Raw genomic sequence first — 68,834 nt, 5'->3', positions numbered from 1 at the left:
TTCACAACTTACGATACTTTATTCTAGTTTATTCCTTCTTTCTTCCCCTTTCTTAATTTTTGTGCCCAAAAGAAACGGAAGATATAAGGAAATAGAAGGGAGTATTTTGTTACAACAGTAAAATAAGTCGATTAGATAAGATGCTCGTGACCATGAGACGATCCGTCCACCCACAATATAATCAATGCCTATGTAAAGAATGTTAATATGTCATGTGATAGGGCGTTGTCAATATTGACAATCATTCTTTACTATCACATCATATTTGTATATATTGTTGTGACATAAATTTAGACGAAGAGAGGAAAGTTGACGTGTTTTCATAAGCTTTATTGCAGTTGTATTTGTGGTCACTCACTTTAATTGCTTGCAATTTGTATTATGCATGGTGCAAACTTCCTCCACGTTAAGGGATTTTCTTCCTTACGACAATTCTTTACGTCGTCATCATCGTCTTCTTCATCTTCTTTTTTAAAGGAGGTTTCGACATTGTTCGTAAGTGGAGTCAATCGCATAATGTGTCGTCTAGTCTTCTCACACTTTACATGTACATGCCTCTTCTGTTACATTACTCTTCTTTTGGATTCATGCATTACGTAACTTGTGAATATTGAATAAGAAATAAAGTCCGTTGTCATTTCAGTTATCGACCTTAACATTTCAACAATAACGGAACGTAAAATGAAATTCGAAGTAATTTGTCGAATGTCGATCCCTAAATAAACTTGATTTAATTTGTTTATTTAAGATGAATATATTTTTAAGATTTAGAGCCTTCAAGTTTAGTCACCACCGAGTTTGATGGGTCGAACCAATATCGACCACACTTATAACGCGAACGTAGAGATACTATAGTCGGTTGGGTCGATGGAGTTTCCAAACAAGATTTAAAACAATGGTTTAGTAGTCCTATCCAAATTTCTGTCTTAATCCTATGTTACTCCGATACTTCACTTAGCTGTCGTGTCGCGTATCCGACACTTATAAGTCCGATAATACCGACACGACACTTCACTTTAGACCAAAAAATTGAAAAATCTGCACAAAATAGCCGTACCCAATACTCGACACGCGTCAGACACGACACCCATGTCGGAGGGTCAGTGTAACACAGTGACTTAATCTTACCCAAGTAGATCAAATGCAAGATGAAATCCAACAACATGCTGAAAATCGTAGAATTATATACTCCATTTTCCTTCCGTCCCGGTCATTTGTTTACCTTTGATTAAAACATTCTCATAGTGAATATAAAATGTAAAAGTCTGAGACGAAAAGAGTAAATGCTTTTTACATACGTTCATATTAATACAATAAGTTACCTACTCCTCAAAATAATGAATACGAAAGGTAAACAAATGACTGCGACTCTGAGAGTCTAAGACGGAAAGAGTAAATACTTTTTTACATAAGTTTATGTTAATACAGCAAGTTAGCAAACAAAACAAACATGCATGTAGAAATACTAATAAAGGTACAAAATGTCATTATTACTAGGAGTAGTCTTTAACTGTCTAAGACTATTTCCAGGTAACTTAGCTTCAGCTTGAAACCTTGTTACAGTACTGTAACTCTCCGAAAACCGATGCATTTTCACACTTTCATCTGGTTTCCTCTTAATAACAGGACTTCTGCAAACATCCTCAGCAACTCTTACAGCTTTCTGGCTTTTACATCCAGCAAACAGCATTCCTCCTGGCCTCGGCTTCTGCCCACCTTTATTCACTGCCGCTTTCACAGGCAGTGGCGGCTTCATACTCGATCTTTTATTCTCTGAATCAGGAAAACCAGTACAGTCAGCAACACTAGCAGTGACTACACTCCACTCTATGCTAGCCTCACTCGGCGCATAACCAGATGTACGTGTTGTACAGTCGCCAGACAATTTCTGTGATCCTTGAATGGAACATGTCATACCCTCGATCTCAAACAGGTCTGAGCTGGCATCGCTCTCAGTGTCTTTACAGGTCTCACTTAAAGTCTCTGATGATCTCGGTATAGCATCCCATGACAACATGTTTAGCCGCTTCTCTAGGCTAAACCGTTTGCTTCCTTCATCCGAGCCAAACACTTCTAATGATTTCTTCCGTCTATGCTCTTCCGCTTCTTCCTGGCTGTCTAGCTGAATCTTCTTCAGTTTATTCAACCGTGTAATTTCAGCTGCGTCCAAATTCGTCTGGATTGTTCTTATGATCGGCTTTTCATATAACGCTTTCTCTATGTTCCCTTTTCCAGGTTCGCTAAACTTATCTTGATCAGCAAGCTCAACAGATTTCTTGTCACAACAGTAACATGACAGGAATGCTGAGTTTTTACTGCTACTGTTGTTTTTACTCCTAGAAGAATTTCCCTGCACGCGTCTTAACAGCGCACTCTGGCTATTATAACTCGATTCTGAATGAATACTTGGAGTCTTCGGCTGTAAATTCAACTCTGACAGCTTCGCTGTAGTAGCCGCCCTATCAGTAAGATTTTTCCTGACAGGATCCTGATATTTTTCAGAACCGGTGATACTTTCCTTAACGATTACTCCATTAAAGTACTTATCGGCCTTAAACACATCAATCTCTCCATTATCCGCGACTTTCTTCACCCTAGGGCTATGGCTTGTTTTCACAAGCGTATGGATGTACATTTCCTTGGTGGTATCGGTGTTTTCAGAGAGCCAAGAAGGCGGTAGTATAGTGTTTGGAGACGATATTGAAGCCATGTACAATTTTTTTTGTAAGATTAGTGTTTAGAAGAGATGAAATAGGGTTTAGGTTATTAGTAGAAGAGTAAACTGAACTGTTATATAAACATATTAAAATGCAAAAGCCAGATGGCTACAAAGTGTCCGAAAATGACTCGTCATTAAGGATATAGGGACTATATATATAACGTCAAGACGAGAATATAGAATAAAATTAATTATCGACAAAGATATATAAACATGTTTTGTGTACCGAAAAATGAACGTAGGACCTCCTACACTTCTAGTTCACCTACTTGTATTCACACATTGAATAGTATTTGGTGTGTCGAATTAACAAAAAAAACAATTTTCGATTTAGTTGGTATGCGACTAACAAGTTTATTAGCTAGTTGTGTTGAGTTTAAGCTTTGAGAGATTGAAACTGAAACCGCGTTAAAAATTTATAAGGTGAATAATCGAGGAATTTTAAGCCTACCAAAATTCATGGAGCTCAAAATCTTTGGCGAATGGCTGGTGTTCAGGGTTTATCGTTGACAACAGTGAGTAATCTTTGCTGGTGTAAATGAAATTAAAACGTATACACCACGTGGCGCGCGTGGGAGCCAAGCCGGTGTAACATAAATGAATGAAGGACTTTGGTGTAACGCTATAGTCGAAGTCATATTTGTTATTTGTATCTTTCCAACATAAATGATGCAAAGATAAATCTTTATTTGGTGTGACAATGAAAATGAATGAATATGGATAAGAAATTGAATTTCACAACCATGACATTTAGAATATTCATAAATGTTAAACATAGTTTATCCAATTTGGATGGGATTTGTTAAATTGTTAAATGAAAATGGTTGGATGTAATGCAATTGGGGAGTTAAGTTATGACTTCAATCAAAATCAACATTAGTTTGAGATTTGAAGTTTTTGTTTTGTTTTATACTTTTATCAATAATCAAGGGTATTTATTTGATGAATTTCTTTAAGTTATTTGATAACTCACAAGTCACAAGACATACAGACAACATAACGTAAATTAGTGTGTGATGAAATACGAGCTTAATTCAAATATGAGCCGACTTGCGATCAGTTTTGGGCTTACGAACAACTGAAATATCAGGTTTAGGATGAGTTAGCACGCCTACCTATGCAAGACCCTGTTTGGTAAAATTAGTTGAAACCTTGAGCAGGTAATCAAGTGGGTCTGGCCAGTCGTGCCCATTCCCTCATTAGGACTGGCCCAGGCACAGGTGGTGGGCCGTTTGTGCCGTGTCGTGCCCGTCGGCCAGACTGCCATCGTGGTGTCAGCCATCGTGCTTGAGGTACTTTTAATTGTTTTTTTTTTTTGCAGTTCTAGAGCATAGTTGATCCCTTCAACTACGAAGTACTTCCTAGGTATGCAAATGAAATCACATATACTCTTTCCGTCCGATTTTACTTGTCTTCTTCTCCACCTTAATTTATCCCAAATTAGTCAACCTCTCTCGAATATAATATCAAAAAAAGTGAACAATATTAACCCATAAGCCCTAGTTTTTTTTTATATATAAGGTAAGCAAACTAAATTGATCATCTGGGATAGGACCAACTTATCTCATCCGTACCCAGTGACGGATCCACGTTGTGGATTGGGGTGTCATAGAACACCGGAAACTTTGAAAAAAATTGTACTGCATTCATAGGTTTTGATGCAGGGACACCGTAAAAAAGGTTGTGGGACACCATAAAACTTGGCACTTGTCCTTCACTCACTAAGATTTATCGAAATAAAATATTGAATTGTATTCCCTTGTGAGTACACAAACTCACATGTACTAGGAGTACTTTTTATCTTGTCATTAGTTTTTATAAGTCTATTATCTATACTCTGTTACCCTATATCTATAACACTGTGAGCTATGCCCCACACCCACTTCACCACTACTAAAAAAATTTAGAATAACAATTACTACTATATCACTCCGTAGTTTTAAATTTTTATGAGGCACAAGTCAACGCAAAATTTCTCGTTTTTAAGACGATATTATCTGTCACCAATCAAAAATTTGTAATAATTGTTATTAAATAATAAGAGCTATAAATAATTCGCTTTTTTTTCTTCGTCTTTGTGTCAAAATCAAAGATAAATAAATTACCGAAACTAAGGGAATATTTACCTTATGGTGTTGTTTGGCCTTGCTTATGGAAATGACTTTTCATTTTTAAAATGAGTTTATTCACAAGTTATTAGTTTTCAGAAAAGTTTTAGTTGTTTGACCATACTTTTTAAAATGAGTTTATTACCGAAACTAAGGGAATATTTACCTTATGGTGTTGTTTGGCCTTGCTTATGGAAGTGACTTTTCCATATTTATTACTTTTGTAAAAGCGGTTTCTCACAAAATTTATATGTTTGGCCTAACCACTTTAATACAACTTTTGTTTGCTTATTTGGTTCTTTATGTAAAAGTAGAAGTAGAAGTAGTAAATATCTACTTCTCCTTTTGGGGGTGAATAATCAGTTTTTGACTTCTCAAAAGCACTTTTAAAACTCTCTAATTTACCATGTTTGGCCAAGCTACTACTTTTTCAATTACAAAAGCACTTTTTAAACTTGACCAAACAACACTGATTATACTTTTGTACAACATTGGTTGAATCCTCAAATATTTTTAATATTCTTATAAATTTTAAATTTTGATTAATATTTATAAAAGAAGCTAAAATCTTTTTTGAAAACTTTGTTAAATACTTATTTCTAACTCTTTTTTAGTAAATATTGGTTGAATCCTTACAAAATTTAAATTTTCTTATGAAATTTAAAATATTAATTAATATTTATAAGAAAAAAGAGTAATTATAATAGTACTATTTATTTTAATTAATAAGCGAATAGGCAAGTGATATTTTTTTTTTTGAGAAAAGAACAATTCATTAATAAAACGCCATACGGCACTTACAAAGAATAACTATAATCGAAAACAAATCTAATGGAAGCCAAAGAAAAATAATTTTCTTATAAACTAGGGATCTCAAAACAAAGATCGACAATTCGCTCGTCCCTATTATCGGTATCTTCATGTAGCTTTTGAGGGGATCCTTCGTTTGATTTATGAGATAAAATTTACCTCTGACCGGTTCCAAAGATCGTTGACAAATCACTTTTACCCTTTGAAAGAACACGCTGCAAACCATCAACGAACTACTCCTGACTATATTACTGATGAAACTAAAACCACGAATAAATGGAAAACCCCCGAAATAAGGGATGGAAAAACGATTCTCACCAAAAGGGAGACACTTATTGAATAGAAAATAGGTATGCATACTATTGATTAAAATTTGAAACAATTTTGGGGCTTACCATCGATCGATTGATAATCGATGGAGCCCCTTGTATAAATTTGATGGAGGCTAGGGTTTTTTAGAGAGAGTTTTTTTTCACAATACGAGTTTTAATTTGCTCTCAGGCAAGTGATATTTTTGATAGGCATATCAGCTCCATCACAAGCTAAACTTTATAGGAACTCCCTTTAATTTACGACGATTGCGTTACAGTATCGACCTCGCATAAAGCAAAGGAACCCCGTAAAAAAAATTTCCTGGATCCGCCACTATTCGTACCTGTTACTCTCTCTATCGCAATAACATTATTTCCGATTTAGATTTTTAACTAGTGTAGATCTCGTGCATAAGCACGAAACTTCTGAGATATATGACAATATGACATAGTGTAAAATACTTTGGTAGAATATATTTTTGTACAAATATTCACAAATAAGAATTATACTCCGAAAAAAAAAAAAAAAAAAAAAAAATTGAGCAAAAATGTTAAGCCCAATACTTAAGAATAACTACCAAACATGTTAAGGCCCAATATATAGCTGAAAAAATTTGAGCGGAAAAATTCCTAAATTCAGGATTAATAAGAATCGCCCGATTTTGAGAGTACAAGTGAAATTTATAGTCTCAATATTATAGAATCTTATCTTATCTATATAAAATCAAAAACATTTCAAGCATTCTCCTTAAGCCACGTCATCATATGCATATTTTTATTTTTTTTAAAGAAATATGGGACTCACCAAAAAATCTTAAATTAATTGCTGAAAAACCTCTATTTTTAAGTTTTAGAAGTAAATGTTTACGTTTATATTTTCTAAACGTAAATATTAGTGAATAATAACGAATAATAAATAATTTAAAACTAAATAATTCAGCTCAAAAATTTTTACTAATAAATTACAATATATTGCACCAACTGTTAAAAATTCAATCCAAATTTTTACTACAATAATAAATTACAATAACAATTAAAATAAAGTACGAAAAAAATACATCAACTGATACAATCAATATTGTTATAAAAATACTAAATACTAATTTAAGTTTAAATTAACCGTAAATGGAGTAAGATATTAAAGAACAACATAGTAGAATTTACTTCTAAAAAAATAAAAAAAAAAAGCTATTATCCCATAAATATACTCAGTCAGATATAATTTTTCTATATGACATGCATATTGTTTTATATACATTATATTTAATATACTTTATACCATGTTTTAACATTGATTTAACCTATTATGATTATAAGAGAATTATTATGGTTAATATTTTTTAAATGTTAATTATTTACGACAATGTTCCTAAAAATACACCCGTGCAATTTTGCACAGGTTGAAAACTAGTAAGACCGTATTGAACAATAATTGTTGTCCGATTATGGATAGTTGCTATAATGATAAGGGTTATTCACTTATTCCAGTAATGATGTAATTTCATGTTGTATAGAGATTATTCTGATGATTGTTTAGATTTGTCACATGTAATTTTTCCTAGAATTTCATTTTTGCAACGATTGGAATCGGGAGAGTTTCAACTAGCTGTTTGAATTGGTTGCATTTGTAGACTACATATACACGTCACCGCTTTAGTCGAAAAATTTATACAGGGGGTGTATCATATTACTGTACATTATAACAACTAACCATGCACCATTTTATTCACTTAGAATATGTTTTGTTATTCATTGGAAGTATTGACAATTTATATCTGGTTTATTTTTACGAAGATTATTTTAAATTTCACATGTTTAGCTCTGCTTTTATTTGACTGGCTCCGAGTTAGTTTTATAAGGCTTACAAATAAGGAGTATATTTTTTGTTTAAGTACTTTAGATTTTATTTTGTGATTGAATTTTTCTAGCTTAATTAGTGATACACCTGATTTTTTGATGTTTTAAATTGTGACAATGAAGGTCTAAAATTCGTCGGAATTCGTAACAGAAAGTTGAAATTGATATTGTTATAGATAAAATATTAACTAAAGGATGTTAAATGTCGTTTTCGGATTTGATGTTGTTATAGATAAAGGATTAACTAAATGATGTTAAATGTCATTTTCGGGTTTCATACAAATGTATTAGACTATTAAAAAAAAAACATACTACAATTTGATTATATCGCCATAAAAGTCGTCTGTAACAGTCAGGGAATGACTAAACAAATGATACTTCATAGTACTTCGTAAGGGCCGCTTGAAAAACGGAACAAGTCAAAAGAAAGACTGTAACTTAACATGAACGACGAAACCAAAAACATAAACCAGCGTCCGAAACTGAAATCAATCGAAGGGACGCTTGCACAACTGAAAAACCCACTATTTGCACTAACTTAAAAAAAAAAAAACGGTTTTTCTAAAGTGTGTACTAAGGGTACACATTGATGAACCGAATTTGCAAAGATTTACAATATACTAGTTTAAAACCCGTGAAATTCACGGGCTGTTTTATACTCTGTAGTCAGATGATTATCTTCAAGCTAATACCCCGTATATTGATTTTCTTTTTTTTGTTACTAATACTCCGTATATTGATAATAACTCATCCGAAAGTCAATCTTATCTTATATAAAATGTAAAACACAACAACGTAGAGTTGGTTATGTGTACAATTCATATCCATATTATTATAACAAAATTACAATCCGACCCGACCCCATCCGTTTTTTTCAGGGTCAAGACCCGAAAATCTCGAACCGTAACCCGTTCGATCTGAACCCGAAATAACCCCTTAATTATTTAGGGTTGAAACCCGACTCGAACAGGTCAAACCGTTGAGCAAATATAAATCAAGATTTTTAGTAAAATATTAATATTTATATATTATATTTGAAAAATAATTAAAAAAGTATTAGTTTAAGTACTTTAAAATTTCTTTCAATATAATTATTGAAAACATTTAATATGATTAAAATACTAATATTAAATATGCTTTAGTTTTTAAAAAATATTTTTCCGATCTATAAAAAGGTGTTAGATATTAATTGTTGACCCGTACTCTGATTCTCTGACCCTAACACAACCCATGACTCGACCCGTATTTGAACTGACCCGATCCGTATGATCCGGCCCGTCTTACCCGTTTTATTGGTCATTGAGATATTTAGACAACATAGAGGATATATAACCCAAATTAAATGGTGAAAAAAATTATCGGGGAAAAAATCCGTAATAAAACCGCTCATAATTTAGAGTACTATATCTTCTACTTAAATCTCTTAGACAACATAATTTAGACAACATAGAGGATATATAACACTCTTTTACTACATATCATTTAAATGAGTTAATAGAAATCTTTACATTTTTTCAACAGTTTTAAATCTCAAATTTTTTGACTAATTTAATTATCTATAATGACATTCATGTCATTGTTCAATATTGATATCATCTTAATATATAACATATGTCATTTTTTATAATAATAATTAATTATATTTTTGTGATTTATGGATGTATATTTTTTGTAGAGAACTGGTTGTAATTTTCATTCATTAGATTAACAATTTAACACTAAATATTAGTTATATAATATTAATAATGTATTAATTAATAAATATAGTAGAAGTATTATATTTAGTCTCATTTTTTTATCAGATCCCACATAAACGTATAATTTTTAATATAGAATTATCTACACTTAACATTGGTTTTGAAAAGATTAATTATTCAGTGAAATAAATTCATAAGATTGAAGGTGGGTTGTAGACAATTTAACACACTTTGCAATTAAATCAACACTAAACCCACGTTTTGATGTGGGACCACCTTTTGATTTTTTTTTTCTTTTTGAAAATCTATTAGCCAATAGGAACTATCCAAAGAACCTAACTTTTATACTAGGTAGATTCTCATGAGTCATGAATTAATTAGCGAGAATATTCTATGAAAAAGTAAAGATTCTTTCGTAAAACATATTCTCATGAATGAATTAATTAATTACTGAGAATATTCTTTCCCAAATTCAAGTCTCTCATGAATCAGTCTAAAATCACTTGTCCCATAAATATGTCCCACTTCCTGTCGCATCCACCAAAAATTGACTTCTGGCAAAAAATAAAAGAAAAAAAATAAAAGACACATGCGTCTTTTTTCCTTCAGTCCTCCATCTCCCCTCACCATCTCTCTCTCTCTCTCTCTCTCTCTCATGAAACATCTTTGCTAGATTTCAATATTGTCAGTTGACCATTGCTTCAAATTAACTAACATTTCGTACAACACACAAAAATCAAAGGGAGAGAACCCCAAAAATTCCTCAATTCACCAATAGATTTATCCCATCATTCGTGAATCGTGATTTATTATTCTTTACTCATTTTCTAGAAATTAATTATTTGGCGAGTTCTTCAATTAATTCTGATATTATCTACTAATCTGGATGAAATAGTGTTGAATTGCGCATGTTTATGCAACAAAAATAATCAAGCTTTAAACCTACCCACCTGACACCTCGTAAAAATACCTCCTAGTTTTTTTTGAAAGAAACCCTCACGAGTTATCATATATTACTCAAATCTGTAACCGCAATATCAACAAAAAACAGAGGTAAATCATCTGTCCAAAAACGCCTTCCTATGGACCACGGAATAGCGTGAGCCACTTCGTGTGCCAACCTATTAGACAATCTATTAGTATATGTAAAAATAACAGACTCAAAAAACAAACTAATTCTAAAAATATCGTCGTATATCAGGCAAATATCACTCCGGCCCTTTTTATTCCTCTGCAAATCAGTGACCACATTAAGACAGTCACTCTCAATAATAATACTCCGCAAACCCAGATGTCTTGCTTCTTTGAGACCAAGGTACACAGCTTCTGCTTCCGCCATTGCCACATCCCGACCACCCTCAGCCTGAACTGCTACCGCCCACGCCACTCCCCCATGCTCATCTCGGCAAACCGCCCCCATCCCCACTCCCAGGCCCTCCTTAACGCCCGCATCGACATTAATCTTCCATACGCCTGCACCCGGCCTCACCCACCCGCCAAAAGACCGACCACACGTCCCCCTCTCCCTCGCCGCCCCCGCTTCGTCCTCTTGACTACACTGCATCTCCCAGCTTATATCCATTACTCTCCGGACTATAGCCTCAAAACTCCGCCCACGTCCATCAAAAATCATCTTATTCCGCTGCTCTCATATCACCCAACAAGTAGTCATGAACATCACCCTTTCCTTCTCCCCCATATAACGGATTAACGACTCCACCCACTCCCTAACATTCCCGCCACCAACCGTTCCTTGCACATCTAAGCCGACACCTTCCCATACATCATCATTTCACCCACAATCCCTCAAGACATGGACACAAGACTCCGCTTCAAAATGACACCGAGGACAAGAGCCATCCACCCCTCTTAGACGTGCTGCTATATTAGCCTTGACCGGCAGCGCATTGTTACACAGCTGCCACATAAAAGCTTTAATACGCGGTAAAATCGGGGCAGCCCATAACGTCTTCCACAACCAACCCCCCATCGAGCTATCCGACTGCTCCCCCTCTCCGCCCTCATCTGCTGCTAACAGACGATACCCCTCATTCACCGAGTACTCCCTATCCTTCGCCTTATCCCAACACCAGCTACCCTCTCTAGAATGCTCACTCAGACGGATACTCAAAATCCTTTCCACCTCAAAAGGCAGAAAAACAGCCTCCACCTTCTCCCGATCCCACCGTGACTCACCCACCACCATAAGCTCTGCTACTTTCATCTCAAGATCATTATCCCCTCTTGGCGAGACAACACACCTAGAAGAGGTATTGGGTATCCAAGGATCCAACCAAACCCGCGTATCAACTCCATTACCCACTCTTTTCCTTAAGCCCAAACCCATAACACACTTTGCCTCACAAATACTCCTCCATTTATAGCTCGGATTGTTATATATTGTCGCATCCATAAACGTGCCATTCGGAAAGTACTTACCCTTCAAAACCCGCACCATCAAACTGCCATCATCACAAATTAACCGCCATGCCGGCTTCGCTAACAGAACCAAATTGAAATTTTCAAAATCACGGAAACCCATGCCCCCTCTCACCTTTGCCTGACACATAAACTCCCAAGACAACCACGAAATCTTTCGCGCACCCGCAGCTGAACCCCACCAAAATCTTGATACAATAGACCGAAGCTCATTGCAAAAATTAGCTGGTAACTTAAAAACACTCATCGCATAGGTAGGAATAGATTGGGCAATTGCCTTTATCAAAGTTTCCCTACCTGCTCTGCCAAATAACTTACCTCGCCAACCTTGCATTTTATTATTAAGTTTATCACGAACAATTTTGGTGAGAGCATGCTTAGACTGCCCTATAACCGTCGGCAAACCCAGATACATGTCCTGCTCTGCAACGACCTGCACACCCAAAACTCTCACCACCTTCTCCCTTCGCCACTCCACCGTGCCCTTACTGAAAGATACCGTCGTTTTCTCCTTACTCACAAGCTGCCCTAACGCCCTCTCATACTTACTCAAAACATCCATGACAACTCAAGTTTGGTTCTCATTTGCCTTAACAAAAATAATATTATCATCTGCGAAAAACAAATGAGAAACCACCGGTGCCCCAGGTGCCACCCGAATCCCATGCAGGACCCACTCCTCCACTTTCCTCCTAATCATACTAGAAAGCACCTCTGCACAGAGAATAAATAGATACGGAGACAAAGGATCACCCTGTCGCAGACCTCGAGTAGGAACAAAAGGCTCAGACGGAGCCCCATTTATTAATACCTCATAAGACACCGACCTAACACATCTCATGACATTAAATATCCACTGCCCTGCAAACCCCATAGCCTGTAACACCCTCTCCAAAAACACCCACTCAACCCTGTCGTATGCCTTAGCCATATCAAGCTTCAGAGCCATATGCCCCCCACCACTTCGGGCATTCTTCATATAATGAAACATCTCAAAAGCAACCAGAATATTATCAGAAATTAACCTACCGGGAGTAAAAGGCACTCTGATTTTCCGAGACTAAGTCGCCCAAAAATATTTTTAGCCGGTTAGCGAGAACCTTCGCCACTAGCTTATATAAAACATTGCACAAGCTTATTGGTCGATAGTCAACAAATTTGTCCGACGCCTTCTTCTTAGGAATTAAGACAACATGAGTTTTATTAATAACAACAGGGAACTCAGCTCCATTTAGAATCCGCAGCACCAAACGAGTAACAGATGGACCCACAATATGCCAATATGTCTGATAAAAAAGCGCATTCATCCCATCAGGCCCAGGAGCTTTCAACGGGTGCATTTGTTGCAGCGCTTCGAAGACTTCCTCTCCCCTATACTCGCCCCCAAACACTTCATTCATCGCCCCCGTAACCCTATCTCACACACCCACCAATAACTCGCTGAAACCCGCCGGCCTGGAAGACATAAACAACGATCCAAAGTGCTTCACTGCTGCCGCCTGTATACCCCTCTCCCCGGTAATGACCTGTCCCTCCTCATCAGTCACACGGCATATCCGGTTCTTTTTCTTACGTTGCCCAGCCTTCATATGAAAGTATTTTGTATTCCGGTCCCCCTCTTTTAACCATAATGCCCGAGAACGTCGTCGCCAAAAAATTTCTTCCTGCTTAAGTAAATCATTCAACTCCCTCATAACAACTTTCCTTTCCCGTACATTAATTACTGATCTCTCATTCACATTTAACCACTCAAGCCTCTTCCTCTTTCTATTAATATCCCTCATAATCTTACCAATACTCACTCCTTTCCACTTCTGCAGCTCCCTTTCACATCTAGAAATCGTATCTACAACATCCCAATCACTCTCCGCCCAAGCTCGCCTTATTGTATCTTCACACCCCTCTTCGCCAACCCATATCTGCTCAAAACGGAAATTCCGCTTATAGCGCCCATCCATACCCTCCCTAACGTCCAGCACCACTTTAATAGGAGAATGATCAGACCACTCCCGCCCTAAATGAATTACCTTTGCATAAGGAAAAAGTTCCCTCCACCCTTCGTTCTTCATTGCTCGATCAAGTCGACATTCCTATTATCCTCCCCAGCCTGCCCATTGTCAAAAGTAAACGCATACCCCTCCACATCTGAATCACTCAGCTCACACACATCCACAGCATCCCTAAAATTATTCATTTGCCATTGTGCCCTCGTACCCCCTTTCATTTCATTAGCAAAAATAATTTCATTAAAATTACCCATGCAAAGCCACGACCCCTGCGACTCAGCTGCGAGTGACCGTAACAGCGACCAAGACAGGTGACGGTCCTGGACCGCAGGCCACCCATAAAAACCAGTGCATCTCCAATCCTGATCATCCACCCGTATATCAAAATCCATAAAATGAACAGACGCAGATCGAAAAGTGACATGAATATCTTTTTTCCACAGAAAAGCAAGCCCTCCAGAACGACCCATACTATCAACAAACATACTACTATACTCGTCAAGACTCGCCATAACTAAAGCAAACTCTACACTACTCAGCTTCGTTTCACAAAGGAAAACTAAAGTTGGGGCCTCCTAGTTTTATCGTAGCTTGGTATCGTCATTGTAACAAAAACAATCTTATCTTAATAAATAGAAGAACATTTAACCCCTCCTCCTGCGTCCACGTCACAACATTCAACCATTTTTTTAAAAAAAAAACATTAAAGATGGGACCCGCCGCAAAGAATCTGGATTTAATTTCTAAAGAAAACCCTTTTGTTCGTAAATATTTACGCTTAGGTTTTATACGTAAATACTAATAAATAATTTAAATCAAGAATAGTTCAGTCAAAATTTTTACACAATAATAAATTACAATAACAACAACAATAATAAAGTACAATAAATTTTCTTATAATGAATTATACCGCAAGTGCCCAGATCTGTTAATGCTACCAAAAACGCGGACTAATCTTAATGTTAAACAATTAATCCGATAAGTTAATCAGAAATATAACTTAACTTATCCAATTAATCACACAAAATTTCAATTTAACTACATAATGTGAAACAATTAAAAAAACTAATATTAAACAACTATGATGAATTCCGTCCAAGCGATATCATATGCTGGAGAAAGAAATCGCATAATTAAAGAGAATGATAATTTGGTCAAACTCATTTATCTAATTATTCTTTTAAATTAATAATTCATACACCACATAAATTAATACACCAGTGAAAAATTTTTAAAAAAAATTATTAAAAAAAGTAAAAGATTTGCTAAACAAAAAAATTTGTATGAAGTGGATTTGAGAGTAGCAATATACTTACAAAAAAAATTTAAATCAGGACTTTTTAAAAAAAACATTATGAAAAAAGATAATTATATTTGAGCAAATATAATGTAAAAACCTAAATCAGCAGTAACTATCGCCTTTGTCGACAACCAGGGGTACAGACGTGGATCCTCGACATGCATATAGAGATGTTATAATTATTGAAATTTAAGCAATTGAAAAATTAAGTTTAATTTTGAGAAGAATTTATAAGAGAGGGGCAGTAAAAATAAATTAATGAGAGATGTTTAATATGTAATAGCTTTTGAGTTTTGAAATAAGGAATGAAAATATGTCTAGCGAGAGGCGGTATGGATAAAGACAAGGAGTGTGAGAGTTAGGGTTGTTAATTTGTCTCTAATTTATTATGTGAACTGAGCAGCTTTTCAAGTGGAATAGGTTGAGGTCTTGAGTACTTGAGGTGGTGGTAGGTTGGGTGGGATATGGGTTATGAGCCGTTTTATGGAAAATTTAGGGCATATTAGATAGCAGCAATTCTAATTTAATACGCGTATTTTCCGTCTTAAATTTAAGATTTGTTTTTGTCTTAAACTTACGACATGCTAAATACTCCATGTGTGATGTATAAGACAAAACTCAAAAGCATAAATGCATAATGCTTAGGAAAAGTAAAAGGTTTGTCTTATATAAACATATGAGATGTTATTTGTCCTATAAAAATGCACAATTCCCATTTAAGACGGGTGCATATGTTTTAAATTTAATACATGTCAAATAGTTAGAATAAGACGGGTGCAAACTTTCGTCTTAAGGAAGAGTAGTTCTTATCTATTAGGCATTAGCTATATTATACTCTATACCATATTACTATTGTATAAGACATATATACGTTAATGTATATTTTTTTTCTCTATATATATTTAATATTCAAATGGTATTAAAGCAAACCAATTTATAAAGAAATTGATATGCCTTGACGAAAGAAATTTTACAATATTTGTAACAAGTTTATGGAATTCAAAGCGTCTTGTTTGTGACCCGCAGTGTTCGTCATAAGTTAAAGACGAATAGTGCCCTCTCACAATATGGCACGTGGGAGGGTAAGTGGGAGTGGGGGGGCGGGAGGGGGGAGCACCCCATGGATAATGTCACTTCATATTGTGAGAGGGCACTATCCAATTTCAGCTTGTGACGGATAGTGCCCGTATTCAATGAGAATTTGTGTATATGGAATCATGTAACACACTATAACTTTAGAATATAATTTTATGGAATTTCATTCTTAATATTTTGTAATTTAGTCAAACGGTATTTAAAACAAGTTTAATAAGCAATCTCGTGCAATTTTGCACGCGTTAAAACTAGTTGGGTACTGATCAACCAATTTTAGAGGGAGTTGTTAGCTTTGAGAATGATGTACAGAACTTGAATAAAAAGTCAGATTGATTATTTTGCTTTGTATATGTACATTACAGACCTTGAATAAGAGATTAGATTTGGCAATCAATCTTTGAACTGAAGAAAATGTGGGAACATGTAATTGATGTCATATTCCAACAATTCGCCGACGAGATATTAAACTCCTACATTTTGGTAGATTTTGATTTTATTGTGCGGTTATTTTTTTTCTTTTGATTATGTTCTCAATGTTTCATGAGAGAGAGAGGGAGAGGAGGAGGAAGATGGACTCATGAGGGAAGAAGACGCACGTGGTTTTTATTTTATTTTTGTTTTATTATTTGCCAGATGTCAGTTTCGGGTGGATGAGACAAGAAGTGGGACAGGATTATGAGTCAGAAGATCAGGACCCTGCAATTCTTGATTTACAAATCATCTTCAACAAACTATTTGTGCGAGATAGTAGTTTAAGTAATTGTTTTCACATTTACTACAATTTTTTATAGCTCATTTACGATGATCGACGATTTAAACTTTTTATATCATAGGAAGTTCACAGAAAAAGAAAAAGAAAAAGAAAATTATTAAAATATAAACATGGATAAGTGCCTCTATTAATGAAGGCCTTCTGAAAGTAAGAGAATGTACAAGATAAAAACTTTACCATTAACGAAATATAACACCTAGCATCTTCTTATAAACCGGAAAAGCAATAAATATGAGTAAAGTTAAAAAAAAAAGTTGATAAAATTGCAATTAGATATTGATAATGATAAAAAATAAATAAAAAATCAGACTCCCTCTATTTAATAAAATAGGCATTTGATTTTTTATTCCCTCATAAAATGACAAAAAAAAAAATTAAAAACATTTATGGTAGCTTTTAGTACAAGGAAAAAATACTTGATGAAAAATTATAAAAATAAAATTTACTAAAGTGACAATCTAACTAGTATAAAAGCTGGGTTCTTTCCTGGATTTCTATTGGCTGCTTAAAATCAGCATTGGTGGGCCCCTACGAAAGTTTTGGGATTTAATTACTCTCTCTCCATATTTGCTAATCTTTTGCTGTTAATTTCCGTCTTGAAAAAAGTTGTTTAGTTGTTATTTATTCCGTGTAAAAATTCTCTGATGAAAAAATATCTAAATCCAAAATCGATTAAAAAGTTTAGTTGTTATTTATTCATATATTTAGTGCTGATCGGTCGAAATAACGTCTAATGATTCTGGCTGCTAATACAAAAATGATAGACTCTAAAATCTAAAAACTAAATAAAATTACATTACTACAAAATAAAATATTACAAATTAAATAAATAAAATCGAAAAATCATAAAGTATTAGAGGCAGATATACAAATTACAATCCGCTACATTCATCAAATGTGGACGACCTTTGATTCCAATTTGCTTTGCTTTACATCAAAACGAGAAACAAAAAACATTAATGTAAAAAATAATAAAAAGAAAGCAAATAATTTAAACAAAAATGAAAAATTATGAAAGATCTCTCAGATCGGTATCATACCACTCATCATCGAGATTTAATGAAAACTCGGTAACAATAACTAAATGCCGCCATACCACTTTTTGTGGGGTGGCATTTTAGTTAGCTGCCAATAGTAATCATACCTACCTCCAAGCTTCCATCTTTTATAAAATCTCAGAATGTCCCCCATTCATCATCGATATAAACGTTTATAAAATCTCAGAATGTCCACAACTGCAACACAATAACAATCGGATGATATTAATATTAATACTGTAATTCTGTGAAAATACATACACAATAATGATATTAATCATCAACATTAATTATTAATTAAATTTAAGTAAACTAAGTAATTAAATTAAAATTACAGATTATGTCCACAACTGTAGCACAATAAGAATCAGAATATTCAGAATATTCATATTAATACTATAGTTCATTGAAAAAACATACACAATAATGATATTGATGATTAACAATAATTATTAATGAAATTAAAGTAATTAAAATAAAAATAAAATTACAGATTATTAGTTAAGTAATTAAATTAAAATTCAGATTATCAAATAATCTCCCACTCATCCTACCAAATTACCACTACTACCTCCACAATCCACAATCTACAATCCACAATCTTCCATTACCAATTAACTACCCCACACTACCTAAAACCTAGATTAAACTCCCTCCATATAACTCCATATAATCTTCAGAATTTTCCAGCCACTTATTTCAAAACAAACACATTAACAAAATACATTCAACAATGGAACAACCGACCCAAAAAACGATTGCTGAAATTCAAGAAGGAGACTTTAATGTATACATGAAAGTCAGGGTGATAAGAAAATGGAAAAAACAGGAATGGAACAATCATGGAAAAGGGATTTTTCATAAAGTTGAATTCCTAATGGTTGATCAAGAAAAAAATGTTGTTCAAGGATTAATCACAAAATCACTTATCAAGAAATACGATGGCAGAATTCAAGAAGGGAAGACGTACAAAATAGGGAGATTTCAAACAGTTCGTAACCACGGATTCCACCTTGCAACAACACACAAGTATCGGATCAGATTTGGTACGCGGACAACCATTGATGAAATAGAGTGTGGGTCAATTCCAAAGCATGGTTTTAAGTTTGTCTCATTTGAAGATATCATTAGTAACAAACTAGAAGGAAGGCAACTAATTGGTATTATCATTAACAACATAATTCTTTAAATGTTGTTCAATCTCATATTGAATGCTTATTGCAGTTAATTTAATATTTCATGTACAATTTACTAAATAAATTTTATATTATTATAGATGTCATAGGAGGAGTAGAGGACTACAATGCTGTCTTTGTACAAAACAACTCCAAAAGAATGGCACTGGATTTGGCAAACCAAGAGTAAGACTCATATATTTTCGATGGTCAAAGTTGATTATTATAGATGTCAAAGTTGATTTAAAAAAATGTCACATTACTTATCAAAACCATCCTTACCAAATTGCAGCGATACTCAATTATCATTTTGGATGTGGGGACCATACACTAAAGACGGTGAACATATAGCAACAAATCTTTGTTACAAGTCGGAGAAACCAGTTATTGTTTTGCAATGCGTGGAAAGGGTAGTCACAAAAGGTAACATCTACGATTCATGCCCAGTTCATTAAAATAAATACCATTTTCCAGATTACTTCAATTTAAATACACACTAAATATTTACTTATTTCTTTCGAATTATAGGAGGACATATACGTCTATCAACTGTAGACGATGTGAGCAAGATTTATGTTAATCCGGAAATACCAGAGGCACATTATATTAGGACAAGGTGGGCATATGGAAAAAAACATATTTTTTTTTGAACATAAAAACCACATAAACGTGTTTACCTCATCTAACACACCAAATAATGCAGATTAACAGCAAGGCCATGTAGAAGTAAAGGAGTTGTTGAAAGCAAGAACAAGACAATATTGGATGAAAGTTGCAAGACACTACACGAAATCATGTGTACTGAATTGGTTAGCATTTACATGATTCACGAAAATATATTAATCTTTATAATTAGTTTTGTTCCGGGTGTAATTCCAGAGCAAGTATCGTTACCACCCGTGGCTTGTAGAATAATGTCTTGAGTTGAACCCTTCTTGTCGTTATCGTTCCTCTCGGCCTCTCCTGCAACAATGAACGAACTGAGGGCTTGGCTTTGTGCCAAGCGTACTCACTCCGACGCTCAAGTCAGTAAACTTAAAGGATTAAGTTGTGTTACTTGGCTAGGTATGTATTGTAGAGAGATAAGGAAGATATTACCAGATGAATAGTGTATTTAGGTTTGGTTGTAGGATCCTTTCCTCAATGAAGGTTGAGGAGTATTTATAGGCTTTCACCTTTTGTCACGTAGTGGCCAAGTGGCCAAGTGGCTAGCAGGTGGAAAGACTGATCTACCCCTCGGCCGAGGGACCTATGACAGGCCGGCGGGCCCTGTTGACTCACCGCCGAGGGGTCTTGGATATGAGTACGCGGGTATGTGTCCCGGCTGGCAGGTTGTCACGCCGAGACCCAGGCTAACAGGCCGATGGGCTGCATCGGCTAGGCTGTCTAAGTCGTTGACTTGCTGTGGATATCTTTGACCTTGTTCAATATGTTGACTTGGTCAGCGGTGCAGAATATGCCCCATCAATTTGCCCCCAGCGTAGTCTATGCCGTGGTATGGGCTCCGATGTTCGTTTGAGCGTATATTCTGCGCAAGTGATTTGTAAAAAATGTTCTGCATCGGCTTCTTCTGCGTCGGCTTCTTTTACCTCGGCCTGGTCTATCTTCGGCCGTACCATATCCCCCCTCCACATGGATGCGTAAAGGGCATCCGATGTGGAAAAGAAAGTGACGCTGGCCGTGACCATGGTTGAGAGTGCCGGTTGTTTTTGATTGCCCCCGGCCGGCGCTACTTAGCTTGGTTGATCATGTGGCCGGCGGAGAACAGATGCTTGAGAATTTGTTGAGGAAGGTGAATAGGCGGAGAGATATGAATGGGCGTGTTGAAGACGCTTGGTCACTGTTGCATTGATTGACGTCTAACTGTTGCAACGATTGACATCCCGTGGTTGCATGTCCGACACGTGTCCGCACGCCGATTGGATGACGCTTCATGGGTCATTCGCCGATTGGTCCTTCTTTATGGGCTTTTCCCTATAAATAGGGCGGTTATTCCGTGAAATTGGCCACCAATTTCATTCTCCAAAATTTTTCTTCTCTCTAAACTCTCAAGGGCTTCCTTGTCTTCTAATTTTCGAGTTGTTACTCCGTGAGTGTTTTTCTTCAAGGTAAACAGACAAATTTCTTCACTTTTTATTTTGTTAAATAATTATTGCTATTATGTCTTCTGCTGACGCCGGAACTAGCACTTCTGCGCCGGAGGGTTCCCCGTCGCGTCTCGATGGGGAGGGGATACTAGACGCCATCCCGATAAGGTTTGGGGGCCCTAGGTCTCCTTCTCCCGTAGTCGATCCACCAATTTTGGAGGGAAGGGAGGATGGGGATGACGATGCTGATGAGGATGAGAGGACTCCTTCTGATGGTGGGAGGCTGTCTATCCCGGATCATGGCGAGCCCTGCACGACTGGTCTTGACCGTGCTTGGTCCCATAAGTTCGCCAGTTGTTCCGGCGAGACATTTTTCGGAGGCCATTTCTCCCTCGGTGAGGGGTACAAGATCGTTATCCCCAAGAAGGGTCAGGTGGTCTGTTGCCCTCCACCGGGTCACACCGGCGTGTATATCAGGCACCTAGAGTATGGGCTGCGGTTTCCTCTGAATAAATATGTCATGGCCATCATCAAAGCTATGAATGTCGCTGTGGCCCAACTACATCCGCTGGCCATGAGGACGATAGTTGGCTTTGTGTGGCTCTGTCTTTTTAGGGGAGATCCCGACCAAACTTATTCCGCCGCCTTCATCATTTACGGCCGTCAATTGCCGGTAAAGTGGGGTGGTACAGCGTGCGACGAGCCTGGCTATATCTCCGTGAACAAGCTTACTTCTTGCAAAGACGGCAACAAATGATGGGTGTACGTTCAAGTGCCGGAGGACTACCCATTGCCTCGGTCTTTCCAGAGCCCTGTTTACTTACGGTGTGAGAACCGAGAAGAGTATGAGGAGTGTATCTTCCGGAGTAAGGCAAAGATTGATGCTTCGTTGGTCCCTCTTCTCGCGGATGAGCGTGGGCGATCTGTTGTTTGATCTTTGGGAAGGGATGGCTGCCCCCGACTCAGATTATTCTCCAAGATGAGCTGCTTTGCCGCGTCGGCCTCATACCGGCCCTCAACCAGGGTGAGTGGGGTCGGTGTGAGGCCCATCTTTGCCTGCTATGTTTTTGTTTTGGAGCTTTGTTTTACTTCTCGTGTAACCTTTGTTTGATTTCTTGCAGACCGGTTTGGCCAGGATCTGTCTGAGAGGACCTTGCAGAGGTTAGGGCTTGACAAGGACGGGAAGGTCGTTGAACAGCATCCTACGGCTGACTTGCGTGATCGTAGACCGTCTCCCAACGAACTCATGGATAAGCAGCTGAAGTCACTGGATCCGGCGGCGGCCCAGGCAAGGGTTCTCGGGGGCGTGCCAAAGAGAACAAAGAAGGCAGCGTCCAGGTTGGCGGCGACGTCTGTGCCAGCTCCCTCTTCGACCCCAGTGGTTCAGGAGCCTGTGGAGGTCATCGAAATCGCTGATGGGGCGGTGACCGTTGCTAAGGCCTTTTCTCCGAAGAAGAGGAAAGAGCCTCCGTCTGCTTCCATCGCTGCCGGGGAGAAAACTGACTCAGCCGGCCCTCGAACGAAGAGGGTCCAGACTGGTACGGATCTAACTTGTGGTTCGGATTTAGCTGGTTCGTTGGACATCCCAGATGACCGGCTTTCTGATGTGTCAATGCATGGTGACATGGATGCTCTGTGTAAATTTTTTGTAGATCCTCCTTCGGCAGCCGCCGTTCTCACTGAACGGCAATTAGGGAAGCAGCCTGAGAAGGTTGTTGAGAAGATGGGTGACAGAAATGTCATCGTTGACTCCTCGGCTCAGAAGATTCCTCCCTCCGAGCTTGTGGTAGAGGGTGTGAAATTATATAAGAGGATGGCCAAGTGGACCCAACAAGCCGGCTCCTACATCTTGGAGCAGGAGAAGACCATGGGCCAAGCTGCGCCACTGATCGCAAAGCTTAAACTTGATCTCTCTGCCGCAAAGGGGGAAGCCGCGAAGGCTAAACGGGATCTCTTTGCTTTGCCCGGCCCGCGTGGAGGAAATTGAGAAGCTGCTAGGGGCCGAGAGGGCCAAAGTGGAGGAAGCTGATGCCGCCACTGCCAAGATGATGGAGGAGCGGGACAGGTACAAGGGTGCTTATGACGCCGTGGCTGCCAAGGGAGAAAAGTGGAAGGATCTGTTCAACAACCAGGCGGAGGCGCTCAGGGACGCGCAAGCTGCCCTTGCTCAAAAGGAGAAGGATATTGAAATGCTTCAAGATGTTCTTCTCCCTAAAATGTGCGCCCAATTCCGGGACCAGGCCGAGGAGGCGACCAGGGAGGCGATAAAAAGACTCGTCCCCGAGGGCTCTTTCCCGTGGGATAAATTTGACCAGCTTCTGGACGAGATGGCTGATGCTGCGGAGGCAGCGGCTGCAGAGAAGGCGGAGACAACGAAGGCGGCTCAGATAGCTGAGGCCAAGGCGGCCTACGATGCGAAGGTGAAGGAGGGTGAGAGGCTGAAGTTACTTGAGAATGTTGAGCCTTCCTCAAAGCCGGCCACCGAAGGTGCTGCTGCTACTGACGGCGGGCAGCAACAGGCATAGGGAGACGGGCGGTCGTCACCAGACTCACCCGGCGTCTCGGATAGCTTTAGCTGTTCGGGGGCCAATTATTGAGCCTTCTCTCCCTGCCATCTTTTTGGCGCTTCAAATCCCAAGTCTGTAACCTTTTGTTTTTTTGTTTCCTCGCTTTTTGTAAAGCTTTGGTAGGTAGAGTTTAGGCTATCCCTATGGGGACGGCCGTCGTCTGTACTCTCCTTGCAATCATCTTCAATAAAGTTTTATCTTTTTGGTCCTCGGCTTGGCCGGGACTCTGATCACGATCCTTTACTTGTCTTCTTGCGTTATTAATTGAGTGCCTTCGTTTTTACCGTCGGCATGGCCGAGTCAGTTAGAATGCACATCTCAATTGTGTAACGTCTTTAGCATTTCTTTTAGCGTATCGGTCCCTGTCGCTCTCGGCTAAGGCCGAGGTAATCGGGGTTATGGCTCGATAGCAATTCTTCTAGCGTATCGGTCATTGTGTCCCCGTCGCTCTCGGCTAAGGCCGTGGTAATCGGGGTTATGGCTCGATAGCAATTCTTCTAGCGTATCGGTCATTGTGTCCCCGTCGCTCTCGGCTAAGGCCGAGGTAATCGGGGTTATGGCTCGATAGCAATTCTTCTAGCGTATCGGTCATTGTGTTCCCGTCGCTCTCGGCTAAGGCCGAGGTAATCGGGGTTATGGCTCGATAGCAATTCTTCTAGCGTATCGGTCATTGTGTCCCCGTCGCTCTCGGCTAAGGCCGAGGTAATCGGGGTTATGGCTCGATAGCAATTCTTCTAGCGTATCGGTCATTGTGTCCCGTCGTCGCTCTCGGCTAAGGCCGAGGTAATCGGGGTTATGGCTCGATAGCAATTCTTCTAGCGTATCGGTCATTGTGTCCCCGTCGCTCTCGGCTAAGGCCGAGGTAATCGGGGTTATGGCTCGATAGCAATTCTTCTAGCGTATCGGTCATTGTGTCCCCGTCGCTCTCGGCTAAGGCCGAGGTAATCGGGGTTATGGCTCGATAGCAATTCTTCTCTTTGAGTTCCTGTCTGGTGGTAATTTGTGGAGGGGACAAACACTTTGATGGAAAACTTGGGCGATTCATTTGTTTGTTATGATCGTGCGTTGGGGTGTCCACAATGGGTTTGGACACCTCCGCCGCTATACAAAGTATTTTCTCAAGTTATCGGTGTTCCAATGGCTCATCAAAGGCACACCTCCCATGTCTGTCAGCCGGTATGTACCCGGCCTCATCTCTTCGACCACTTTGTAGGGACCCTCCCAGTTGGCCGTCAGTTTACCATGAATATTTCCTTTGTTGGTGGAAGCCGACTTCCTTAGGACTAGGTCTCCCATTTTTATGTCCCTTTTGTGGACTCTTCGGTTGTAGGCTCTCTTCATCCGGTTTTGATATACGGCCAAGTTGAGGCGTGCTGTATCTCGGCTTTCTTCGACCAGGTCTAGGGAGGCTTTCAGGCCTTCCTCGTTTTCAACAGGTTAAAGGTAGCCGTTCGAATGTTGGTACCGTTGCTTCAATTGGTAGGACGCCGGAACCGTAGACTAGGTGGAAGGGGTGTACCCGTTGCTTCTTTCTCCGTGGTCCGAAGGGACCACAGGACGCCGGGTAGTTCATCGGCCCACCTTTCCTTAAGGTCTTCAACTGTCTTCTTCAAACCGTTGAGGATTGTTTTGTTGGCGCCTCCGCCCGCCCGTTGCTCGTGGGTGGCGGACGGAGGAGTACGCAAACTTGATGCCAAGCTCTTCTAACCGAGTTCATTATCGTCGCTCCAAAACTCTCGGCCGTGGTCAAATACCATAACTTGGGGTAATCCGGCGAGTTATAACATTTTCCCAGTTACCTTTCGACGGCTTCGTAGTCTTCGCCGGGTATCTGCTACGACTTCAACCCATTTGGTGAAGTAATCAACGGCGACGATCAAGAACTTCCTTCCTCCGGAGGCCGTTGGGAACGGCCCTAGCACGTCCATCCCCCACTGTGCGAAAGGAAGGGGACTAAGCACCGGTTGTAGGTCCCTGGAGGGAGCGTGTATCACCGGGGCATGCATCTGACAGTTCGTGCACTTCTTGGTCTTTGTTCTGGAATCTTGATGTAATACTCCGTATTTATATGTCTTGGGGGTACTCTATCGAGTAGCCCTTACTCTGTCGAGTAAGGGCAAGTTGCGAAGATAAATAGTTTCTGACCTGTTGGGCACTCGATCGAGTAGCTGGGGCACTCGATCGAGTAGGGGGGTACTCGATCGAGTACCTTGGGTACTCGATCGAGTGTCCGGTTTTACGGTGGAGTTTTCTCGGGTTTTGTTAATTACGCGATTAAGGTATTTAAACCAATTCGTCTTTGTTCTAAATCACTTTTTACAAAACCTAAAACCTGTTTAAGAGAGAAAGCAACTTGTCTTCTTCCTAATCGCGTTCTTGACAATTCCCGGAGTTCAGACGGTCGGATCGTATCGTAATTCGTGTCGTTGGATTCCTTGCGTCGAGGTGTAGACACCTCGTTTCTGCACCTCTCGCAAACCACCCGGTGATGATTGGGCCGCATGTTTGATTCGCGGAACGATTAGTGACAGTTCGTAAGATTATCGTCAAGTGATTGCTCAAATATTAATGTCAACCTCTTAGTTGTCATCTACGTCCCGATACGGTCGTTTTGGCGATAATTAGAGTACATTCGAGTCCGGGTCAAAAACCGTCTCCATTTTCTCGATAGTTTGTTAAATCCCGAGTCGAATGTTCGGAATGTTCCGGATATTTCTATTCCATATTTCTCAAATTTTATCTTTTGGCAAATAATATCCCGTCATATTTACATAATATTCAAAAGATAATCAAATTAAAATCCGTCCTACCATAACTTAAACACGGAAATCTTTCTTAAACAGGAGGAAACCTCCTGGGAATAGACGCAGCAGGTGCTGCGCCTCTTCCAAGAGACGCAGTGGCTGCTGCGCCTCTTCCCAGGCCCTTCTTTGCATGATTTACGTATCTTTTTTATATCTTTCCGAGATTCACTTCCAAAGAGTCTCCGAAACCCTATTCCTCCGTGTGATTAGTATAAATAGGAGCTTTCGTTCCTCATATTTCTCACGCGAGTGTCCGCCCTTCTCTTCTCCCTTTGCATTCTAGACTTTGTTCTTACTAATTGGCGCCTACGTGCTTGAACCTTCGACCACGTAAGCTCGGATCTTTCCGGGTACCAGCCTCTCCGTTGCATGACCGACCAATTTGACCACTACACTCAATCAATCTAATTAATCAACTTGTTAAATCGTTTTCCTCTTACGAGGGCACTCTTTCCTTGCATTCGCGTCGAGCATCACTAATCGATCTTCTTAGTTCTTCTCGTTCCGTCAACATGTAAGTCTGAGGGTGTAATAATCTTCTTTTATTTATTGTAATTTATATATTGTAATCATCATTGTAAGGTTCACGTCGAAAGCATCTTTAAAACCGATTTCTAAAACCGTCTTTAAAACCTTTTTTTCGCTAATTTCCAGTAGACAGACGTCGAGAAAGGACGCAGCAACTGCTGCGCCTCTTCGAAGGAGCGCGGCACCTGCTGCGCCTCTTCGTGAGGCTGCCGCAGTTCCTGCTTCCTTTCTTCTTCCTCGTCCTCTGTAATTCGTTCTTGTTTTGTTTATATTCGTTTGTTCTGTATTTCTTCGCCATATTAGCATATAATTCATATGTATATTATTCATCATTGGTTCACATGTTTATTTGTCATAAGTCCGACTCAAATCCTAAGTAATCAATATTTACGGGTTTTCGTCATTAATATTCAAATCTGGGTTTTAGAGGTTCAATCTGTTTATATTGGGTTTCTGAGATTCATCATCGATATATTTGCATCCATGTTTATATGTTCATTGTCATATTCATCATGTTTAGTTAATAATTAGTTTAGTTAGTTTAATTAATCGTTCATTAACACCGACCCTTCACATAATTAATCTGTTTTATTTTCGTCTCATTCATGTTTTACTGTTTTTATGACTCAATCATATGTAAATAATCTGTTAAATCACTTTCATCCGAGTCTATATTTAATCAATCCTTAAATTCAACAATTAACATTAACGGTTTGCAGTTCCGGCTTCACAGCCAGAACTCACCCTTGGAACAGACGCAGCGTCTGCTGCGCCTCTTCCAAAGGGCGCAGTCTCTGCTGCGCCTGTTCCAGGGTGAATTCTGTCTCTGAACTCCTTTTCTGCCTTGACATAGTTTAATTAGTTTACGTATTAATCAACTAATACTCGTATTATCACCTTCTGATCTGTCGTGTTTTATTCTTATTTCTTTTTCTCAAATTATCCGTTTTAAAGGTATTTTCGACGTAAATCGCCTAATCTAATGTAATCGTTGTAATTTTCATTATTGTAATTCATAATTATTGTATTTCTTTTATTTGTATGTTTCACATGTAAATCAACCTTAAATCCAACTTCGACATCAATTGTATGCTAATTAATTGTCAACCGACTTAGTCTTAATTCACATGTTAGGATTAATCTATGGATGTTGCATTGCATGCATATAACCGACGATATATCAAGTACGAATAACTTCCCTAATCATTAGTAGAGGCCGCTATCGAGGCGGGCGGGATTAGGTGTTCGATCAAAAGAGCTTCCTAATACGTACCCTCACCCCTTACTCCAGATCTCCGTGAGCACCCGTGTTCATTGGCATCCACGAGAGTCATTCTAGACATAGAATGCTAAGGGTAACGATTGCTTAGTGTTCATGTCATTACTTTGTGTCTTGACATGACACGAGGTATTCGAACGGTTCCAATTTCCCATAAAAATTGGTGGCGACTCCTTACAAAATGCAAACGCTTGTTCTTCCCGAGCTCCCCTCGTCACCAAGCGCCCCCGTGGGCGGCCCGCTGTCCACAGTTTGGCGACTCCGCTGGGGATATACACTTACGTGTAGCTAGGGTGAAACTCGAACAAGGTTAGGGAATAAGTTTGTACAAGACAATTGTCGGTTTTCATAACTCGGTCTTCCTAGACTGTTTATTCGGCCTTCCTAGGCCCAACCCAACCCATTCGACCAATCGTCCCGTCTAAACGGTCCTAATTCTTATTTGGGCCTAAGGATGGATAGCGATTGACGTCATCCATACCATGATGCTTACTCTTGTTTGTATCAAGGGCCTTCACTACTTGAGGAAATGGACTAGGAATCGGCCTTACTCTTGTTTGGCACGAGCCTCTCCACAGACTTCGGGTTTGATGGTTCGGTATGGCAACCCACCCTTTAAACCAAAACCCTTCTAAATGCACTCAGCATCCCGTTATAATGCTTGTATAAATATGCAAAACCTTATGTGATCACCATTTCAAAACAAATCATGACGAATTTTCAAAAAATCAAAACCCATTTTCAATCAAGAATTTCGAAAATAGGGCCTTTAATCAGTACAAAGTCCGGTCAAAACTCTGTCCGTTTGTCAAGTCAAAATTCGGGCCACAAGCCCATTTCAAAACCTCACTTCGAGTCCACTCCTACAACTACACTACAGTTGGCTAGGACACACATTTTCAAAGACCTTGTCTTTCTTCAAAACTCACTCAACACAAGTGGCACACACCCATTTCACGAGTCAAAACTTTTCCTCTTTTAGCAAATGTGATAGAATGGTCGATCGTGTTTTGATTCGTCGCCGGTCTCTTATCCAGTTTCCAAGATGCCTGGGTCAAGTGATGATACGAACCTCCAGCAAATTCAAGAGAGTAATGATCGAATCCTGGCCGCGATAACCCAAATGCAACTCACTCAAGAACAAACCTATGACCGCCTTGAGCTTATCGAAGGCCGCATCTTTGATGTAGAGGGAAAGCTACCTCCCATTAAAAGTGAAGTACTAGGTTTTTCCGATGACGAGTCCAAAGATGAGAATCCTCTCATGGGGACAACTGCAGCTGAGAAAAGACTCCAATACCTAGAGGAGCAACTGATGTACCTTAAGGGGGATGACATTTACAGGGAGAACAATCGCAAGTATGAAGCCGTCAATTCCAAATTGCCCACTAACTTTAGCATGACGGATATCCCTAAGTTTAAAGGACATGAGAACCCTTTGAACCACATCCGCGCCTTCAAGGACTACATGTCTATCAAAGGCATCAAACCCGAGATGTTCTTAAGGATCTTTCCTTCATCTCTTGACACCATCCCAAAGCAATGGTTCTACACTTTAGATCACAAAAAGGTCGCTACTTGGGAGGACGCCGCCATTGAGTTCTCAAAACAATACGCGGATAATGCCGAGATCCAAGTCAACATGCGCACTCTAGAGGTTCTTACCCAAAATGACAAGGAAGGATTCACCGACTTTCTAAGTAGGTGGAGGAAGACTAGTACTCAACTAGTAGAACGCCCAGATGAGGCCACTCTTGTGGAGAAATTCGTGGACAATCTCAAGCCCATATATGCCAACCATTTGAGATATCAAAACATCAAGACTTTCAAAGATCTAACCGTGTTGGGGACACGAATTGAAGATGACATCCGCAAAGGGCTCTTGTCCAAAACGGTAGGTCGAGGATATCAGGGGTCCACAAGTCGTTCATACGGCTCTACTAGCAAGACCGACGAAGTTAACCTTCTCGAGCCATCCAAGAAAACTAGCCCACCAAGGAAGTTCACAAACCTTGGGGACACGTACTCCAATGCTCTAAAAAGGCTAATGAAGCAAGGCAAACTCCAACCCATTGGACCTACTCCCGAACCCGAAAGGAAGTCCAAGTTTTGGGATGAAAATTCCTACTGTGAATACCATAGGGGCAAAGGGCACGACACAGAAAAATGCTACAAATTGAAACACGTGCTTCAGGATATGATCGAAGATGGTCGGCTTCCAATTCCACCAGGAGGTAAGCCCAACAACACTCAGAATCCTCTTGGAGTTCTAGTGATTACAAGTGACGAATCTACCTTAGATTGCTCACATCTCATTTCTCCCACTGAAAATGAAATTCATGCAATTGAGAAAGAAAGACTCTACTCTACCATCTCCCCTACCATTTCCGACTTCATCGCATGGGCAAGGAGTGTAGATAGACAAGTGTGGGAACTAGAAAGCATGGTAGTGATCTTACGCGATCCCAAGGCAACACCTAAAGAACGCGTACCATTGACCTTCTCTCAAAATGCCACTATGCAAGAAATAGTCGCCGTGGTCGACAAGCTAGTCGATCAAATCATACAATTAGAAAGCGACATCATGAGAATGAGGGAACTAGCCGCAATCAATGGGGTTTGGGCCGATGACGACGAAGACGAATACCTCATTGAAAACTCTTTGGTAAGAGAGATAGTCCAAAATGGCGAAGACCAAGATGTGGATCACCTAACTCGCTCGGGCCGCCCATACCAAAATACTGCTCAAAACAGTCCAACCAATGTCATCACACCAAATGACAATGAAGACGATCCCACTGACCATTTGCTCAAGCAATTACAAAGAACCAAGGCTGATCTTTCAGTCTGGCAATTAGTGGCAAGCTCATTTCCACATCGCCAAGCTTTACTGCAAGCTTTGGCCAAATTGAATGTAGCGCCTAACTCTACTCCCGAAGATGTAGTCAACTTGGTCTTCCAAGAATCACCGAAGTTAAGTAATCCTATTACTTTCTCAGACGAAGACTTGCCACCTTTTGGCGCTAGTCACAACCTCGCTCTATACATCACTGTCATCTGTCTAAAGAAGAATGTGCCAATGACCTTGGTAGATGATGGCTCCGCGGTCAACGTCATACCCCTCAAAACGGCATATAAACTAGGCATGAAAGAGTCAGATTGGACCCCTACAAGTCAAGGTGTACACGCATATGACGGTACGCGACGAAAAGTGGTTGGACTTGCTAGCCTAACCATAGCCACGGGACCAATCGAGCGAAAGGTCAATTTCCAAATAGTGGACATCGAAGCTTCATTCAACATACTTCTGGGAAGGCCTTGGATTCATGCTTCCAAAGCAGTAACATCCACCCTTCACCAAAAGATCAAGATCCCACTCAATGGCAAAGTTGTGACAATCACTTCGTCGCCTATCAAGGCAATAATCGAGAAACAATCAAGCAATCAAGTCCTTGCGGATCCCATATACGAACTTGGGGGCTTCCAAAGTGTAAGTGTCATAGAAAGCGAGTTGGCACCCTTATACTATAATCCCTACTCTAACCTAGTGGTCAATCACATACTCAAGAATCAGGGATACTTCCCTGGAATGCCTTTGAACCCGATTCGGAAAAACACCTTCGCGCCATACAAGAAAGGCAACTCATCAAGAATACCACTTGGACTGGGGTACAAACCCACAGCAGAAGAAGTTCTCGAAATGCTTGCTCAAGTCCAAAATCGCAAGTATGTAGGAGTCCAAATGAAGCCATATCTCCCCACCTTAAATGGATACTTCGTTCAAGAAGGAAGTTCGGAACTCTATCACGGATTTCCCGAACCTTGGCATTACCTTGAGAGGAAGTTAGCCGGAATCGAGATCTTTCACGATTGCTACTTTATCCCTCCAGAAACGGTTCCTACCGTCAAAACCCGTCAAGCACCTTGCTTAGACGAACATGCTGTTAGCCTCCTATTTGGGGAGGACCGATTTGTTAGGGCCGCGCAGGATGAGATCATTACTACGATACTTCAAGACGATCGCTTCAACCCCACCGCATTAATCACAGAAATCGATACAAAGCAGCAGAAAGGATGGAGAAAATCAATCAAATGGACCGACAATCAGGGAAGACTCTTCAAGCTCACCACCGGAGAAGGAGAGATGTTCAAAGAAGAGCCGAAGACGACGAGTTCGAATCGAGTCGGAGTCGGAGTCGAGTCGAGTCTAGAGAAGTCATTAGAGAGTCTACTCCTGTCGTCATCCCCACTCCTTTCGTTTCTCCTAGCTTACTTTCAAGTAGTCACAAAGAGTTCGGGAAATGCCCCAACTATCGTTCCTTTGCCGCCACCGACCATGGATCGGTTGGCTTCTCTGTTCAACTTTACTCAAATCTTAATATGAATAAATCGGGTTCTCGCTTACTCTTTGCGTTATCTTGAGTGCAATTCATTTATGATGATACTGAGGATGACCAAAACCCGGACTTGACCGAAATACCTCCCTACGTAGCCAAAGAAATACTACGGGAAAAAGGGAAGGGGGACCATGAATGAGGACACCGAACCCATCAATGTAGGAACAGAACTAGAACCCCAAGAACTTAGGATAGGGACTACCCTGAGCTCTACCGAACGGGCCGACTTCATAGACCTCCTAAATGAATTCAAAGACGTTTTCGCTTGGTCCTACAAAGACATGCCAGGGATCGACAGGGGACATTGCGAACATAGAATTCGATTAAGCCAGGTTTCAAGCCAGAAAAGCGAAGCTTCGACGGATGAGAACAGAATGGGCCCTAAAGATCAAGGAAGAAGTGGATAAGCAATTCAAAGCCGGGTTCATCAAAGTTTCCGAGTATTCTGACTGGGTGGCTAACATAGTACCCGTACCCAAAAAGGATGGGAGAATTCGAGTTTGTGTTGACTTTAGAGATTTGAACAAAGCAAGTCCGAAAGATGACTTTCCCCTACCCCACATCGACATATTGGTGGACAATACTGCAGACCACGCTTTGCTATCCTTCATGGACGGATATGCGGGTTATAACCAAATCAAAATGGCCATGGAAGACATGCACAAGACCGCGTTCGTCACCCAATGGGGAACCTATTGCTATACAGTGATGCCGTTCGGATTGATCAACGCTGGAGCTACATACCAACGCACCGCAACTACACTCTTACATGACATGATGCACAAAGAAGTTGAGGTATACGTAGATGACATGATCGTCAAATCCAAAGAGAGAGAGGGACATATTGCGAACCTTCGCAAGTTCTTCGCAAGGCTACGGAAATACAACATGAGACTCAATCCTCAGAAATGCACATTTGGGGTAACATCTGGCAAACTCCTAGGATACGTCGTTAGCCAACGAGGTATAGAAATAGATCCCTCGAAAATCAAAGCTCGATTGAAATGCCACAACCTCAAACAGAAAAAAGAAGTCGGAGGATTCCCGGAAAAGTTCAATACATAAGTCGATTCATATCGAAGCTTACAATGATTTGCGAACCTATCTTCAAGAAACTCAAGAAGACAGACCACACCATGTGGGATGATGATTGTCAAAAGGCATTCGACAGAATCAAGGAGATATTGGCTAAACCACCAGTGCTCATGCCACCACAACAAGATCAACCTCTTGGTTTGTATCTCACAGTAACTGAAACCGCCATGGGTGCCATGCTGGCTCAAACCGTAGGAAGTGAAGAAAGAGCTATTTACTACCTAAGTAAGAAGTTCTTGGAATACGAGTGCAAATACTCGCAACTCGAAAAGACATGCCTCGCTCTTGTGTGGGCAACAAAGAAGCTACGCCACTACATGCTCAGCTACTCCGTCAAAATATTCTCCAAGATGGATCCAGTCAAATACCTCTTCGAGAAACCTGTCCTCAATGGACGCCTAGCAAGATGGACCATGATGCTCTCAGAATTTGACCTCAAATATGTGCCACTAAAAGTAATAAAGGGTCGCGCCGTTGCCGAATTCTTCGCAGAAAATCCCATCAACGACGCACAAGCCATAGATACTTGGTCATTTCCCGACGAGGATATACTTCAAACAGATGTAGACTCCTGGGACCTATACTTTGATGGAGCATCAAACCTTCAAGCTCAATGGTACCTATCCGCCGGATATGGATAAGAGGGGACAACGAGCTATACGCCTACTAGCTTCACAATACGTCCTCATGCAAGGAGAATTATACAAAAGAACACCTCTTGGTGTAGTCCTACGTTGCCTTGATCATTCACAGGCACGAAGAGTGATGGAAGAAGTCCACGATGGAGAGTGCGGTCCTCATATGAGTGGACCTATGATGGCAAAGAAAATCACCCGTCTAGGGTACTATTGGACCACAATGGAATCCGATTGCATCAAATATGTGAGGCATTGCCACAACTGTCAAATCTTCGGGAATGTACAACACGTCCCTCCTTCGTTGCTCTACACAATGACATCTCCTTGGCCATTCTCCGCGTGGGGAATCGACATAATTGGGAAAATAACCCCAGCAGGAACAGGAGGTCACTGTTTCATCCTGGTAGCAATTGACTACTTCACCAAATGGGTAGAAGCGGCTTCCTACACCGCTCTCACAGCCAAAAATGTAGCCAAATTCATACAAAATAACATCATCTGCCGATATGGTTGCCCACATGAGATCATCAGTGATAACGGGTCCCACTTCCAAGCCGAAACCGAACAGTTGCTAGCCAAATACAAGATCAAGCATCATCACTCATCGCCCTATAGACCACAGACTAACGGCGCGGTAGAAGCGGCTAACAAGAACGTCGTCACAATCCTCAAGAAAATGACTGACAATTACAGAGATTGGCCAAGCAAAATACCCTTCGCTTTGTGGGGGTATCGAACATCCGTCAGGACGCCCACTGGGGCTACTCCTTTCTATTTGACCTACGGCATGGAAGCCGTACAACCAGTCGAGCTAGGAATACCATCCCTGCGCATCCTACTCGAAAGCCAAATCCCTGAAGCCGATTGGAAGAGGGATAGGTATGAAGAACTCATCCTCCTGGATGAACGTAGGCTTCATGCCTTACATAATGTCCAAACATATCAAGCACGTATCAAGCGAGCTTTCAACAAAAGGGTTAGGCCAAGAAACATCAAAGAAGGAGATTTGGTTCTCAAATCGGTCAGAGCTCTTTTACCTGTCGACCCAAGGGGAAAATTCAAACCTAACTGGGCCGGACCATATCTAGTCAAATCCATACTCCCAGGGGGTGCGGTTAGAATCACAGACCTAGATGGGAATGAGTTCTCAAACCCCACAAATCTCGACCAACTGAAACGATACTATGCCTAGAATAGGACAAAAACGCGCCTCGCGTAAACCTACGTGTCGCTCTTGCGGCACTAAATAAACGGCCCCTGGCCCATCTGAATGTCACTATGCTCTTGCATCTTGGCAAACTTGTCATCCTCATATCATCAAACAAACTAAATTCGCACCTCCCGAGTAAGCAAAAGCTCATGCTTATTTTCTATGTTCATTACAAGCTCTTGCTTCGAACAATTATTCTTTTACATTTACTCGAACTACGCGCAAGGGTTTGATTTCGCTTTTTTAAAGTGAATACGTAGGCAATCCTTCGCGGGATTCAACCCACCATTTTATTTAAAATGTAAATAGAAGGACATTTGCACTGCATTTGAAATTCGACAAGAATAATTAAAGAAAATCACAACGGTTTCATAACCACTTAACCTTTTTATATTTCATTCAATTTCTAAAAATAATAATAATACGACAAATAATAAAAATCGACTAGGCTAGGATTCTAAAAATCCCTCCTTTTATTACGACAATAATAATAATAATCAAATAATAATAATAAGACTAGGGCTATTCTTCCATCTTTCCCTTGCCCTTGTCATTCTTGTCATATTTCTTGTCACGACCTCGAGCCGGACGCTCTTGCACCACTTCAGACCTAATCACCAACGGTCTTTCTCGAGGCCTGACTCTTCCGTTCTTGCCAACCACCACCTCTGCGACAGGAGTAGTCTTCGATTTCTTCGAAGGATGAATGACTTGAAAGTCGGCTTCTTCTTCTCCTTCAGTCAGATGCTTCTCTTTCTCTTTCTCTCCTTCGCGCACCTTGTAGTCAACGGGCTCGCGCTTCCTCAGTCTTTCGCGCTCTTCCGAAGTTGCGGCCTTCCTCCATCTCAGATAAGAATCCGACACCCACAAGGCATTGGAGGAGAAACTCAAGAACCACATATTCCTTTGGGCCCATTTCATAGCCCACTCTCTTCGGCTCTCGGTAGTCAATGCCATGGCAGTCTGCGGGACGGTGTCAAGCCTGGGAATCATCTGCTTCAACCCGACTTGCCTCATCAATCTCTCAGGGAAGATGCATACCATGAACTCCAATCCGGGGATGCGCACGGACCTAGTAGGATCCAATGAAGACACTCCAGTGACAGACTTGAGATGCCACCACGGTACAATCCACCTGATCAAAGGGCCATCATCACCTTGACTTGTTCTTCCAATAGTCACGGACCGGGTGAAATCCACCATGTACAAATTGTGTCCTCATCGAAATCATACGGGCATGATAGGAAAGTGCATGAACCGGGGCTCGAGCGATCGGAGCGGTCCATAAGCCAAACCTACCAAAACAGGTATTAGACACCCAACAAAAAAAAAAAAAAAAAAAAAAAAAAAAAAAAAAAAAAAAAAAAAAAAAACACAAAAAAAAAAAAAAAAAAAAAAAAAAAAAAAAAAAAAAAAAAAAAAAAAAAGAAAAAGAAAAAGGGTGTCTTTTACCTGTAAGATGACGGGACTCCCCAAAAATGGAAGATCGCGGTTGGATTTCCTATTATCCAAGCCCAAGATAATCTCCCCTAAACACAAGCAAGCTGGGCTCCTGCGCAGCTCCATTTGCTCAACGAGACCCAATAGGCGGGGATCACCTCTCAAATCTTCATCAACATGTCCCTGAAAGACGTAAACGTGAAGCAAGCAGAAACCGAATGCTCTCCTCCTAGCAACATAAGAGACAGTAGGGTCGGCCCTGTTGATGAATCGATCCATAAAATCCAACATCCGCACGCCTTTCGAAGTAACAAGACGATCTACCTCGAGTCTGGTCAGTCCAAGTAAATCTCTAAACTTGCTCTTATACCCCTGAGCAGTAGAAGGGATGGCAGGTAGATGTTCGGGGTCCCACCCGCCAATAGCAGCAATTTCCTCCGGAAAAGGACAAATATCACCTCCTGGGAACGCGAAAACATGATAATTTGGATCCCAATAATCAAGACAAGCATCCAAGAACGGCTTCACTACCTTAATGAGTTTCAAACTCAACAAAGATCCAAGGTTGTAAGCACCCATGTCATGTTTCTCAATATTCGAAAACTCGTTAGTCCATTCCTTCAAGCGAATTTCTAGGGTATTCATGATGATAATTTTCTCTTGAAAATTTATGGGGAGTTTTATATGTGAATCGACAAAGAAGAGACGGAAGAATTGTATGATTTAAAGCTTCATCGACGCTTCTATTTATACTAATTGCTGTTTCCAAAAATCTGTCAGAACCGACCTGCTTGGGAACAGGCGCGGCACCTGCTGCGCCTCTTCAAAGGGACGCACTCTTCTGCGCCTCTTCCCAGCATCACTTCTGTGATTTCCGTGTTTGGATCTTTCCTAATTCTATAACGAATAATTTCCTATTCCTACGGGATTTTATTTTGGTAAATCCGCGAAATTTACCATGATTCAGGTTTCCTTGATCCAGGATCGCGCATTTCGAGGCGACATCAACATTTTCGGCCACTTTCATATTTAGTTTTCATTTTAATTCTTTTTAATTCTTTCTTTTTTTCATTTTCACTTTTAGTCCGTTCATTTCTATTTTCTTCATTTTCTAACTTATATATTTCTTTTTTCTTTTTTTTTGCGGGGGTAACCCTCCCTACCGTCCGGTCATTCCGACAAACCGTCCGGTCATTCCGACAAAATTTTTTGCATTTTCGCGTCCTTTTCGAGTCTCATTTTGCACCAATTAAAGGCCTTATGTGTATATAAAAATGTAAATGAATGTGTTTTTTCTATGTAAATTTCGGCAGCATGACGGTGCAAACCGTTGTCTACCAAACTTGTCCAAAAGCTAACCTGCAGGTACAAACAACACAACCCAGCAGCAAAAGGCACTCAGGCCGTCGTATATACAACAAAGTCCAGATGTGCAACTGGGGGCTTCGCCCCAAACAAATCCAAGTCTAAGTAAACTGGGGGCTTCACCCCAAACAAGTCCAAAAAATGTTCAAAATCAAGACTACAAAGACCACGCAGACTACTGCTGAGCACCCTCCAACTCGGCAACCCTCGCCATAAGAGCGGCAATCTCGGCATCCCGAAACTCGAGCTCCCTCGACAAACGAGCCGTCTCCTCCCGGGACTGGGCTAACTCTCGCTCCAGCTCACGATCAGCCTGAGAACAGCAGCAAATTGGCTCATGACAATCAATTCAAACAAAACAAAAAAATCAATCAAAAGAGATCAAATAAGGTTCATACCTGACGACCTCGACCACCGACGAGTGCCTCGATGGCGGTAGCTCGCAACCGGTTGGCCACCCTCCATAGTGCCACGAACCGAGATGGCGCGACCTGTGTTTTCAAAAGAAATTCTCAGCAAATCGAACAAGTTTAATCGAATGTGTTCTTACGCAAAAGGTGAATAAGCCAGAGACTCACCCTCCGAATCAGATGCTGCCAATCGTCTAGGCCAGCATCCGTCACAGCCACGTCAAAATCACGCAACTCGGAGATCGTCGTCCTCCCGGTCGCGTCAGTGTACTCGAGAGTCTCGGGATACACTGGGGGCTCGATGCCCGCCGCCTCAACCTCCTGCAAAGACGAACGACTCTCATTAATCGGCGATTTTTCATCGAAATTCCCAAGGTCAATCAAAGAGAAATAAAAGGATACTCACCACTACCGGCCAGTACGCCAACCTCCCGTAAAGGAACGCCGAGTAGTCCTCGCCAGGCAGAAGAAGGTCGTCCCCACTGGCACCGGCCAAGTCTGCCTCCCTCTCAGCCTCGGAAGGCTCCCTGAACATCGTCCTCGGAGGGTCAATAGGGACCGTCAATGCACCCCGAGAGCACTGACGAGCCAAACGCTCGCCTAGATACCACACAGGACCCATCGACGTCCACAACAGCAGCCGACTCGGACTCCTAGGTCGAAGGACCTCAGCAACAAAAGGAGGCGCCTCAGCGTACTCCGCCCAAGGTCTGGGCACCCACTGCAACAAGATAAAGACAGGGATCATTCCTAGGATCAGATAAAGAGAAAGAAATATAAATGCATACAAACGGGATACTCACGCTGCTCAGCTGAAGGGCGTTCACATCCCGCCGGTAGACATTGTGAGAAGAACGCTTGCTCTTCGTCCGGCACATGACCCAATCCCTCACCACGGGATAGGCCCTCTCCAACGGCTCCGTCCTCTTGGGCGCGAGGCCCGGGAAGTAAGAATACACCCACGCCTGTAAAACGGAATAGTCAATGACGATCTTTCGATCTTTGATAAAAGAAAGGAATTTATTTTGGTCCAAAGGAAGGTTCATACCTCCAACAGTAGCCCAGGTCCGACAGCGCCAGGAGAAGTCCCCTTCTCCATCAACTCCGGACGAACCATGGCCCTCATGAAGCGGATAAGGACCGCAAAAACCAAGATGACCCGGTCCCAACGCCCTAGGGAACTCGGTCGGCAAGAAAGGGAAGAAGCTTCGTCGACAACCTCTCACCCTTGTCTCCGAGGTAAATCGAAGACAAGAACCACCAAAGCCACGACGAGCCCTCTCTCACCAGACAGGAGGAGGAGCCGTCTCCCTCCCATCGATCACCACCGATGCTGGGGTCTTCCCCGCGAAGTAATCTCGAACATAGGTACTGGGTACCAAACCCGGCACCGCAACACCTTCCTTCGGCGACAAGTTCCAGCCGATCAACCTCCTCGCCTCGGCCGAATCCGCTCTCATGCCACCTCCGGCCACACCATCTCCTCGATCCCACGCACGGACCGAAATCATGCCGTAATCCTCCAAGGTGACTCCCACCTCACCAAAAGGCAGGTGAAACGTGGAAGTCGTATCCCAAAATCGATCCAAAAAAGCGCGGACCAGGCTAAGGTTGGCCCGCAACTTCCTCTTCACGATATCCCTCCGGACACGAACCCGAGGGACCGAACGCTCCACGCTCGATCATGGCCCTCTCCTCCTCCGACAGCCGCTCGTAGTGCTCCATCGCCGTCGTGTACCCCGAGAACGACCGGATGTTCCCGGCCTCCTATTATAATTCGGAATAAAGCTATCTTTAGTTTTGAAGTGAATTTAAAGGAAATTTGAACAAAAAACAGAAAGAGGATAAGTAATGAGTTAGGGAATTCCTATTTACCAAGCTCTTCACCGTCCTGTAGGACAAGTGACCCTCTGCAGCCCACACAAGGTGCCTACTCTCCCAAGTCTCGGCCACGCGGAGCTCCTCTCGGTGACGACCCCTCGTCCGAGGTGGGCCCGTCGCGGAATCTCCTCCTCAGCCTCCTCCTCAGGAACCTCGTCTGCAGCAGCCATCACCGCGTCGGTGAAAGCCTGCTCCAAAGCCTCCTCAACCGCACTGGCGTCTACCTCCATGGGAGTCCTCCCGGAAGTGGAAGCATCATCACCTGCAACATTAAAGCAAGTTCAGGCCGCGTCACGTGACGGCGAGCCTTTGATTAAGAAGTTTTCGAGCCTCCGAGGCTCGGAAATCACCCCTTTCTGGCCATCCTTGGCCATATTTTCACCAACTCAATCACTCATGTGACGAATTGGGTCAAGTCGAGTCCAAGTCAAAGCCTAGTTCCGGGTTCGAGTCGAAAATTCGGCAGCATTTCGCTATAATGGCGGTTATGCCCTAGAAAGGTGCCCTGCAAAAGTTGTCACCAACCAAAATTCCGAGATGACAGGAAGTTTACCCGTCACCCAAGGGTCCCAAATATCAAGTTTCATCACAAATGGACAATCCTAAGGCCATTTTCGAAGCCATTTTCGATCTAGCTGTGAAACCGTCTCAAAATTCGCTCAAGGGCTCAAAACTCGATGAAAATTCAAAGTGAATACATGGTTATGTTCCTAACATTGCCTACTATCCATTTCTAGCATCAATTTGGCAAAGCAAATCCATTTGGGGAAAAAGCCCCAAATTTTCGAGTAAATGGGTCGAAAACCCTAATGTTTGCGGCTCAAAATTCGACAAATACGGATGATTAATGCAAGTTTAAGACACATACCTCGATTAGTCATATTTCAAGCAAGCTTTTGAATCCAACCTTGACGGAAATGGTGAAGATTTGAGAGAGAAATTGAAAGATTTGTGTTTCGAAATAATGAATTAAAACCCTTTCTGATTTCGCGTTTTTACGCAGAATTACCAAATTGGGGAAAAGACGCAGCAGGCGCTGCGCCTCTTCCAAGAGACGCAGCTCTTGCTGCGCCTCTTCCTTTTGTTCCCTCCTTACGAATTTTCGAAAATTCGTTATGAGTTCGTTATTTGTGGGCCCATCTTTGGTGCGCCTCTTCCTTGATGACGTTTGTATCATTTTGGTCCGTTTCGACGATTTCTTCGTTCCGGCCCATATTTTATCCAGCGCGACAATATTTTGCAGTATCGTCCAAACCCATTTTATCCCTCGCAGCAGTATTTTGCAGTATTGCTTAATTTATTTTATCCAGCGCAGTAGTATTTTGCAGTACTGCTCACTTGAAGTTTCTCCCATGACGATCGAGATGCTCCTAGTCGTCAAAATAATCACCCAACGAGAGTTTGCTTGAGGACAGAGACAAGCAGATTCCCGCCAAAATCATTAAAATAATCACCCAGCAAGAGTTTGTTTGAGACCAACGCAAGCAGATTCAGCCTCCAAATTTCGCCAAAGTTCGCTTGAGACCGACGCAAGCAGACTCCCCCAGCAGTTTCTACCGACGTCCTGCTGTTTTCAATATCTCTTGTTCCCCGCAGAGTTCGACCAAAGTTCCCTGTGACCCCTAATGCCTTCAGACACCAAGTTATCTTCAGACCAATGAATTTTTTTTGCCGAAGCGTCTTCAGTTCCGTTTCACCCAGGGGTATCTCAGGTATGGTCTCCTCTTATGGCTGGCGAGCTTCCTTACGTAGTCTAATGGACTTTAAACGACCCTCCCCGATAGTCGACAGACTCTAAAATGTTCCCGACGACAGTCCTTGGCTCGGACCCCTTGAGCCGCCACGCGTCGCCATAGTCGTCGAGTTGTAATCTTCGATTGAACTGATGGCTATACTTTGACTTTCGCCTTGTCCAAGCCTCGGTCAAAGTGGGGGCTCTGAGACACCTCGTTTCGCACCTCTCGCAAACCACCCGGTGATGATTGGGCCGCATGTTTGATTCGCGGAACGATTAGTGACAGTTCGTAAGATTATCGTCAAGTGATTGCTCAAATATTAATGTCAACCTCTTAGTTGTCATCTACGTCCCGATACGGTCGTTTTGGCGATAATTAGAGTACATTCGAGTCCGGGTCAAAAACCGTCTCCATTTTCTGATAGCTGTTAAATCCCGAGTCAGAATGTTCTGGAATGTTCCGGATATTTCTATTCCATATTTCTCAAATTTTATCTTTTGGCAAATAATATCCCGTCATATTTACATAATATTCAAAAGATAATCAAATTAAAATCCGTCCTACCATAACTTAAACACGGAAATCTTTCTTAAACAGGAGGAAACCTCCACGGGAATAGACGCAAGAGTCTGCGCCTCTTCCAAGAGACGCATGGGCTGCGCGCCTCTTCCCAGGCCCTTCTTTGCATGATTTACGTATCTTTTTTATATCTTTCCGAGATTCACTTCCAAAGAGTCTCCGAAACCCTATTCCTCCGTGTGATTAGTATAAATAGGAGCTTTCGTTCCTCATATTTCTCACGCGAGTGTCCGCCCTTCTCTTCTCCCTTTGCATTCTAGACTTTGTTCTTACTAATTGGCGCCTACGTGCTTGAACCTTCGACCACGTAAGCTCGGATCTTTCCGGGTACCAGCCTCTCCGTTGCATGACCGACCAATTTGACCACTACACTCAATCAATCTAATTAATCAACTTGTTAAATCGTTTTCCTCTTACGAGGGCACTCTTTCCTTGCATTCGCGTCGAGCATCACTAATCGATCTTCTTAGTTCTTCTCGTTCCGTCAACATGTAAGTCTGAGGGTGTAATAATCTTCTTTTATTTATTGTAATTTATATATTGTAATCATCATTGTAAGGTTCACGTCGAAAGCATCTTTAAAACCGATTTCTAAAACCGTCTTTAAAACCTTTTTTTCGCTAATTTCCAGTAGACAGACGTCGAGAAAGGACGCAGCAACTGCTGCGCCTCTTCGAAGGAGCGCGGCACCTGCTGCGCCTCTTCGTGAGGCTGCCGCAGTTCCTGCTTCCTTTCTTCTTCCTCGTCCTCTGTAATTCGTTCTTGTTTTGTTTATATTCGTTTGTTCTGTATTTCTTCGCCATATTAGCATATAATTCATATGTATATTATTCATCATTGGTTCACATGTTTATTTGTCATAAGTCCGACTCAAATCCTAAGTAATCAATATTTACGGGTTTTCGTCATTAATATTCAAATCTGGGTTTTAGAGGTTCAATCTGTTTATATTGGGTTTAAAGAGATTCATCATCGATATATTTGCATCCATGTTTATATGTTCATTGTCATATTCATCATGTTTAGTTAATAATTAGTTTAGTTAGTTTAATTAATCGTTCATTAACACCGACCCTTCACATAATTAATCTGTTTTATTTTCGTCTCATTCATGTTTTACTGTTTTTATGACTCAATCATATGTAAATAATCTGTTAAATCACTTTCATCCGAGTCTATATTTAATCAATCCTTAAATTCAACAATTAACATTAACGGTTTTGCGATTCGGCTACGCCTGAACTCACCCTTGGAAACAGACGCACGTCTGTCTGCGCCTCTTCCAAAGGGCGCGATCTCTCTTCTGCTCTGTTCGAGTGAATTCTGTCTCGAACTCCTTTTCTCCTTGACATAGTTTAATTAGTTTACGTATTAATCAACTAATACTCGTATTATCACCTTCTGATCTGTCGTGTTTTATTCTTATTTCTTTTTCTCAAATTATCCGTTTTAAAGGTATTTTCGACGTAAATCGCCTAATCTAATGTAATCGTTGTAATTTTCATTATTGTAATTCATAATTATTGTATTTCTTTTATTTGTATGTTTCACATGTAAATCAACCTTAAATCCAACTTCGACATCAATTGTATGCTAATTAATTGTCAACCGACTTAGTCTTAATTCACATGCTAGGATTAATCTATGGATGTTGCATTGCATGCATATAACCGACGATATATCAAGTACGAATAACTTCCCTAATCATTAGTAGAGGCCGCTATCGAGGCGGGCGGGATTAGGTGTTCGATCAAAAGAGCTTCCTAATACGTACCCTCACCCCTTACTCCAGATCTCCGTGAGCACCCGTGTTCATTGGCATCCACGAGAGTCATTCTAGACATAGAATGCTAAGGGTAACGATTGCTTAGTGTTCATGTCATTACTTTGTGTCTTGACATGACACGAGGTATTCGAACGGTTCCAATTTCCCATAAAAATTGGTGGCGACTCCTTACAAAATGCAAACGCTTGTTCTTCCCGAGCTCCCCTCGTCACCAAGCGCCCCCGTGGGCGGCCCGCTGTCCACACGAGGGTAAGCTTCTAATATAATTTATATACTGTTTTGTTAAGAATAGTGAAACCCTAATTTAGGAGTTGGGGGTTTTTATGAATAGTAATTGAATAGTAGTATCTATGTGTTGTATGGTAGGAGGAGAGTTCATAGAAGAGGCGTTTTGAGACAGCTGTAGATACCGTCTGCGTGTTGTGCTTTCCAGGTAGGATTTCCTACTCAGTATTAGTCCCATAATGGGATGATTGTTGATGTGTTGAGATTGATTGTTTAATATCGTAATTGTGTTGTGACGGTGGTTGATTGTGATTATTGATTAATATCGTAATTGTGTTGTGACGGTTGTGATTGTGATTGTTGTCTCTGGTTCTCGAGATGCGTTCTCGGCTGAGTGGAGTCACTTGCGGGAGTGGCTTCACGCCCTAGTTTCGCCCTTCGTGGAACCCGCCACGGAAGGGGATGTGCACATTAATGGGACAGGGTTGTCGCTCGTACGATGAGCGGGGCTTAGGTGGGAACGGCTGCGGTCCCCATCGGCGGGCTGGTCCAGGTGGACGGTCGATATTGAGATGATGGGTGTGTGTGTGTGTGTGTGTGTGTGTGTGACGTTCGGTGTTTGTCTGTTTATCTTATTGTTGATATATTGAATTGTGTGATTAGTCGACCCGTTAAATGTTTTAAAAACTGTGGTGATCCATTCGGGGTGGTGAGCGATTATTGAGCGGTATGAGACGATGCGTATGGGATAGCCGGGATGAGTCACCATGTTGCGGTTTAGAAGTCTTCCGCTGTGTCGACGCTTGATAGTATTTCGATAGCAGATAGTTTTGAGAACTTGTATTTCCTTTTATCAGTTTTGGTTTTTGGCATGTAATCCCGTTAAACGTCAATTATTATTTAAATATGTTTCTTTATTGTCTTATGATAATCATTGCCTCGGGTAACCGAGATGGTAGCATTTCCATGCCTTAAGTGGTCCTGGTAAGGCACTTGGAGTATGGGGGTGTTACAAATGGTATCAGAGCGACGATCCTGAAACCTGTAACCAATGAACTTAATGAACATAGGGAGTCAATTAAAATGAACCCGGGGTAAAAGTTGTAGGAGCTAGTGCAAAGGCTTGGGAGACGTCCTAAAGCCGCAAGGGGTCGCCTTACAACTTTGAACCGGTCACGTGGGAAAGTGTTTGTCGAGTCGTATATGTGTTTGGTTAACTGGTTTATGAATGTGATGGAATGTGTTAATTGTTGGATGTTGAAGTAGAAAGTTGAGCATGTGAAAGAAAATGGTGATATGAGGAAACTTGTTGATGAGATATATAGAACTGTGGTTGGAATGAGAAACATGATGGATGATTCATGATGTGACATAATAATAACATGCGAATAGAAATGTTGTGTGGTATACGTATATTTTGTCTGCATAGAGTTGTATGATAAGTTTATGTACTTGTCCACGATTGTTCATGGGTATATGTTGTAAGAAGGGTGTAGCTGTAATTGATGGATTAGTTGGAAGAGATTAAGTAAGTAATTGCATAAGAATATGAAATTCATGGGTGGAGCATGTTTATGTGGGTAAATCGTGATTGACAAGTTAAATAACCTATGTGCATGATGAATGTTGTTGCTTGATTTTTGAAAATAGTAACGTATGATTACGAATACTGGTTTTATGAGCTTTGGACTGGTTTTGTTTGCTTGGTTGTTGTTTAAGTCGTTTGGGAAGTAAAAATCAATAGTTGTGTTTTTCGTTTATAAAGAGGTTGTCTTTAAACTGTTATAACTTGAGATGCATAAATGATTTTGATGTGATTCCAATTGGAGATGATAGCTTGTCCTTTTACGATTCTAACGGTAGGTCACACGCCCAAATTGACCAAGTAATGAGTGAGTTATGACTGTTTTACGAAAACTGGACAGTGCTGAGAATTAGGGTACTCGATCGAGTATCCTTGGTACTCGATCGAGTAAGGGGGCACTCGATCGAGTACCTCAGTTACTCGATCGAGTAGCCCTGGTAATTTGTTTTACGTGCTTCTGATCTTGACCTACTCGATCGAGTAAGTCCCTTACTCGATCGAGTGGCCTGTACTCGATCTAGTGACCCCTGTTTTGGGTCATATGCTTATCTTTTGAATTCGTTGCATATTATGTTTAATTCAAAGTTATTATTTGGCTCTTTTATGCATTGTTTTACATGTATATTGGTCTTGACGCGTAAGTTACCCAATCTTGTGGTGTAGTGAGTGGCACCTGTGGTGAGTATGAGTTCGGTGGGAGGACATGAGTTATATGTGTTGTGATAGATAGTGGAAAAAGAAAAGGAAGATTGGTATGGTGTATAGAGACATAGAGCATGTTTTGTGAGATGAGATGAGTGATATGTTTGTATGTTGAGTAACGTAAAAGTAGGTGAATGTGGACAAAGGATGATGTGAGTCTAAGGAACGTGAGAATGAAAGGATTGGGAGTAAGGATATGGATAGTGACAACCTGAGATGTGTAAAGAATTATGGAAGGAGGTCGTTAAGAGCCGTGTGGGTTAAGAATATACATAAAGAAAGTTCGTTTTAAAGGGGTTGAGAAGAGTAGTATATAGTGAACTTTGTGGAGACATGTCACGGGGTGGAGATTTGGCTTTTTAAGAGATGAAACTATTGTGGGTTCTCCTTGGGCAATTAGCGGTATGAAAGGAATTTTGATTTCTAGAGATGTAAGAAGGGAGATGCAATTGTTGAACAGTAAACGTTGATTTTATGGATGGATTAGTGGCAAGGGTGATTGATGACATAATAAGAGAATATTTGTGGTAAGAAAGAGTGAGATGATATCGATATGAAATAATTAGATGTGAGTTTTGGAGCAGTGAGAACGTAACTGGATTTCAAAAGAGTTAGCTAGAAGGAATAAGGAGTTGAACTATTAATTGGTATTATTGAGTGTAAAGAGAAAAGAAGGATAAAAGTAAGCTGAGGAAAACATTCACCGGAGTCATGTGATAAAAAGGTAAGGAATCATTGAAATGTGTGATAATGTCACGAGGATGTTAGTTAATGGTTATAGAGGAGTTTTGGGACAACATGATTAGTAATGAGTTTCGAGGAATTAAGGAAAGTAAGAAGTTGGTAGAATATTTGCACGATACGAGATTCTTGGCGGAGAGTTAGATGATGATACAATTAAGGATAGTATTGGGAAGAATATTGAGGTAATTTTGTTGATGGATTCGATGTCTGTTATTTGGGATGTCAACCAAAGATAGGAAAGAAATCGTGATGTTTAGAGATAAGTGTAAGAGGTTTGATGTTCGGACAGTGGTAGTGTTATCGTTTGTGGTGTTGTCACTAGTGGTTAAGAGTGATGGTATATTAGAAAGGTAGCAATTCTAAAAAGGTTGATTTGGTAGGGACCTGATTGTTGTGTATGATTGTAAGAGGGTATAAGATGTGGTTAGATGAGGCGGATGCTAATAGTTGAATAGTAAAGGTATGGTTATATTTGGCAGGAAGTGATGGTTGTGCGAATGGGGAATATGTTATGAGGGGCATATGAGTTAAACTCGGGCGACAGGTAACCTTTATCGAGGGGTAACTTACGTGATCAGGATTGACTGGTTGGATGTGATTATGGGTCTATGTCATATATATAAATGTTCGTGTGAGGTTGTGACCTCACAAGAAATGGTATGGTGTGATAATTATAAGTTGTTATCTGAATTTTCTGTAATACATGTTGGATACGAGAACGTTGGAATGATATCCAAAAAGGTAATAATTTGACTGATTTGGCATGACTAGTTATGCTTGTCTGTATTCGTGATACATGTCAATATGTGATATGGTAAGGGGATGATATTCACGAGGTTAGTATCTGTTTAATTCATAAAATATGTTATGCTATGATTTAGTAAAGTGGATTTGAGTAAGTTTTTCTTGACTAAAAAGTTATCCCGAGTCGGTGTTTATGGGAGTTGTATGCGATTGTGATGTCTATCGATGTGGTTGTGGTGCCTCGGGTGGTGATCCGGACACGATATTTAGTGTTGTGATGCGGGTATTTTCGCACTACGGTGTGGCTGTTGGTGGCGGTGTTGTGATGCCGTCACCGGTTGTGGTGAATTAGGCGGGATGATTATGATTCGAGTTTCAAAGTACATACCAGATTATACATAGATTGTTGTTTTGGTTGATATTGTTCCTGCGAGTTTCGGTTTCTGCATGTAGACAGTTGTCTTGCTTATTGATGTTCTCTTTACCAGGTTAAGTTAAGAATGAGGTAGAGTATGACAGGAAATAGAGTTGAATATGTTTTCGTTGTTGTCATGGTATAGTGATGTTCTATTGATGGGATACGGTTGGGAGAGGTCGTTACAATAATTATGATCTTGTTCTAGTTAAGGTTTCAGTAGACATGGTAATGGCAAGTGAGTCGTAGAACATGTGTGGTAATGACCCGAAAGATGCAGGTGGTTCATAATCTTTTGTTGAGACAGTGAGTGTAGGGTATTGGGAATTAGTGTCATGTTAAGTTGTGTATGAGTTTTGCGGTAATGGAAGAAAAAAACTTGATGATCTAGTGTGCGTGTACATAGCGAGTGTGGATCGTGAGTTATGCTTCTGGGAGATAAGTGCCTTACATAGAGAGGTATGTTGTTTTGCAGAAATAATGGAGAGTTAGTATGGTGATTTTACTACGAGTTTTGAGGTATAGGTTAGATGGTGTGACGAATGAGTTGAGGTATGAGGAATGCTTAAGTAAGAGAGCCTTGGATATATGCATGGCGAGTGTTTAGATTATAAGCGGTTATCTTACACATGTGGTGGTAAAGAGAGTAATGAGATGTATCTAGTATTTAGTATTAGTGAGTTACGAGGACGTAACATTTATCTTAAGAGGAGTAGGATGTGATAAAAGAGATTTTGATGGGTGTGCATATGGTAGTATATTTGAAAGTAGAGTGTTGGTGTAGCATAAGATATGGATTTGTATATGTTGTGGTTGATAGTGATAAAAGGCCATGGCCGTGCTTGTAGTAAGTGTGATGCTTGAGTGTGAGGATATTTTATATAGTGTTGACAGTTGGAGGATGATGTTATGAGCCTGAGTAAACTTCGAGGACGAAGTTCCTTTTAAGGGTGGTAGAATGTAACATTCCGTTTGATGTCTATGAGTGTCTTGATATGGGATTTGGTAGGGGATGATATATTACGGAGCTAGCAGCGTTAAAGGATGGTAGTTGGTAGTGTATGGAGTTAGTGTTGAGAGAGATATAATGGAGTTGATACGATATCGTGAGCCATGCTGTGGAGGTAGGAATAGTTAGTGGAGTTGGTGTTACGAGTTCATGTTTGGGTTGGAGTTTTGTTTCGAGTTCTTAGTTACGTTGTTGTGTCTTGATCGAGTTAGCATGTTTGTTTTTATGTATGGGTTGAACTTCGGGGACGAAGTTCTTTTTAAGGAGGGAAGACTGTAATACTCCGTATTTATATGTCTTGGGGGTACTCTATCGAGTAGCCCTTACTCTGTCGAGTAAGGGCAAGTTGCGAAGATAAATAGTTTCTGACCTGTTGGGCACTCGATCGAGTAGCTGGGGCACTCGATCGAGTAGGGGGGTACTCGATCGAGTACCTTGGGTACTCGATCGAGTGTCCGGTTTTACGGGGGAGTTTTCTCGGGTTTTGTTAATTACGCGATTAAGGTATTTAAACCAATTCGTCTTTGTTCTAAATCACTTTTTACAAAACCTAAAACCTGTTTAAGAGAGAAAGCAACTTGTCTTCTTCCTAATCGCGTTCTTGACAATTCCGGAGTTCGAGACGGTCGGATCGTATCGTAATTCGTGTCGTTGGATTCCTTGCGTCGAGGGTAAGCTTCTAATATAATTTATATACTGTTTTGTTAAGAATAGTGAAACCCTAATTTAGGAGTTGGGGGTTTTTATGAATAGTAATTGAATAGTAGTATCTATGTGTTGTATGGTAGGAGGAGAGTTCATAGAAGAGGCGTTTTGAGACAGCTGTAGATACCGTCTGCGTGTTGTGCTTTCCAGGTAGGATTTCCTACTCAGTATTAGTCCCATAATGGGATGATTGTTGATGTGTTGAGATTGATTGTTTAATATCGTAATTGTGTTGTGACGGTGGTTGATTGTGATTATTGATTAATATCGTAATTGTGTTGTGACGGTTGTGATTGTGATTGTTGTCTCTGGTTCTCGAGATGCATTCTCGGCTGAGTGGAGTCACTTGCGGGAGTGGCTTCACGCCCTAGTTTCGCCCTTCGTGGAACCCGCCACGGAAGGGGATGTGCACATTAATGGGACAGGGTTGTCGCTCGTACGATGAGCGGGGCTTAGGTGGGAACGGCTGCGGTCCCCCACTGGCAGGGCTGGTCCAGTGGACAGTCAGTATTGAGATGATGGGTGTGTGTGTGTGTGTGTGTGTGTGTGTGACAGTTCAGCTGTCTGTTTATCTTATTGTTGATATATTGAATTGTGTGATTAGTACTGACCCCGTTAAATGTTTTAAAAACTGTGGTGATCCATTCGGGGGTGGTGAGCAGTTATTGAGCAGGTATGAGACGATGCGTATGGGATAGCTGGGATGAGTCACCATGTTGCAGTTTAGAAGTCTTCCGCTGTGTCTGACGCTTGATAGTATTTCGATAGCAGATAGTTTTGAGAACTTGTATTTCCTTTTATCAGTTTTGGTTTTTGGCATGTAATCCCGTTAAACGTCAATTATTATTTAAATATGTTTCTTTATTGTCTTATGATAATCATTGCCTCGGGTAACCGAGATGGTAGCATTTCCATGCCTTAAGTGGTCCTGGTAAGGCACTTGGAGTATGGGGGTGTTACACTTGAAGCATGGTGGGCCAGAAGTAGCCAGCTCGGAGAGCTTTGTGGGCTAGTGTTCTTGCCCCCATGTGATGTCCACAGATGCCTTCGTGAATCTCTGTCGATGCTCGATTCTGCGTCGGTGGACCGACACACTTCAAGAGTGGTCTTATTACGGATCTTCCGTACGGTTCCCCTTCGAACACCAAGTACCGGCGGCGATCCTTTTTATTTTGGCCGAGGGATTGCGGCCCTCCGGCAATTCACCTGTAAGTTTGTATTTCATTATCGGAGTCATCCACGTTGTCTCGGTCTCTATGTTACCCACCATGCCGACGGTCTCAGTGATGCTTTTCGCATTCCTGATATCTACCAGCACGGTTCGGCTGACATTCTTGATGGTTGAGCTGGCCAATTTGGAGAGAGCGTCGGCCCGGTTGTTCTCGGATCTGGGAACGCAATGGATTTGGAAAGATTTCAACTTTGCTATGTCGGCTTTTACCCTCTCTAGGTACTTTACCATTCCGTCGTCCCGAGCCTCAAACTCCCCTCTGATTTGGTTAGTAACCAACGGTGAGTCTCTTCAACACAATGTGTTCTCGCTCCGTGACCCTAGCTAGCTCGACTCCGGTTATCACCGCCTCGTATTCGGATTCGTTGTTCGAGGCCGAGAAGGTGAATTTCAAGGCGTACTCAAACTCGTCCCCGTTTGGGGCCGATGATAAGGATGCCGGCTCTGAGCCGTTCGTCGTGGAGGAGCCGTCGGTGTAGACCTCCCATATGCCTGGGTTTGGCTCTTCCTGATATGTGCATTCGGCCAGGAAATCTGCAAGTGCTTGCCCCTTTATCGAAGGCCTTGGTTTGTACTGAATGCCGAAACCAGAGAGTTCCACTGCCCATTTGATAAGCCTGCCGGATTGTTCGAATTTTTCCAAAGCTTTCTCCAATGGCTGATCGGTTAGGACCGTCACGGGGTGTGCGTCGAAGTAGGGTTTTAACTTCCTTGTGGCAATGACGACGGCGAAGGCTGCTTTTTCAATTAGTGGGTAATTTCTCTCGGCGGGCAACAGTGTATGGCTGACAAAGTAGATTGGTTGTTCCGGGTGTAATTCCAGAGCAAGTATCGTTACCACCCGTGGCTTGTAGAATAATGTCTTGAGTTGAACCCTTCTTGTCGTTATCGTTCCTCTCGGCCTCTCCTGCAACAATGAACGAACTGAGGGCTTGGCTTTGTGCCAAGCGTACTCACTCCGACGCTCAAGTCAGTAAACTTAAAGGATTAAGTTGTGTTACTTGGCTAGGTATGTATTGTAGAGAGATAAGGAAGATATTACCAGATGAATAGTGTATTTAGGTTTGGTTGTTGCTGTTTGTCTTCTTCCCTGATGATCACGGCGCTGACCGTGGCCGAGGTAACTGCTATGTATAGGTATAGCGTCTCCCCCAGTATCGGCCTGGACAGAGTTGGGAGAGTCTGAAGATGAGCCTTCAGTTGCTTGAAAGCCGTGCTCTGTTCCTCCCCCCAGCTGAAGTCTTTATTTCCTTTCAACACTTTGAAGAATGGGGTGCTCTTGTCAGCTGACCGAGAGATGAAACGGGCGAGAGCCGCCATTCTCCCGGTCAGCATCATAACCTCTTTTCGATTCCTTGGTTCCGGCAGGTCTAGGATTGCTTGGACTTTGTCTGGATTTGCATCGATGCCTCCGCACCGACAAGTACGCCGAGGAATTTACCCGCCGACACCGAAGTTGCATTTCATTGGGTTGAGCTTCATCTTGTATTTCCTTAGTGAACAAAATGTTTCGTGTAAATCGGCCAGGTGCTCGTTGTCGGACTTGCTTTTCACAATAGCATCGTCGACGTAGGCCTCAATGTGTTTCGGCCTTTTGATTTTGGAACACTTTGTCCACCAGCCTTGTATACGTTGCGCCGGCGTTTTTCAAACCAAATGGCATCATTTTGTACATGTATGTGCCGTTAGCGGTGATGAATGCGCATTTAGGCATGTCTTCCTCAGCCATGAATACCTGGTGGTACCCCGAGAAGGCGTCTAGCAGGCTCAGCATGGTGTAGCCTGCCGTGGCGTCGATTAAGCTATCTATCCGAGGCAAAGGGTAACAATCTTTGGGGCATGCTTTATTAAGGTTGGTAAAGTCTACACACATTCTCCATGCCCCCGATGATTTCCTCACCATCACAACATTGGCTAACCACTCAGGATAAGTGCAAGGCGTAATAAAGCCCGCCGTAAGTAGTTTATCTACCTCGGCCTTGATGGCCTCATCTTTCTCGACTGAGGAGTTCCTCATCCTCTGCTTGACAGGGCGAGCGGTGGGGAGTACGTTTAGTTTGTGAATAATTACTTCCCGGCTCACGCCTGGCATCTCGGCCGCCGAATAGGCGAAGACGTCCTTGTTTTTCCTTAGCAGGTCCAGGAGTTCGGCCCTGAATTTTGGTTCCAGGTTGACACCGACGGTTACGGTGCGGCCTGGATCAATCTCCACCTCCTCTATCTCTGCTCCTTCAACCATGCTGATGGTTCGGTCGCTCTCGGACCTGGGAGTGTGCTGTATCTAGAAGGATTTTAATTTTGAAGCGCCGACTCTCACCCTCTCCAGATACCTTGTCGTCCTATAGTCCCGAGCCTTGTACTCTCCTTTGATCTGGTTGGTCAATAAGAGCGAATCTGTTTTCACCACGACATGCTCCGCCCCAGCGGTTCTGGCTAGCTTGACTCCTGTTATCACTGCCTCGTACTTGGATCCGTTGTTTGAGGTCGGGGAGGTAAGCTTCAAGGCGTGCTCGAACACGTCTCCGTCCGGGCTAAAAATAATGATGTTGGCTTTCGAGCTATCCGTCATGGGAGGGCCGTTAGTGTGTATCTCCCATACGCCGGGATCCTTCTCGTTCTTCGAGACGATTTTATGTGCTTCCCCCCGGTCCGAGACGTATATCAATGTCAGGGCCCGGATGGATATCACAGCGTCGATTTCGCTCAAGGTGGCCCGTCCTATGAGAACGTTGTAGGCAGACGTGTCGTCGATGACTACGAATTCAGACATAACATTCTTGGCTGCACCTCCCTCGCCGAACCTCACCGGCAATCTGACTGACCCCAGGGGTACCAGACCGGCCCCAGAAAAGCTGTACAACGGGTTGGTGCAGGGGCTCAAATCTTCAACCCTCAGACCGAGGCTGAGAAAGCATTCTCTGTACATAACGTTCGTGTAGGCGCCTGTGTCAATCAGGCACCTCTTCACCAAGTGGTTGGCTATGTCCAGGTGGAATGTAAGTGGGTCGCTGTGAAGAGCGATGACTCCCTCGTAGTCCTCCTGCCTGATGGTCATATCGGGGATGTTGGGAGCGGGGGTGGCTGTGTTGGGCACAAAGTTGATGGCCTGATATGGTTCATTCAGGTGCCGTTTGTGCCCATGAGCGGACCCATCGTTCCCGTTGCCCCTGATGATGACATGTATTACTCCTATCCGTTCAAAGACGGACTTGCTATTTGATCCGCCGCCATCTGGTTTTTGGCCTCCGGCAATATATTTGCCGAGGCTTCCCTTCCGGATCAGTTCTTCAATGGCATCCTTCAGATGTCGGCAATCGTTGGTTAAGTGTCCGGTGTGGCCGTGGTACTCACAGTACTGGCTCGTGTCACCGTCACTCCTCGGCCTAGGGGGTCTTTCCCACTTCTGGCCCTCGGTCTTGCTCAAAGCGAAGACCTCGGCGGCCGATACGACTAGGGGGGTGTGATCATCGTACCGTTTTTTGTAGTACGTTCCAGAGCTCCCCGGCATCCGCCGAGCTCGTTTCTGGCGGACTTGTCCGACCGTGACCTATTATTCTCACGGCGTCTTTCATCGGACCGTGACCCGTTGTTGTCACGGCGTCTTTCATCCGGGTTGTCCTCCCGGCTCTCTTCTTTTCGAGTGCTCGGCCTCGTTGGGGCCTACCCGGTCTTGTGATAGTCCTCTACCTTGATGGCTTGGTCAGCCAACTTCCTGGCGGCGTCCAAACCTAGGCCTCCGCACTTGATGAGCTCATTTTTTAAATCTCCCCTTGGGAGGCCCTTCATCAGCGCGAAGGCCGCCAGTTCGGGATTGATTTCTCGAATCTGCTGGACCTTTCCGACGAACCTCTTCACATAGCTTCGTAGAGACTCGCCTCCCTCCTGTTTGATAGTTAGGAGGTCCGATGGCTCCACGGCCCTTCTCTTGTTGCAAGAGTACTGGGCTAGAAAGGCGTCCCTTAGGTCGGCGTAATAGTATACCGAGCCGTCGGGAAGTCCCGTGTACCAACCTTGAGCCATCCCATGCAGAGTTGTTGGGAAAACTCGGCACCAGACCTCATCGGGCTGCTCCCATACCGACATGTAAGACTCGAAAGCCTCAGCGTGGTCGGCTGGATCACTATCTCCCTTGTATGATAGAGGTGGCAACTTGAGCTTAGTTGGCACCTGGACTTCTAGGACGTAGGCGCTGAGGGGCTGTCTGACCACGCGTCGAACGGCGCGTGGCGATCGGCTCCTCGCATTCCTAATCCAGCTCCTCCCCTCGTAGCGAGAAGGACTCCTTCTTCGACTCGAACTTCTCCTCCAACTCTGCTGAGTCGGACTCCTCTGGCTCCTTTGGGGTAAGCCTCGTTCGTGCTGCGGGGACGCTGTCCCCCCCTGAGTGCGGGAAGGACCTAGGTCTACCCCGCCCACTTTGGGCTCCCCCGGCGACTTGACTGGGTCAGCTTCTCCTAGTGCCCCGTTCAAATTTCTCGGAGTCACGTTTTGGGCCCTGGTCTCCTGGATGGTTTCCGCCGCTCTTGTCGGCGTGACAGTGTGAGCAGGCGTATTACTAATTAGGTCCAGGAGCATTTTCAGTTTTGCTACGTCAACCACATGTCCCATGATGGTGACCTGATTGGCTGGCAGCGGCGTGTCGGGTATTGTTGGCATCCCGAACTCCGGTTGGATTACTCCGCCGGTGGAGGGCTGCACGACTCGAGAATTGTTGAAGGTATCATCTTGGTAGAATGCGGTTTCGTCGGTCACGACTGCGTCTTGTTGTTTCGACATCTTCTTAGCTTTTTGGGTGGATTTTTGTTGTTTTTTTTTTGTGTTTGGGAATGAATGTGACTAGCTTCTAGTGTCTTCCCCACAGACGGCGCCAATTGTTCCGGGTGTAATTCCAGAGCAAGTATCGTTACCACCCGTGGCTTGTAGAATAATGTCTTGAGTTGAACCCTTCTTGTCGTTATCGTTCCTCTCGGCCTCTCCTGCAACAATGAACGAACTGAGGGCTTGGCTTTGTGCCAAGCGTACTCACTCCGACGCTCAAGTCAGTAAACTTAAAGGATTAAGTTGTGTTACTTGGCTAGGTATGTATTGTAGAGAGATAAGGAAGATATTACCAGATGAATAGTGTATTTAGGTTTGGTTGTGGGATCCTTTCCTCAATGAAGGTTGAGGAGTATTTATAGGCTTTCACCTTTTGTCACGTAGTGGCCAAGTGGCCAAGTGGCTAGCAGGTGGAAAGACTGATCTACCCCTCGGCCGAGGGACCTATGACAGGCCGGCGGGCCCTGTTGACTCACCGCCGAGGGGTCTTGGATATGAGTACGCGGGTATGTGTCCCGGCTGGCAGGTTGTCACGCCGAGACCCAAGCTAACAGGCCGATGGGCTGCATCGGCTAGGCTGTCTAAGTCGTTGACTTGCTGTGGATATCTTTGACCTTGTTCAATATGTTGACTTGGTCAGCGGTGCAGAATATGCCCCATCAAGTTTCTTTAGTTTTTTAATACTTACTCAAATGTACAAAACAGGCTGGCAAATATGTGACAGTAGCATACTTGAATGAAATAGACGACACTTTTGGATGGTACCGTAATATATGCCAAAAGTGTACAAGTCCAGTTGGGAAGAGACATGGCAAATGGTACTGCTCAGACGAAAATTGTATAGCACATGAAGAGGGCAGCGAAAATAGAGCAACAAGGTAAAATCCCATGTATTTTGATTCTACGATAGCATTATGTATACATACATATCTTACAACATAATCATATTTTATAAATGCCGATTTAAGGTGAGATTTATAATTAGCGATGATAATGGAGCAAAAGCAAATTTAATCATGTATGATAAACAAATAAAAAAAAAGGTTGCAAAGACTCCTTTGGAATGTTTAGACAAACTACACCAGGTACGACCACTAAATTACATTACACACAAATACTTTTTGTTTCATATAATCTTAATCATAGCATCAAAAGTTCTCTTAATATAAAATATACACAGGTAGGAAATGTTCGAGGAGTGCCACAAGAACTAACTTCAATGTTACGAAAGAAGTACGTACTCAAGTTAGTAGTTGACAAAAGGTACAATTTGGAATTAAGCTCAAGGTGCTACACGGTTGTGGACTACAGTGATGAGTTGAGACATATAGAAGCATGGACTGAACAATACAAAATGATACAGGTAATAAAGCAATTTAAATTCTTTATTAAATTTTACTAAATATCAATAATCGTTTAGCTAACAATTTAGCATTTTAAAACCAGGAAATGAGTGATGCCGAAAGTGAAATACCAGACTCAATGGGCAGTCTTTTGGTAGTGAAATTAAAATTTTTTGCATTTAGAAAATACAATCTACTTAAAAGAGCTTAAAATATTAAAATGATATGTGCAGGAGAAAATTCAATACGAGAATCAAGACTTAGCGGCCAGCAATGCAGAGGTAAAACATAATTATCCCTTCAAATATTAATCGGAAATAATTAATTATACACACTTTTAAGCGATTGTAAAAAATCTGTGAACCATTACAGGATGATAGTGCTGTCAAGGGAATACATAACGATGAATCTGTGGAAAAGATTTCAACATTAAATATGACACAGGTAAAACAACACTTCTATACTATCTTTAACAGATTTTCCTTAGCAATTCCTTAATTTAAAACAATCATTATTTAAAGCATATGTAACAATTGTCCATAGGAAAGTGTTGTCACAAGTGAGACACAATCAGATAATTTGCTGGTATGAAATTCAATCCAAATATAGTAATTAAACGCCGATTAATACAAATTATTATGATCTATTAGAACTTAAACTTATGCAAACAGAAACAAATGCAGGATGCAGAAAATGAAACTGGAAGTAACACTGAGTCGTTGACACCGTCAAGCAAGAGGATATTATTTGAGACAGACAAGGACGGAGATGTGCAAGACGAAGCATCAGCAAAAAAAGGGAAATCAGCGAAGAATTGAATAGCATTAGAAGCATTAAAGTGCATTATATTTTATTATAGTCCGACGTAATTCAGCAGTAGTTTGGATATTATTTTTCAACTTTCAAGTTAGTTTGACATAATTCGGCAGTAATTCGGATATTATTTTTCAATTTTCATGAATGGCTGTTTTTTTAACACGGAACTATAGCTGTAATTTCTGTTTTCAAAGAAGGACGACACAAGTATATTTCAGAATTATTTTCCTAAGAATTGGTGAGTTAGTCAATATCAAAAAAATGAGACCAAAAACACACAATCAGAAACAATGACAAAATAAGGGCAGTCGTGTTCCAAAATAAATGACAAAAATATTAAGTGACAAAATAAATTGGAGTGTGGGGTTAAAAATGACATTATTCAATTAACAAAAAACTTTTGCAAAATGAAATTTAAATATCTTTAAAATTTTCACCAGCAAAATTTCAAATAAAGGCGCCAAAAGAAATTATTCACTCCCTCTATTAACATGATCCCACTAACAGGAAGTTAAGTTGCTCATGGTCAACAAAGTTATTAACTACCCGATTAACATATCCCCACTAACAGTGGTTATTTCCAGTTATATATATACCAAAAACACAACTTCACAATCATTCACTAATTTCCTAAGCTCCTTAAAGATTTCAGAGAAAAGCTCAAGTAATCCTCATAATTAATAGTACAATAAAAAAGAAATCAGCAAAGAGTGAATAACAAATAAAAGAAGAAGCAAGGATTCGGGAAGACAACGGCATTAGATGTGCAATAGTTTAAGCAATGGAAAAAGGAAACAACACAAACTCAACACAGAAGCGGAAGAACTACAACGGGAAAGAAACAAGTAAGCATTCATAAGAAGTTTTATATACTTATCTTTCCATGCCTCGAAAATTATATCTCAAACATAGAGCTTCTGTGTTCAGCCATCATCCAAACATAACAAAATAAATATAAAGCAGAACCTGAAAATTCAATAAAATAGAAAACTTAGTTTGGCAAATTCTTTCAATTAACAATAATATACACAAATAAAAACTTAATAAAAATAGATTAAAAAGATGAAAATTAGTGACTTAACTTTTGTGAAAAAATCCCAAATAAATCATCATTAGTCCTTATTCTCTTTATGCTGTAGATGAGGCATTCAAATAAAAATGCTTAGTATGGGTGAATCAGAATATTACATCAGCTATAAAAAAAATGAAATTCAATAATTGTTCAATGTAAATGACAGTAATTGTACTTATCTCAATAAGTGTAGGCATACTCTGATTGCTTACCATTTGAAACAACCTAAGAGAAATCAAAACATAATTGTTAGAACAAAAGATTTAAAAATAATTCCACAGAATTGGGTCTGTTTTCAAATTATATAGAATTATGGTTTGGATCATTAAACGTTTGAGTTGCATATTTGGGTATTAAGTTCCATATCTGGGTATCTGGGTATTGGGTTCGGACTCGGTTGACTCGGGTTCGGACTCGGTTGACTCGGGTTGGGACTCGGGTTGGGACTCGGGTTCTGACTCGGTTATCTCGTGTTCGGACTCGGGTTCGGACTTGGGTTCGGACTAGGGTTCAGACTAGGGTTGGGACTAGGGTTGGGACTCGGTTGGGATGGAGTTGGTGATTTCATCATTTGGGGTTGAATTTCTGGGTTTCAAACCCATAAATTAATGTATCATATTGAGATGAACCCAGAAATTCAATTGTTAACCCAGAAATTGACGATTGTTAACCCAAAAAATTAAATTAACCCACAAATTTTCGATTTTTAACCCAGAAAATTCAATTATTAACCCAGAAATTCAATTATTAACAATGAACACGAAAATTATGATTATCATTTTCGAATTAACAATGAACATGAAATAACAAATAAATCACATAAAGTAAACATGCACAAAATTTTCGAGTGATGTAACAATTTATTTAGGAAAATCAAGATCCATAATCGATTAAACCATGATGGCTATAAATTCATAGATGAGTTTTAAGATAAAAATGGTCAGATCTAGCAAAGCCTTCAACAAAAATCAAGCAATAATTTGAAAAAGTATCAAGAAAATTATAATTACCATTAAATCAACATAAACTTGAATAGTTAAACGAATATGAAGTTCACATACCGAGTTAAGCGAACTGATAATGGCAATAAACGACGGGAAACCAACGAGCATAAAAAAATTTCATAATCAGTCATGAACGATCATAGACGGCGCAGATCTTCAAATTAAAAGTGTGCAGATTGATGTGTTTTTTTCTGGGTTAAGGCAGATCTAAAGTTTGAATAAGTAGCATATGAAAAGTTTAGTGAGAGGGGAGAATATAGTGAGAGGGGAGAGTGACGGCCTTAGCATATGAAGAGTTTAGTGAGAGGGGAGAGTGACGGCGAGAATATGAAGAACTGTGGTAATAAGGGTGTGTTGGTGGGTTATTCGGGTATATAAGGGACGGAATATTAGGGTTTTGCGTTATGGATCTAAATAATAGTTGGGCCATTGTCATCTATATTATTGCATTGGGTTGGGCTTTGTTTTATACTTATCAAAAATATGGCTCAATATTTTTCGGATGCCATCGGATATCGGACCCGTACATATATGACATATACTACTATTTTTTTCTTACTTATATTTTTAATTATTATTCGTAATTAAAATATTAAATAACTTTCATATTGTGTATTAGTTATTAGCATGGAAAAAATTTATTTAACGGCTATAACAAAAATAACTAATCTAATAGCCATTTCGTATATATTAGCTTCGACTAGACGACAAGCAAGACGAGTGACATCAGCTGTATCTGTGCAAATAGATCCTCAATATTCTACTCCAACCACGCCATTTACTTCCACCACCACAGGTATATAAAATGTCGTCTATTATAAATAAAATATTTAACAAATCGAGTATAAGTTTTATTACTCTCTAAACTGGTGTTTATTGCATTACATCACAGGTATCGATAGTCCACCAGATGTAGTCGAACGATTAGTAAGAGACTTATGTTCAACCTTTGGCGAATCATACGACGAATGTAGACCTTCAATACCAGAAAGTCAACTAGTCATCACCACCGACATGGTAGGTGGTCATTTGCTTTACGCGAAGAATATTCCTTCGGCCAACAAAAATAATCCTTCCAATTCATTAACGATGGTTATTTTGTTTTAAATTATTATTGAATACTATCTTAACAATTTGTATATAACAATCGTTATTGTTATTAAGTGCTTTTATCCTAACTTCGTTGTTTATAACATGACTACTTAGGTATCGATAGTCCACCAGATGTGGTGGAGCGATTAGTAAGAGATTTATGTTCAGCCTTTGGCGAATCTTATGATGACTTTAGTGGTTTAGTTTCTGAAAACCAAGAAGTATTCACTGGACGTGAAACGAGCTCATTTCGCTCACACGGAGAATGTTCCCGAAGTCAACAAAATCAATCTTCCCAGGGGAACGACGGAGGTCATTTTATTTTTTGCTAATGATCGAAGTATTATAACTTGATTTAAATAGCTATATAAATCAAACTATTTAACTTTTCCATATTGTTGTGACATTTAATGTTTCAGTACTCGAAGGATATTGGGATATTGGTGACCCAGAATACGAGTGCACAAAATGTAGAGCGCAAATGTGGTTTCAAGAAAGGAAAAAGAAAAAAAGGGTACTCGATGCCCTAAGTTCTCATTGTGTTGCTCTGATGGCAAAGTTAAGCTTCCATGGTTAAAAGAACCGCCTCAACTCCTAAAGTCTCTACTAAGTAGACAACATCCATTTAGTAAGCATTTTATTGAGAATATCCGGGCTTATAACGGGATGTTTTCTTTCACATCTATGGGTGGGAAGATTGATCATTCCATCAATCAAGGTCGAGGTCCCTACACATTCAGGATGGGAGGCCAAAATATTCACCGAATAGGAAGTTTGTTGCCGTCAACCGAAGCAACTCCTAAATTTTGTCAGTTATACATATATGACACAGAAGAAGAAGTTGAAAATCGGAAAAAAGCAATCAGGTATGTCATATACAAGACAAATACGTTAGAATATTAGTTTAACGCATTATTTGTAAAGATCGATGTTTTGATATTTAGTTACCCAATATAAATAAACACAACTTATTATTAATTACCTATGAATGCAACCACGATACTCCGGAGCGATTTAACGATGAGCTGATAGAATTACTGCAAAAGATGGTCGACTCACATAATCCTGTTGCAAAGACATTTAGGATGGCTAGGGACAGATTGTCTTCCGATGAAAACGTCGACGTGAGTATCAGACTCATCTGTAGAAGAGACAGAGATGGGAGAATGTATAATCGTCCAACGGTTTCAGAGGTAGCAGCATTGATCGAGGGTGATTTAGGTCCAAACATGGATAAACGAGATATTATTGTACAAAAGTCATGCGGAAGTTTACAACGTATATCTGAGTTACACCCATTATTCATGGCCCTCCAAAGATCCTTTATTATTTACGTGCGGGAAGACGGTTACCGATTGGGAATTTCTCACTCTGAAAATTCTCTTCAAATAGCAATTCGAAAATCCGCGCGATAAATTAACACTTAGAGAGTGGTATGCATTCCGTATTCGGGATAGACCACTTTGTCGGTTGAATTTCCAACTCATTACAATCCGGTAAAAGCCTATCAACAGTTTTTAGTTGACGGATTTGCATCGGTTGAATCTCATAGACTAAAGTTTATACGCTACAACCAAGATCTTCTTCGCGTGGACAATTACAATAATCTTAGAAGAGCTGTTGAAGGAGGGGACGTTGAGCCGTCTTCCGCCGGTAGTCGTCTTATTGTTCCTTCTTCTTTGGTGGGAGGTGGCCTATATATGAAAGTAAACTACCTTGATACTATGACCATTTGTAGGTGGTTCGGTTACCCTGATCTATTTATCACGTTTACGTGCAATCCCAAGTGGCCGGAAATCACCCGGTTTGTTAGAAATAGGGGACTTAATCCCGAGGATCGTCCTGATATTTTGTCTCGCGTATTCAAGATTAAGCTTGAAGAGTTGATGATTGATTTAAAAGAGCGCCATATCTTTGGTAGGGTTAGAGCAGTCTTGTGATCTTTCATCTCATCGGTTTAATATTTGGACATATTTTATCAAGCCGTAATATATAATCTAATATGTTTGCGTAATTCTATCACAGTTGTATATACTATTGAATTTCAGAAGCGTGGTCTTCCACATGCTCATATCCTTTTTTTCTTACATCGAGAAGACAAGTTCCCTGAAGCTGCGGATATCGATAAAATAATTTCAGCGGAGATCCCCAATCCGGTTGAGAATCATGTGTTACATGTCGTCGTTTGCACACACATGATTCACGGACCGTGTGGAACTGCAAAACCACGATCACCGTGTATGGTTAGGTCTACATGCTCAAAACATTTCCCCAAAAAGTGTACCGAAAGAACAACTATCGGCGAAGACGGTTATCCTATTTATAAGAGAAGTAAAACAGGACCAACAATATATAATGACCAAGTGGCACTTGACAATGGATTTGTCGTGCCATATAACCCGTACTTATTGCTGAAATATCGTGCACATATCAATGTGGAGTGGTGTAACCAGTCTAAAGCGATCAAGTATCTTTTCAAGTATATAAATAAGGGATCTGATCGAGTGACAATGCAGTCCTCTTATCGACGCCGCAACGACCAATTTCTGAGCAATGGACGAGATTAAACGATACTACGATTGTAGGTACCTTTCAGCATGCGAGGCTGTTTGGAGGATATTCGCGTTTGACATTCACTACAGGACTCCCGCAGTCGAAAGGTTGCAGTTTCACCTTCCTGGCGAACAGAGCGTTGTGTTTGATGATGAAGATCCTATTGACGAGGTCTTAGAGAAATCATCGATGGGAGTGTCAAAGTTTCTATCTTGGATGAAAATTAACAGTAGTGAAGAGGAAGAGTTGCAGATAGCGAAGGACTTATTGTACTGTCAATTCCCAACTAAATTTGTGTGGAATAAAGATCAGCGAGAGTGGACCCTTAGAAAACAGAATTTTAAGATAGGCAGGTTGCAACATGTGCCGCCGACTTGCGGTGAATTATATTTCATGAGAACCATGTTGAACCATGTAAAGGGACCCAAAAGTTACGAGGACATAAGAAGGGTTAACGACACTCTCTATGACACGTATAGGGAAGCGTGTTATGTATATGGCTTGATCGGTGACGACAAAGAGTACATTGATGCGATAGAGGAAGCAAGCGAATGGGCCTCTGGATTTTATCTTAGAAACCTCTTTGCGACTTTATTGTTATGTGGGACGTTGTCCATGCCAAGTAGAGTCTGGGAGGCAACATGGAGTCTTCTAGCGGATGATATCCTTCACAGGCAACGTAATATTCTTCAAAACCGAGGTACTACTTTAATATATTACTTTCTATTTAGCTCATCTAATTTACATTCTTTGCACATATAATAGTTATCAATACGTTATGATGACACTGCAAACATCATCATAGGTTTGGAACTAACTGATGAGGAATTGAAAAACTATGCTTTGATCGACATAGAAGCATCACTCCAATTAAATGGGAGTAGTTTAGCAAGATTTGAAGGGATGCCCCTACCCGATACATCCTCAACAACACATCACGCGAACACGATGGTTATGGATGAGTTGTCTTATGACAAAGAATCGCTCCAGGCAGAACATGCGTCTCAACTATCTTCAATGACTGATGAGCAGACAACGGTTTATAATGAAATTATGGAAGCTATTGCATCTAATCAAGGAGGGGTGTTTTTTGTGTATGGCTATGAGGGGACTGGTAAAACATTCATCTGGCGAACTTTATGTACTGCCCTCAGAAGCAAGGGTGAAATTGTTTTGCCTGTTGCATCTAGCGGAATTGCAGCAACGTTGATACCTGGTGGTAGAACAGCGCACGCGAGACTTGGCATTCCAATCAATCTCACCGAAAACTCCACTTGCCCCAGAATTAAACCTGGTAGTGATTTAGCGGAATTGCTGATCAGAGCGAAGCTAATTATATGGGACGAAGTGCCGATGACTCATAAACATGGTTTCGAGGCTGTTGATAGAAGTTTGAAAGATGTCATGCGTGTTGTAGATCCGCGTAATGCAACACTACCATTTGGCGGGAAAGTGGTAGTTTTTGGTGGCGATTTTCGCCAAACATTACCGGTTGTTTCCAAAGGGAACAGGGCTGATGTTGTGCATGCTTCTCTTTGTTCGTCGTATTTGTGGAGTTCATGTAAGGTATGTTCAAAACTTAGTTTCCAAATGGGTACTAAAACGCTATTCAATTAATTTATATTTTCTTTCAATGTTTTAAGATGTGTATGTCTTAAATTTCAGGTGCTTACATTGACTAAAAATATGCGCTTACAAGCCGGAAGTGAAGACACTAATGTAGATGAGATACGAAAATTCTCGGAGTGGATTCTGAAAATTGGAGATGGGTTGGTCGGGGATCCAAATGATGGTGATGCTGAGGTTGACATAGAGTTCCCCGACGATATACTTATTCAACACGTGACTAATCCCATTGCCTCCTTAGTAGATATCACTTATCCTGATCTTCAAAATCGATTATGGGACCCAAATTATCTTCAAGAAAGGGCAATTCTTGCACCCACTCACGAAATAGTTGAAGATGTAAATGATTATGTGTTATCTCTTATCCATGAGGAAGAGAGAATTTACTTAAGCTCTGATGAGGTCAGTAGAGATGATAGAACTATGGGCGAGCCTGACCTTTACTCCACAGAATTCTTGAACAGTATTAAATGTTCTGGCCTCCCAAACCATGAATTGAGATTGAAAGTCGGTGCTATGGTTATGCTCCTTAGAAATATTGATCAATCGCGTGGGTTGTGCAATGGTACAAGATTAATAGTGACAGATTTAGGGAGACGCGTAATTAGTTGTACAGTGTTGACTGGTAGTCATAAAGGCGATAGAGTGCACATTGCCCGCATTACACTCACTCCTTCAGATTCCAGTAAATTTCCAATCCGGTTTAGTAGAAGACAATTTCCCATTGCTGTTTGTTTTGCCATGACAATAAACAAAAGCCAGGGCCAGTCCTTATCTCAAGTGAGCATTTATCTTCCAAGTCCGGTCTTCAGACATGGACAACTTTATGTCGCGATCTCGAGGGTTACAAGCAAACAAGGCCTTAAACTATTAATATGCGACAGTAACAAGCGTACATCGAATATTACAACCAACGTAGTTTACCAAGAAATTTTTGAGTATTTGTAAAGTTCATATTACTTCTACATTTGTTTGACAATTTGTATCGTATGGTAGTGATTAGCGTAGTAACAATCGTAATAACATATACGTTGAATATTCAATTGTGGCTTTTTTAAATTGTCACGAGTATGGAAATTTAATCATGCTCATTTATATGCTTACGTTTTCGAATCTAATTTTAGCGATTGTTACTACGTCCCGTGCATTTTTTGCACGGGTTTAACACTAGTTTTACCTAATTGTTTCTCAAACTAACCATTATCACAATTAATATGTTTCTAGTGTTTCAAAAATGGCTAGAATGGGAGTTAATATATGAGAATTGTTAGTTTGGTAAATACTTTAATGAAAATGGTCATTTAGCAAAAGACTCACTTAATTTCCTAAAACTGGCTTAAGAAAAACAAAAATGCATATAATAATACTAATACTTACTTGGGCCAAAACCATCAAGATATGAACCTTCGACTGACCTCTCACCTCCCTTTCTTTTGTAAAAAAAAAAAAAACTAAGGCTTAAGACAAATAAAAATGCATATGATAATACTAATACTTACGTGGGCCAAAACCATCAAGATATGAACCTTTAACTGACCTCTCGCCTTTTTTACCCTTTCCTTTGTCATTATTTCTACCCTTAACCCAAAAAAAAAAAAAAAAAAAAAAAAAAAAAAAAAAAAAAAAAAAAACCTAACTAACTAAAGCTTAAGAAAAACAAAAATGCATATAATAATACTAATAGTTACATGGGCCAAAATCATCAAGATATGAACCTTCAACTGACCTCTCACCTTTCTTACCCTTTCCTTTGTCATTATTTCCACCCTTAACAAAAAAAAAAACTAAGGCTTAAGAAAAAACAAAAATGGATATAATAATACTAATACTTGCGTGGGTCAAAACCATCAAGATATGAACTTTCAATTGACCTCTCGCCTTTCTTACCCTTTCCTTTGTCATTATTTCCACCCTTAACCAAAAAAAAAGTTTAGAGAATAAATTAAAAAAAAAAGAGTAAATAAATTAAACCTTTGAATCTGCCATTATTTCAGAAGAAGAACAAGAAGTGTTATGTTGTGT

General features: G+C 41.0%; 4 protein-coding genes across 4 annotated transcripts; 2 read left to right on the top strand and 2 right to left on the bottom strand.

Moving 5' to 3' along the window:
- Nucleotides 1-1,266: 1,266 nt before the first annotated feature.
- On the bottom strand, nt 1,267-2,863 carry LOC141632294 (protein PHYTOCHROME KINASE SUBSTRATE 1). Its single transcript, XM_074444855.1, has one exon. The coding sequence runs from the start codon at nt 2,708-2,710 to the stop codon at nt 1,466-1,468; it is 1,245 nt and encodes a 414-aa protein (XP_074300956.1). The 5' UTR covers nt 2,711-2,863; the 3' UTR covers nt 1,267-1,465.
- Nucleotides 2,864-13,359: 10,496 nt separating this feature from the next.
- Nucleotides 13,360-14,010, bottom strand: LOC141641889 (uncharacterized). The gene has a single exon (XM_074450532.1). The coding sequence runs from the start codon at nt 14,008-14,010 to the stop codon at nt 13,360-13,362; it is 651 nt and encodes a 216-aa protein (XP_074306633.1).
- Nucleotides 14,011-18,884: 4,874 nt separating this feature from the next.
- On the top strand, nt 18,885-22,347 carry LOC141641888 (replication protein A 70 kDa DNA-binding subunit A-like). Its single transcript, XM_074450531.1, has 6 exons — nt 18,885-19,311; nt 19,428-19,512; nt 19,619-19,749; nt 19,855-19,942; nt 20,030-20,135; nt 22,222-22,347. Exons 1-6 carry the CDS (start codon nt 18,885-18,887, stop codon nt 22,345-22,347), a joined length of 963 nt encoding a protein of 320 aa, XP_074306632.1.
- A 37,899-nt stretch (nt 22,348-60,246) lies between these two features.
- Nucleotides 60,247-67,760, top strand: LOC141641887 (uncharacterized). Its single transcript, XM_074450530.1, has 9 exons — nt 60,247-60,310; nt 62,236-62,337; nt 62,434-62,558; nt 63,108-63,499; nt 64,186-64,555; nt 64,682-65,112; nt 65,219-65,886; nt 65,992-66,752; nt 66,852-67,760. The coding sequence occupies exons 1-9, from the start codon at nt 60,247-60,249 to the stop codon at nt 67,758-67,760; spliced, it is 3,822 nt and encodes a 1,273-aa protein (XP_074306631.1).
- The last annotated feature ends 1,074 nt before the right edge of the window (nt 67,761-68,834 follow it).

Source organism: Silene latifolia, chromosome 2, assembly GCF_048544455.1.
Source record: "Silene latifolia isolate original U9 population chromosome 2, ASM4854445v1, whole genome shotgun sequence".
Taxonomy (NCBI): Eukaryota; Viridiplantae; Streptophyta; class Magnoliopsida; order Caryophyllales; family Caryophyllaceae; genus Silene; species Silene latifolia.
The sequence above is the reverse complement of the archived record's forward strand: the minus strand, read 5'-3'. Positions and strand labels throughout refer to the sequence as shown.

Bases quoted from the DNA above. Each gene is read 5' to 3' on its own strand.
- LOC141641889 (XM_074450532.1), bottom strand. From the start codon at position 14,010: ATGAAGAACGAAGGGTGGAGGGAACTTTTTCCTTATGCAAAGGTAATT.
- LOC141641888 (XM_074450531.1), top strand. From the start codon at position 18,885: ATGGAACAACCGACCCAAAAAACGATTGCTGAAATTCAAGAAGGAGAC. The intron at 19,312-19,427 runs GTATTATCATTA...ATATTATTATAG, and splicing joins AGAAGGAAGGCAACTAATTG to ATGTCATAGGAGGAGTAGAG. The intron at 20,136-22,221 runs GTTAGCATTTAC...CGGTCTTTCCAG, and splicing joins AAATCATGTGTACTGAATTG to AGCCCTGTTTACTTACGGTG.
- LOC141632294 (XM_074444855.1), bottom strand. From the start codon at position 2,710: ATGGCTTCAATATCGTCTCCAAACACTATACTACCGCCTTCTTGGCTC.
- LOC141641887 (XM_074450530.1), top strand. From the start codon at position 60,247: ATGGAAAAAGGAAACAACACAAACTCAACACAGAAGCGGAAGAACTAC. The intron at 62,338-62,433 runs GTATATAAAATG...ATTACATCACAG, and splicing joins ATTTACTTCCACCACCACAG to GTATCGATAGTCCACCAGAT. The intron at 62,559-63,107 runs GTAGGTGGTCAT...CACAAAATGTAG, and splicing joins TAGTCATCACCACCGACATG to AGCGCAAATGTGGTTTCAAG.